Source organism: Grus americana, chromosome 12, assembly GCF_028858705.1.
Source record: "Grus americana isolate bGruAme1 chromosome 12, bGruAme1.mat, whole genome shotgun sequence".
Taxonomy (NCBI): domain Eukaryota; kingdom Metazoa; phylum Chordata; class Aves; order Gruiformes; family Gruidae; genus Grus; species Grus americana.
In genome coordinates, this window is record NC_072863.1 from 8599195 (window position 1) to 8653628 (window position 54434).

General features: G+C 41.7%; 1 protein-coding gene across 8 annotated transcripts; it reads right to left on the reverse strand.

Moving 5' to 3' along the window:
- Nucleotides 1–11011: 11011 nt before the first annotated feature.
- LOC129211678 (integrator complex subunit 6-like) lies at nucleotides 11012–53229 on the reverse strand. 8 transcript variants are annotated; one of them, XR_008578917.1, is made up of 20 exons: nucleotides 52539–52680; nucleotides 52334–52419; nucleotides 52172–52249; nucleotides 33329–33478; nucleotides 32541–32630; nucleotides 32089–32272; nucleotides 31149–31277; nucleotides 28969–29132; nucleotides 27731–27883; nucleotides 26024–26156; nucleotides 20003–20097; nucleotides 19139–19249; nucleotides 17257–17472; nucleotides 16652–16775; nucleotides 16087–16229; nucleotides 15474–15705; nucleotides 14370–14762; nucleotides 12440–12533; nucleotides 11727–12028; nucleotides 11012–11280 (listed from the first exon to the last, which is right to left on the reverse strand). XR_008578917.1 is itself a non-coding variant. In XM_054839135.1 (19 exons), exons 2-19 carry the CDS (start codon nucleotides 52403–52405, stop codon nucleotides 11929–11931), a joined length of 2661 nt encoding a protein of 886 aa, XP_054695110.1. In that variant the 5' UTR covers nucleotides 52406–52419; nucleotides 53186–53229; the 3' UTR covers nucleotides 11012–11928. The 8 variants fall into 8 exon arrangements, 6 of the variants coding, with proteins under 6 accessions (XP_054695110.1, XP_054695104.1, XP_054695108.1 ...); XR_008578918.1 differs by having other exon boundaries at nucleotides 11651–12028; XM_054839135.1 differs by lacking the exon at nucleotides 52539–52680 and adding an exon at nucleotides 53186–53229 and having other exon boundaries at nucleotides 11012–12028.
- Between the last annotated feature and the right edge of the window lie 1205 nt (nucleotides 53230–54434).

A 54434-nucleotide genomic window follows, 5' to 3' on the forward strand; every position in this document is an offset into this window, starting at 1 on the left:
CTTCGCAAAAATACTGTGTAAACCGAAGCCTCTTTTTTTCTAGCTCTGCCCGTCCTATGGAGTGGGTGCCCCAGTGCTAGAGCAATATCTGTAGCTGCTGCTCTACAATCACTTTTAAGCATCTGGGTTTGGTTAGAAAGGGTTACTCTGCCAGCTGAAAGCATCTGAGCTGCCGAGCTACTTCAAGTGTCCTGGTTCCTCCTGAGCTGGTGTCACAAATTGGCTCTTGCTGGCTGTTGTTGCCAAAGGCCTCAAAAATAGCGTCGGGTCAGCTCTATTGCGGATAGAGCTCTTCCCTTAGGGAAAGGGGCTGCCGCGTGTAGGAAAGGGCTGAGCATTGCCCAGGTGACCTTGCGAGGCACAGAGGAAAGAGAACTAGCAGAGGGAGGGAGAAGCAAGGCAGAGGGTCAGTAACCACTGTACCAGACCGATACTGCAATTGTGGTTGGCGGTGAGCCATTTGCAGAGGGTCTCTTAGAGCAGGGCTGCTCACCCCTCATGTCTAAGAAGCCCCGTTTGTGCTACCATAAGGCTACGAGGACCTGCCCGGGGCAGGAGGTGCTGCTGTGGGACAGCAAGCGGAGAACATCATCTGCTTCTTGGAGTGGGTCCTGCTAGAACACCCCGTTGGCCACGTCAGGTCTGCTCTCATGACAAGTAGCCTTACTCTTCAGCAGCGATGGTTATATCACAAAGCTGTACAAATTATTTTTTCTTATTGATCTCGCAATGTCCAATAAAAATTGATATCCTTAAAGCATTTGGGAGTTTATTTGTTTATTTCTGACCATCCCGGAGCCTGCTGCAGCAAATCCCTGATGTCTGACTATTTAAAAGTGACTGTCTAACATTGACAAGAAGTGATTGCCTTAATGACAGCAGCTCTGTGTGAAGGTCCCTGGCCTGGTGTTCATTACTGTGAGATAGGATCAGTAGGGGGGATCAAAATAGCATGTTGCAAATATCTAAACAGAACATTTAGGAGGGAAATGTTACCAGCCTGGGGATTTGAGATTCCTAGTCAACCTATCTGGCAGAGCTGGTGTGTTTTCTGTCTTCTACTTAACCACAGTAGAGGCTTTTCTACCATGTGCTAGTTCCTTGCCAAGGCAGGGGCCAGGCTCCTGCAAGGTCTGGTGTTGTGACAGTTGCTGGGGGAAACACTCAGCCTGCTCACGGGCTGGCGATAGTTAAAACCTTGGACTTGAGCAAGATGGCTTTTCACTCCCTGTTCTGCTTTACCGTGGGGGGAGGTTGAGAAGTTAGCAAAGAACTAGAGGAGTTTGCTTAACTACAGCATCCGTTGTGATTGCACCAGCGAGAGCAGCAGACTCACCCTTCATCTGCTTTCCGTGCTACGGCAGCTGTCTGCATCCAGCACTGAACATGAAGGTGTAAAAAAAGAACAAAACCCCCAAAAAACAATAATCAGTGTTTTAAGGAAGGGGCACCTTAACCAACTCCCAAAGCTACTTTGTGCTTACCTTGCAATGCGCTGGCATCGCAGATGAGCTTCCCTTCTTCAAAAGCAAAACAAAAGTTGTGCCAAGAGCTTCTTGGATTAGACAGAAGAAGAGCTTCCAGCCTCACCCGATACACGTTTACTGCCATCACACCTTGAATCACTGTGGCTACAGGACATGATGTTTCTACTACGTGAAATACTAAAAAACCCAAATGCTGGTAACTTGCATTCATTGCTGGAGCAGCAGGTTTAATCTGCATTAATTTTGCTGTATTTTTTCTACTCTTCCTCACCAGCAAGGAGAGTTCAGTGGGGAATTTTTGTTTAAAGCTAAGGAGGGCAGGAGTCGCTTAGACCCTCACAAGGTCAGGGACCACAGTCTGTGTCAGAGATCGTTCACCATCACTGCCCTTTCCATCTCAGAAGCTGGGATGGAAGCGCAGCTGGCAGAAATGTCTTTTCCTAGAGAGTTCAGTGAGTGCTGAACCATAGCACCGCTTGGGACAATAACTCCTGACCATGCACGCCTGACAGTTGCAGAGGAGCTTTGTGCTTCCTGCAGTGCAGGAAAGCAAAGTGCAGCTGTGAGACTCGTTGGCGCTGCCTGCAAAGGGTGAGGCTGGCATGCCCTCTCCCCTCTGCTGCCGAGCGCTGGATTAAAGCTGCCTCAGGAGAGCTGGTGGCTCATGGCTCCTGCCCAGTGCTCTGGAGCAACGCAGCCCCCTCTCCCTGGAGAAAGCAGGGAATGGAAATCACTTTCTAACTCCAAAATGATTTTTGGCTTCCTTATCACTTGCTTCCCAGGCTTCGGGTTCCCTTGCCCTTCACCATGCTGCAGCTGAGCCACCCTCCTCTGTCTCTGAGACCTTCAGCGAGGACATCAGCTATGGGGACATCCTTCAGCTGGATACACCTCCCCGCCAAGAGCGTCACTGATTCTGCTCCTTTTTGGGGGTTACCCACACCAAAAGGCAGCAGTTTTCCACCAGCCGATTCCCAAAGGCTGAGACTCACCCTGCAGCAGCCGGGGCCACGGTGCTGCTGCCCCCAAGCTCCCTGGGGAAGCCCCCCTTTGTCCCCCAGCCTCAGTGGGGCAGGGAAGCTGCAGCTCCCTTTGCCATTCCCTGCGCTGCGCTGGCAGGCTGCCTGCACGAGGGGAAGGGCGAAGGAAGGCTATTTTGAGTGTTAAGCAAGCAGAAAAAACTTTGGTACCAGCTTTCCACAGCCAGCACTAGCAGCAAAGGTGAAACACTCCTTTGATTTGGCCTTGAGGTTCACCTTGAAGCCATAATCACCTGGGGGAGAACCATGGCAGAAAAAAAATCTGGTGTTCCAGAAGGTAAAAGCCTTTTAATCAGCCCCACATTGGTCTCAGTGATACAATGTCATTTCAAAATGCTTCAGACTGCAACAAAAGCTACATCCTTAAAATGGCAGCTAATTAATTTTCCTGTCCTGCTAACTTAATCCTTTTTCCAGCCAAGAAAGGCAAATGGGAGTTCATGCAGCAGTGAGGCAGCCAGGAGCCTGGCAGCGCGAGCAGGAACACAAGCCCCAGGGCTCTTTGGTGGGGGCCCAGGCTGTGCGGTGTCACAGCTTACCCAGCCATTTTCAAAGGAAGGGGAAGAGAAAAAAAAAAATTGAAAAGGTGACACTTGGATTATCAAACCACTGGTTCATCCTATGCTACTGGTCCCAGGGAACCCACAGACCCCCCCACAAATAGACACAGCTATTTACTCCCAGTTTGCAGCCCCAGCGTAACCCTTGCTGCCGGGCAGAGCACAGGGCACTGGCAGTGCCCTCCCTGCCTGTACTGGTGCTGGCTGAACCAGTTTCCCTGGGATTAGCCGGAGGCACAGCCATGCTGCAGGAGGACTTCACTTAGGATTTAAAAAAAAGGAAAGAAAAAACTCCCCCCTCCTCCCCCAAGGTACTTCTGCTGTGTATTTTAGAGCAGTTCAGGGCCAGTCATGCAAGGTCAGTGCTGACCCCCAAGCCCCAGCATCCTCCATCCCCAGGAGGTCTCTGCTGCAGCACCAGATGCAGGAAGCGCACCCAGCATGCACAGCAAGTGCTGAAGCAGCAATTTACTCCCCGTCCTAGACATAGAAGTGCACAAAACGACGCATCAAAAAGCAGTTTTGGAGGAGCCACTTTAGCAGGCACTCCCAACAGCAGCTTGCTTCCCCCTGTCCACTTGAAGCTGTCATTCCCCGGGATGTTACCGGAGCCTCCAAGGCACCCGCAGGCCTGGGCTCAGCCCCCAGCGAGGGCAACCCCACTGTAAGGCAGCACGTCCCCAGCACAACACAAAGCACTCAGAGGGGAGAGAAGGGGCCAGGTAATCCCCCCTTCCTTCTCCAGGACCACCATGCTGCTGCTGGCTTGCAGCACCCCCTTGCACACAGATGTCTCTGCCTGGGGGCCTGGGTGACAGCCGTGCCATTCCAACATCATAGTTGCCACCAGCACTGTGAAGCAGAAGCCGGCTGCTACTTCGTATCTGTTGGAATACACCAGCCTCAGATCACAGAGGGGAAGCAGCAGCAGAGCGAGACCTGCGTTCATCTCACATGGGAGAGACCCATGTATCCTACAGGCTGCAACAGGGCTGGTTAATAAACCCAGGTCTCCTGCAAGTACAGCCCTGCTGCTGCCTTGGACTGGCAGGAGAGGACAGTCTCTGAAAGGGACAGGCTGAGACGTGTCCCCACCCGGCATGATGTGAACAGTGGTCGGGGAGGTCTGCAAGGCGCTCTCCTCTCTGCCCTTGCTTCTCACACTTAAGCGGTAACTGCAGAGCTTGAAAGGGCCAGCAATGAGGCTCAGCCCCGCCACGTTCTGGAGAGCAGAGCCCTGGGACGCACTAACGCACAAGTTAAGACATGAGCAATGAAAAAAAAGAGAGGTGAGTCACATCAGAGGCAGTTCCAGGATGAGCAGAGCAGATGTCCCATCAGCACACCATGACACCCCGCTCACAAGGCACCGACTCCAGCCGTGTGCTGAGCACGTGCGATGGCCTCCCCCAAGACACCGTCTCAGTGCAGGTTTCCACCTTTCTGAGGAGCTCCCCATACACACGTCCGTGCCCAAGGATGAACGGGACAAGGCTTTCACTGGCATCTTCAACCTCTTACTGGTTTCCTATCATGACAAGAGCAGTCCCTTCCATTTCTTTGCTTTCACAGCCCCTTCTTGTCTCAACAGAGCAGGAACACCGAGCCCAGGGGCAATGCAGACCCTGGGAAGGAGAGCGGGCTCTGCTTACATCTGCAGAAATGCAGGATTTGGCCACCTGGAACCCAGACAAAAAACAGCTTTCAGCTGCCCTGCGAGGTCAGATCCCCCTCGGGGTCCTGTGGTGTGAAATTCTGGAAAGAGCCATCACCCAACTAGCCATCACTCCACCTATTATCCAGCCACAGTTTCCCATCACAGCCCAGGCCATGACTCACCAGCAACCGCCTTTCCTCAGGGGAGCTGATGGCCAGTTCCCCGGAGTCAGTCTCACCTGGTTTCACCTGCCGCAAGCCGCAGGGACAGCCGCAGCGGTAGCTCGGTGAGCATCCTTCCCAGCATCTCTTGCCAGCACACCGAGCCCCTGCATGCCCTGCCTGCATCCAGCTCCCAAGCAAGCCAAACGCTGCAGCGCTACACAGTTGCGTTCCCATTTTCTAACACCACTCCTGCAGAAGGATTTGCTGAACACAATGCGCTTAAAACAGCTTCTTCCAGAGTTCATCAGTCCCCCACCGCCTCCTTTTCCACTAATGATCTTTTTGGCTAACAGCTTCGATGATCGGCCTGCTTCTCGCTGGCAGGAGGAGGAGCCCTGAATCCAGGGATGCCAGAGGAACTTAAAAATACACTTTTACATGGCCAAGAAAGAAAAGGCACCAGAGCAGCTCAAGTCAGAAACCAGAACTTGACTTTAAAGAAGAGGCAGTACTGACCACAAGTGCCTACAGGCCTGGGCAGCTTCTCGACTGCCTTCCCACCTCCCTCTGTCCAAGCTCCTGCTTTTTCCCAACCTCAGAACAGCACTTCCAGCAAAAGGCACCCATCACTTCAACCACCTCCATCCCCATCCCACACTCCCCTCATGCCAGACCCGGGCTGGCAGGTCAGGAAGCACAGGGAGGAGCCCACCGACATACACAACAGCCCAGCAGCCAGTGTGGCGTTTTGTGGTGGGATTTTCAACACCAGGGAAATAATTCAGTGTACAAGACCAAATTAGGGCATGAATTTTATAATCATCTTTGCTAGTGACACACTATACAACCTTGGGTAAGTCCCTCCATCCATCTTTAAAGATTCTCTCAGAGGAGTGCCACAAGACTTTAATTAGTGGCCCTAAAAGTACTCGAGATAGTTTGTCTCTCTTCCAAAATAACCAACTGCAGATGAATTGGAACAACCTTATTTTCAAATTCTGCAAGCAACCAGGATCCAGGCTGCTCTCAGATCAGTCACTTCAACAACATAATCAAAGTTAAATGCACCAGCTGTGCATGAAGGATTTTAATACGCTGCACGGACTGGAAAATAGCTCGAAGAACCAATGTTGTTTTTCCATGGCTGGGATGTCACTGTCGAGCAGCTGCATTATAATCATCTGCAATCAGCAAAATGGGTTTTGTTTTTTTTTTTTTAAATCACTTTTTAGTCTTGGGAAAGTATCATTTTTATTTCTGTCCTACTTAGAAAAGTACCCTTAAATCCTGAGGCACCCACTACCAAGAGTTCAGGCAACTACTACAGCAGTGTAGACTGATCAAAATACCTTCAACTGTCTACGATGAAACCCCAATTCTATATATTGACAGCTTCCCAAGCTTTCAAAGCTGCATCCAGACAGTAACTGCTCATGCTACCACCACCCCCTGCAAGAAACAATATGTGTATTTCCACAAATCAGCAAGAATCCAGCTCCAGTTGCCTATTGTCACGTATCTAAGACCTGGGATGGCTCCAGAGCCGAGTCCCCCCCCCCCAGGAAAACCTGAGCGCAGCCCAGGGTCCTTCTCTGCAAGGGCCACTTCTGCACAAGCAGACAGGTCACAGCTGCAAGATGAAGCAAGAGGGGAAATCTTCCAACTCCATCCTTTACAAAAGGCTGAACCTCTCTGATATATTCTTATTAATATTTACAAATAAAATGTAACATTAAAATATGCACATACTTCATGAAAAATGACAAGAAACAGGCTGACCACACAAATATAGCTTTGCTCTTCTAACTACCAAAGTGCTTTCTAAACTTCTCCTCCCATTTCACTGCCCTGTGACACTAAGTATTTTACAAATAGGGTCACACTACGAGGATGCTTCGCAAATAGCTTTCTGTCCCTCCTACCACCTGCTCAGCCGTGGTGAGTGGAGCACTGGGACACAGCAAATTGCCAGAGGTGTCCAATATTTTAAGGGACATTATGCAAGACTGCTTGCATTAGAGCAGTGACAGTGACTGAGTTGACAGCAAGCATATATACATGCCAAGGATCCAGCTACTTCCACTGCTGTTGGAGTTGCTCCAGGAATAGAAAATAGCTGTGAAATTCCTGCTGCAGATATGGAGATGAAACTTCCCCAAGCTCTCAAAAAACCTCAAATAAATCTCCAGCAAAAATCTGATTGGGGGTTTCCATTCCACTGCCTTTCCCAGGCCAAAGTATTCTTTTGGAATCCACCACCCTAAATTGTTTAAGAGCTTCAGCCTAAGCTCAAAATCTTAGGAAATGCAGCTTCTTTGATAGCTTCCCAACTCATGGTAAAAGGTGATTTTCTTTTCTTTACATGGTATCAGCAGTCACCGTAGCCAACCCAGGTGGCCACCAACTCAGAGAAGGCATGCACAGCTATGTTCTTCCCAGTGCGTATGAAAACACCCTCTGGTGAGTTTAGCACAAGGCCGTACCAACAATTTAACTCCTTCCTTGGCACATTCTTCTTCTGAACTCTGAATAATCTGCTGAAGTTACCAGATTTGCACTCCCAGCCCTGAGAAGCGTCTCAAACTTTTAAAACAAAGGCTCTGAAGTTGAACAGATTAAGTTGAACCAGCTTTCACAGCATGCAAGCAGCAGCCACTTTTTCCATTAACTCTACCCATAGCCTCTACTCACGCTCCCTGCTTGATGAACAACAAAAGGGTTCCCACAAAACTGCCACACTGTTTTAGCCACTACCGAAGAGACAGTCGAAAACACAGTCAATGCAGAATGACAGAAGGAAAACACCAACGCTAAAGCAAAGCCAACAGTCTACTTCTACGGATGAAACATGCCTGGTTGCAGCTGAACTGGAATGGAGAAAATCAGACAGGTCCAGCCTTTTTGGCTTAGTCTTTCCTCCCTGAAATGAGCACCTAAATAAGGCAGTCAAAAACTGATCACAAGATTCAGAAGTACAACTTAACAATTCCTGCAGGCCACAAGATCTTTGCTAAATCCCAAGGCATTATTCTTCTCCAGCTTCTTCCTTTTCCACTTAAGACAGACTTCAGCTTGTTTTTGCAGACCTGAAAGCAGCAGCTCCTTTTAAATCCAGTGACTAACATCCTTCCTTCAAGTCTCTGCCAAACCTCATGTCTGCCAGATTTGAAGTGTCTTTGGCCTTGTTTTCAGCTTAACTAGATTGTATCTTCAAGGCAAGCACTCTAGAGTCCATTTGCTAAAGGTGCGATATTGCTGCGTTACTGCTATGAAACATTATGGTTTAGCTTTATAGGCTTTTTTTTTTAATAATTTGTTTCTGTTAGCCAATGCATTTCCATTCGTATTTTTCCATCAGAAGTTTCTTAGTAGATACTGAAGAGCAGAAGAAAAGGAAACAAACTCAATACCCTACATAGCTGCCATTTCAGCCAGCCAGTTCAGAAGCAGAACCTGGAGAAAATTACCAGACAAAAACCAGAAAAAAATAGGACATGGGTTGGGGGTTTTTTTGGTACAGTTTCCTGTAAAGGGAATTATACAATTGCTTGACCACTGCAGTGTCAAGCATAGCACAGTAACAGCCTCTGCTGCCTTTATTTTGGAAGATGACAATTGTTTTCTGATGGTGGTTAAGCATAGGCAAGAATACACTTGCCTGTTATAAACAGACTGCACGCACAAATGGGAACAGCAGCACCTAACAGACATCTGCCATCAGTGAATGGACTGAGAGCTACATGGCTATGGGCTCGTTTTAGGAAAGCGGAAAGCTCCTTGGTGCTTGTAAGAAAAATAAAGATAGTAAGTACTGAGGATGCCTAGTTAGGAGGTCAGGGAATGGAAGAACCGGAACACATACAGGCATTTGGACTCCAGAGTACCACACAACCCTTCTACCCACATCAGGAAGATAAGCACTTAATTTGTTAATTCAGATTGTTAAACAACGCTCCTTACAGGAAACACAGCAAGCCCTACTATTTTTCCCCGCTTCCTAACATTCCAGTTTAACTGTGCTGTGTTATTTCAACCTTAGATAAGGGCTCAAAAATCTAAGTTTGAGCAAAGCACCTACAGCTTTCCACATTTCTTCCACACATCCAGATGTATTTGTGGACCTGTGCTGTCTCCTGAGCCCTTGTTGAGGAACACTCCTGTCAGGCAGAGGCTCATCTGTTGCACAGACTAGAGATGCTCTCAGTAACGTAGCTGTTGCTTCTGGGGCCATGGTCTCTACCTAGACAAGGCAAGGCTTGACTCAGCATAACCCCTCCTGCCTGTCCTGGCTGCACACTGAAGCAAAGGTGTATCCCGGTTGCCACCCAAAGTTCCCGGATGTATCTGTTCAATGCACATTCCACCCACACCCAGCACCATGGCTGCTTGTCTCACAATGCGTTACCTCCGTTAAGATTCTCCTTAATACAGTCATGGAGCATTTAGCATTTCCTAACCAAGTAATGCTCATTTTGTGCTCCATTTGGGATGCAGGGCTGTGCCTGCACACACTCTTAGATGGATTACTGTCGCTCCTTTTTCGTCATCTCTTCACTGACACAACCTGCAAGGACGGTACATCTTCATTCTTATGAAGACTCACATCCAGTTCACTGCAAGGTTTCTTCCCCTCTAATATTCTGATCCAAATTCAATTTATTCAGATAAAATAATGGTGAGGTAAACAAAAAGTCTCACTGCTTGGACTTGAATGGACTATTTCGTCATTTCTGTGCATTGTCTGAGGTGTAAGATTCCAAACAAGTGAATGAAAATCACCAGCTTCTGGTAGCTAATTTAGCAGCCAACAGCATCACATCAGAAGAGCAGGTTCAGAGCAGGTTTACCTACTAACAAGGTCACTAAGTTAGAAACTCAGCCCCTGCTCAGACACATTATGATCAAGTGAGTGTCTCCAGAACCAGGAAAGAAAGTTAAATAACCATTAACTATATAGAAGAAAGCTGTCTCCTCTTACCACCTACTACTTCAAAAATAGCATATTATATGCAACTTGATGTATGGAGCCAGGCCACTTTAAAACAAGGTACACACCATATATCTGACCTTCTGCAAATAAATTCCCTTTAAGAGTCCAACATTAGGCATGGGAAGTCTATCACAGTGACATACCGCTTCCATGTAACAATTTTGAAGGTGTGAATTCCCCCCCTCTATATCATTCCAAGGTATTTCTCTGTATTTTTAAAAATGTTCAATGGTACAGATGAATAAAAGTTAGTTCTAAGAGAAGAATTAGGACACATTTATAGTAATGCCTTTCCCCATGTCAATTCATTCCTGTAACACTGTGACAGAGATTTGCTGTTGCTGGATTTTATTTCCTTCTTGAATTTCACTGGTGTAATTCCAATGGTCAAACTGCATCTTCCGAAGAGACAAGGCCCCTGCTTCAGAGCGGATGGAAAAGATGCCTCACAATCTGGCTCATACAAAAAATACCAGCAGGAACACAGAAGTACAGGCTCACCAGCTAAAATCTGTTTCCCTGCCTCTTGTGCACTGGCTAGTCAACCGGAATCCCTAGAGCATTGGGAGTACGAGGTAGAGCGCTAGTTAATACGAGCACAACTTCAACCTGTCTTTAAAAGAAAGCTGTTAGAGGATCAAAGGATGTTACGTGTGAAGAACTGAAAATACACAGTTATGAGAAGAGCCAATTACTACTGGCACATGGTACTGCTTTAAAGGAAAAAAAAATAATTACATGCAAGTGCTTCAGTCTTCTTTGTATGTTTTGTGATACATAAAATTACCTTTAGACAAAATAGTAAGATGGAGGAGAGGATACCAGCTCAGGTAAACAAGGGTTTGGTAAATTGGAACTTAGCACCTTTAACACTGAGTAAAAACATGCACCCCGTGCAGGCCAAGCTGAGTGATGGGGCAGGTGCTCCAGGGTACAAACACAGTCTGCAACGACAGCGCCACAAGCTGTATTTGAGGGCACGCAGATCAGGTTCAGCTGCAGTATAGCTACGCTACTCACTGGTTTTACAAAAATATTAGCAGTCTGTCAGTAACAGACAATTGGAGGAACTCAGTGCTGCCCGCTACAGACTCCTCAGATTAGCACTTATTAAAAATTAATAAAATGGTTTATTTTATATATACATATGTTCCAAAAAAATTATACAGTTAAAATATCAAATTAGTGATCTGGTAACAATACTGTTCAAAATAATCTCTTTTGTATGAACATTAAAATACACGTTTTTAAAAGCGTTTCCTTTTAGTGCTTCCAAAGCACAGCGTGTGCCAAGGCCACCTGAAGAATCTCCGTCCTCCTCACAGGATGAAAGAGAACTGAAGTCGGGGACCTGGGAAGCCTCAGGTGCACTTTCATAATGTCTGCAGACAAAACAGAAGAGAGTCTGAGGTAGATTGTTTAGTGACCATCAGGTGGTAACAGTCACAGGGCTGTCTTTAGCTTTCATTAACACAATAGCAGTTTCTTTACTCTCAATCTACACTGAATCTCAAGTTTAAAGGCATGGCTAGCAGTTCTTGGGAACAAGACCCTTGTCTCTGTGGTGGCAACATGCAATTTTACCAGTGCAGGTGTTTCTGGGAGGGTTTGGTTTTTTTTTTTGGGAACACACGGGCTCTCTCCACGATGCAGACAGTGTGTGCATTTGACAGTGCCCCATTTTAGTGCAACCTGCTGCCTATAGCACGTAAATGTCTAATGACAGCGTTCAAATGAGTAAATTCTCATCACCTGCAGGAGGGGCAGCAATGGTTATTTTCTTCAGCCTGTTGAGCAAATAGCACCCTCCACAGGAAAAAAGCCACACCTTTCATAGCAAATCCTTAAGGTTATAGCCCAGCTTCTGCCGATAGAGGTTCTTAAAGTTAAAGCTCCACTGCTTCTTCTCAGACTGTGACAGTAAAATCACTTGACTGCCAAGATGGTGGGGGCAGCAGCTACATCCTCTTCCACTCTTCTGTGGCACAGCAAACTCATTCCTGGTCCATAGTCGCCTGGCCGGTACATTATTATCTACTGTTGACATGATTAACTCTGTTGGGTAGGCTGTTGAACTCTACTTCCTCTAGTATTCTCTCTAAGTGTTGTATTAAGACCCGTTTTTTAAACCTAAGGAAGAGAGGGAGAGCAATTCAATTTTTTCTTCCACAAGTACAGTTGAACAGCTCAAGACTATTCAGGCACAACAAATCATCTTACCAGAGGCTCTCTGTTTCCAGTACAGAAGAGCTAGCTTTATTTCTGACATTAGAATTAAATAGAAAATTAAATTTAATACAGCTGCCCTTCCCCAACCCGCCCAAAATTTTGGGTATTCAATAATGACCTATTTCACATTTAAAAAAAGACCATTTACTCCATAAAAATATAATTGTAGTTTGACCACTAAAACAACTATAATAATTTTAATAGGTTCAAAAGGAAAACAGAAATACTAGTACCGGAAAGTTTTATGATTTACTGTCATGATCTAAATTAACATTTAATTTATGACTCTAAGTCATTTATATCTGTACAAACCTTGCTGCTTCCTTGATAGCAAATTCAATGAAATATTTCTGAATTTCCATAGGTCCTTGTACCTCCTCAAGAACAGAAAAAATTTTTTCATAATCTAAAAAAAGATAAAATCCAACTACATATTAAAAATAAGTCTTGCAAATGCATTTTCAATAAAGCTTATCAGCCAAAAAAAGAGACAAAACCCAGTTTTACATGTATTACCATACACAAAAATGTAAGGCAAGAAAAAAATCCTGCATTAGATTTACGCATAGCAAGCAGGTGATACCAGTAATTTGAAGTGATACTGATGATCCAGTATTCCAAATGTGGCACCAAAGAATTAGGTTCTCTTTAAAACCCAGCAGCTAGAAACATCCGCCCTCAGAAAATGCAGGCTAGGTAGGGAAGCCTCCTATCCCCATGACCACAATGCCATCATTAGCAGTTAATATGCACGTAGGGCCAACGAGCCCTGTTTTAACCTAGAGCTGTCATTTCTGAAAGCAGAGGTTAAGATTAGTTCTCCTGGGAGAACTAATTATCAATGCTTAATGTGAGCATAATTAATATGCCTATCTTATGGGTACAAAGTAAATAGATCCACTGCAAAAGAATGAACTGGATACATTAAACTAGAAACAAATTAAAAAAATAGCACTGTTTCAGTATTTTCCATAGTTGAACCCAGTATGAAGAGATTTATGGTGCTGTGACTAACAGCCTGCTCAGCTTAATGCAGCAGGCACAGAGAGGATATACGGTCAGAACTGTGACTACACGTACATACTTAACCCACTACTATTTAGCTTCTTTCTTTGATGCCTGCCTGAACTCTGCAGAAAGACAGGTGACTCATGCTGAACATAGTACTATTTTGCTCTACATCACCATTTACTAGACATGACTTTGGTATAAAATTAGATGACTCCACTTTGCAAAACAGAAAGCAAAGACATACCCAAGTAGGAAGTTTTAGAAGATCTCAAAAATTAAATACAGATGCAGCATAAAAATGGCTTCATCTCTCAACAGCCTCAACCTGCCCCAATGATTATATGCCTCAATGAAATATTGAGTTTCAGGAAAGCAACACAAGATCAGAAAAACAGAAGAGTTAAGAATAGTCCATTACTGCCATTTGACAAGGTATTAGAAAAATATTCAGTATAATTTGTAGAAATAACTTACTCAGATACAAACTACATTAGGGACATCTGCCATTTAAGAAAAAAAGGAAAAATTATGCCTATGGCAAATCCTACAGCATTTAGTTGGAGTTTCAGGCTCGTGTTTTGGGTTTGATCCTGTATACAAGTACAGGCAAAACATGTAACAAAAGCTAAGGAGGCAAGTTACTTTTCCTCACAACATTTTAGATTTTGGGGGGTTACTCAAACCTTACAGGAAAAAAGAAGAAACTAACTTTCAGTCTTCAGTTCCTAAAAGTTTGCAACAGTGTTCCATCACTAATTACACTATCTCATAAAAAAAAAAAATCACTTAATGATTAACTGTTAAGATTCCCTTTCAAACATATTCCAAGATGCACTCTTGTAGCCACATATGCCTCTGCCCTCCAAAGCAAGTTTTGACAGACACTATGCATATGCAAGGAGCAGTGCAGCATAAGGCAAAGTCTATCTAGTCTCATTAGATCATCAGTAACAAACCGAAAACCTCTGAAAGGTGCTTTCACAGGGTAAACTCCAAGAGCAAACAAGGTCACTTGGCACTCAACTTCCCATGCACTACTGTCAAAACTTCAACTCACCTGTCTAGCATGTAATAACTTTCTTCCTTTTTTGTCCCTCCATTGCTCATATACAAGCAATCAGAAATTATTCAAAATCTAAAGTTGTACGTATATTGAAAATAGCTCCTTATTTCAAGAAAAAGTCTTCCCTCTGGCACCATGTATATTAATAAAAAAACCCAAACAACTTACTTCTTCCAGGTTTGCGAACCTCTTTCATCACTTTAATTTTGATATCGGCATTGTTTCCCTCCAACATCATAGGTGTTATTTTAAATGAATTTGGCACAGGTTCGGAAGTAGACTCCATCGCCCGTTTCTGGTCATCTCCAGTCACACTGTAATTTACAGGCCCTCGACCAAGTGCATTGGTACCAGGTTTATGATCCAACCCATCTTCACTCAAACAATTGAATTCAACAGGTAGAGAGTCTAAGTCATTGGGTAACATTTCATCCTCTCCCACAGCAGCTGGAACTGAAGGAGCCATTTGCACAGGTAAGCCATCAATTTGCTTTTCCAGTGACTGACAATTTTCTGCTTTCTTCTCTCCATTGCCTTCTTGGACAACACTGTTGTTGGTATCTACAAATTAAAAATGTGTCTTACTAGTGCATAACTACAGTATCAAAAGAACAAAAGAAAATAGTTCTGTATCCTTTCTTGTTTGAAGTACCGTGTAGTGATCTGACAGTGCTGAACAACTCTCCAGTACTTTTATTCAATCTTTGTCGTGACCAAGGGAATACTTCCCTTTGGACTGTTACCATCTCATATCACTATCATGAAGTCACCATTTTCTGTATTCCTATTTCAGTGTTATGACTTCTAAGTAAACTAATGTTTTCCTTCCTTCCCCCAATTCGAGCCAACAGAGTTTTCTTCCGACTCCATTTGCTGCCAATAAGTGGGTAAGAAGATTAGTATTTGTGGGAAATGAAAATGTAACCATACTTTAACTTTCCTTCCCTACCACAGAATACAAAAATGAGAACTAAAAGCTGATCTGAAATCCTTGCTACCTCCAAACCACCTTGGTAAAAGGTTTCAGTATTTTTTTTTAAACAGTTCATTAAACTTATTTTTTTATTCCAGACTTCATTAGCTATAGCAGCAGCCTGTTTATCTAGGCCAACAAAAGAAACTCAGCCCTAATTAACACTAAAGCAGACACACGTGCTGATACACCCTTTTGAATCAACTCAGAAAACACAGAGAGAGCTTTTTGAGTTTTTTTCCCCACACAGATATTTCCACTTGTGACCACGTAGGCTGCTGTATTACAACTCAATATACCTTTATTTGCTGGGATGCCTTTGAGATTCAGATACGATGGGGATCCAGAAGCAGCCGGTGGTCCTTTCCCACCAACATGATTCGTTACGACGGGTGGTGACTGTGGCCGCCTCAGCAGTGGTGACATGCTACGCCTTCTCTTTAGCGATGCTGGAGTATTGGGCTCTCCAGGACGCTTAATCTTATTCTGCGGCCCAGTGACAAATTCATCTGCTTCATCGATCATCATACCCTGAAAAGAAACACACAGAATTATTTTTTAAAAAACAGTACAAAATAAAAATTATTTCATCAATTCAATGATGGAGTATGTCCCTCTGTGTTAAAATTAGGTGGCTTTTAAAACACTTTACAGCTCTCAGAACAAAGATATCTAATGTACACCATAACCAGAAACAGACCAGTGCCAGTCTAAATCAGCACGATTCATTACACGTTTCTCTTGGACCATGCGAAAGACAGCGCTCCTTTCTACATGTGACAGAAGAGCTAGCAACATAGTGCAGTTGTAGGAGAGAAATTCTACTTAAAAATTATTTCGATTAAATATAAAGATACAGTTAAAGATTTCAGTTAAATATAAAGATACAGCAGATAGCATGGCTCCTCCTACCTTCTTATCCTGTTTAAATGGATTGCCAAACGTATGAAGTCTTTTTGGTTGATCTGGGTCAATCTCCCGAAGGGGTGAAGGCATCATTTTCAGATATTCCTGGTAATTTCCCATTTGAGCAACAGGAACACTATGAAGGCAGTCTGCAACAGAACAAGAGATCTTAATTGAGTCTACCTTAAAACTAAGGCAATGCAAACTTCACACACTTCAATTGCAAGTGTTAGCATTTAAGAACTAGAAACCAGCACCTAACAAGGGTAAAACAAAATAAATCCCTCTCTGCTTTAAGCCACCATCACTATAAAAACCATGTCTACTGAAAAGCTCTCCCATGAAACTCGTTTTTAAAATTCAAAGCAAGTATGACATCTTGCATGACATAAGACAAAAATTTCTTTATTTCCCCTTTAGAGTCAAGAAAAGGACACTGACTGACTCAACAAATGATGCAATGTCCACTTCTGCTCCCACACCCAGGACAGAAGACACTACTTCAGGAAATTAAAAAAAAAAGCTAGCTGTACTGTCTCCAAACTGTTAATGAAGAACAGTGAATACTTACCTTCATCCTGCCCCAAGATAAGCCTGTGTGTTTTCAGAAGATTGGTTCTCATTCTAGTCAGCTGATCTAAAAGACTGCGACGAGGAATATCATATGCATTTCTGAATGCCTGTGGCTTTAAGTCCTAGTTTTATAACAAAACAAGTAACTTTCGGTTAACCCATCAGTTCTCATGCACAGAAAAATTTCTCTATGAACTGTAATAATGTTAACTATTAAAAAAAATTATTCTGAAGTAACTTTAGAGCTTCATAACTGGGTACAGCAGACTCAACAACTGTCTTGTTGAAAAGACCTTATTCAGCATTAGCACTTTCAGCTCTATTAAGACTAAGCACGTTAATTCCTGGATGAACACTGGCTGTCTCTTGCAGATTGTCACTTAAAACACAAGAATCTTTGTCTACTACCATGGGATTTTCAGTGTCCCAAAATCAAGTGCAAAGAATTGCATTTACTCTTCTCACTATTTATGCCTATGCTGCACTCTTCGCGATTCAGTGAAAGTGCTTACTTCCTTCTTCTACACTAAGTCCATAAAAGTTACCCTTTTTAAAACAGATGAGATCAACTGCTTAACCACGCAAGATCACTATGCCATTTACCTTGTTTAAAAGTCCTATGTGGAAGCCAGCAAATTCTTTAACATTCATTTCCGCCAGTCTCAGTGGAGATTCCCCAGTGATCCCTTGCAGCAGTTGTTTAAAATCCCTACTGTGTACCAAGGAGAGGCCACTGGAGTGGTTTTTCACTTTTATTCCAATTTCTTGTGGAACTTTCTTACCCACTGAACCTATTATCCGTTCCGACTCTATTTTTGTCTAAAATGGAATCACACCATGAGTTAAAGAATCAGCAGGCATTGCAGATTTCCAGTATAAAACACACAGTACATTAACAGAATAAAACTATACATTTAGTTCCCAACTACTCAAATGGGAGAACTACCTACCCAGGGATATACTGGATTACGTAGATTAGATCTCAAGCAGAAAGAAATCCTAATGTGCTAGCATACAGAACAACAACAACAACAAAAATTTAGCCAGTGTATCTAAGTTTATATGCCAGTAGGAGGTCTGTGAATATCCCTGATTTTGCTGCAAGTCTTGTGACTTTCTTTTGTGTCCCTGAAGAATCATCTTTAAAGGGAAAGAAAAAAAATAATGGCAGGTGGGATGCCTTAGGTTACTGTAAAGTTGCATTTAAAACATTATTATTCAGATACAGTAACATAATTCCAGATTTCATTTTTGAAACAACCCACAAACTAAGGTTTGCAGTATATGTTTGCAACAAGGGAAAGAAATCATAGAAGTTTGCTTCATCAGTAAGTTTCTAAAAACATATTACTTCTCCAATTAGCACAGATCTTATTACAGCTACAGATAATTTTACTGTATTGAGCTTTAGCTGTATTGAAAGTAAGACCCACTTGCAATACCTCCAAAAAACCCCAACCAACCAAAACCCACAGTGATTGCAACCCACTTCCCCCAGATCTCATTCTCTGCAGGATTTGCTTCATTATCTGTGGGAAACTGTGACTTTAAGGACAGCTGGAGCACAGCAGAACTCTGGAATTGCTTGTCCCTATACAGGAGGTTATAATGCATCCAACACATTTAAACAATTTCATGTGCTGAGAATGTCTGTGAAAGTGACAACAGCCATCTCAAGCCATTCCAACTCCATCTTGCAGATATAAAATATGAATTTGCATATCATCAAGTTACCAAAATACCACAGGATGTTTTATGTCTAATAGATGCTCAGTCAATTCAGAGGCTTTTGGAATGTATTTTGTGCATTCTTTAAGGTGGAGGATTTTCTCTTTGTAATTTTAAAGGCTGCACCACTTCCCCGCTGACCTCTAGGTATTAAACTACTGTCATAAGAACCATTCGTGCTAAGGAGGCACGCCTTTTGGACAGTTACACCTGAAACAGCATTCTTGACAAAAAGATACATAAGACTATTTCCCACCAGGTCACACAACATATAGAACGGATTGGACCTGAAGGAAACAGGAAGCTCAGATATAAAGCTTGAACTAGGACTTTAATCCCCATGGACAAGAATGTACACTTTTTTGGAACACATTTCTACACATTGCCAAGGCACACGTGGAAATAAACATGAGACTCAGAGCAAGCCTCTGACTTCGGCTGTGAAGAACAATGGCAAGAGTAGTCATAAATCCAATTAGTGATAATCTTTGGAGTTTAAAGATCTAGCAGATACTTAAAATGAAGCTGAAGAGGTCTCCTTCGCACTCCCCTCCACCACTTACAGAAGGCACAATCACTAGCTACAGAATCACTCTGGATTCTTCCATATTTGTGGTGGAAATGCTCACCGGTCTTCAGCTATAATATATGCTGTACACCCACATGAACTCCCACAGGGATTAACTGCTTTATAATGAGATTACCACAAACTAAATAATCAACGCACTTCTAATTGCAAAGGTTTTATCAATACTACCTGTTGGCTGAGTTTTTTAAGGTAAGAGATAACACTGTAACTAAGTCCACAATCTAAATTATCTGATATCAGATTTGGAGCTCCCATCATCCTTAGGGCTTTCTTTAATGGCTATAAGGAAAACAAAATACACAATAGTAAGAGAGTAAGTCTTCAAAAAAAAATTTATAAGATCAATTACAGGAAGCTAAGGCACATGGATTAGTGCTCTAGCTTTTCCACTTTTGGCCACTAAAATTCAAGTCTATTCAGATAACGTGTGACATGAGTTTGGTAGTCTAACTAGCTCTCAATGGACGTTACGCCACATTACCAAGACACCACACGGTGTGGTGCCACTGGCAATTTCCACTCAAAGGCTCAGTACCAGAATAGCCGGGATGATGCAAGTCCATATTGAGGTGCATTGTCCAAGCTACACGTAAGAGGTGACATGGTGCCTCCCCCCACCCTTTATTTGGCCCAGGCAGTTCTCTTAGTATCAGCTTCCCAAGTTCTAGCACTTAACCCACATTAATAAACAAACAAATCTGCATTTGCCTTATCAAGTTACAAAAATAATGCCAAATTTGGGTTCTTGGAACAATCTAAAGTACATTAGATCAAAGCTTATTTAATATTTAATGAACAGAAAACACATTTAATATCTTGGTATAATTACTAGTACTCAGTATTACTAGAAATTAATTTATTTCTTTAAAAAGTTTGACCTCATCTACATACCTCTGCAAAGCAAAATATTTACTACCTAAAATATCATCATAATTATGTAAACAAAATTTACTAGGAAGAGGTATGATGCACAGGACTCTGGTCACACCAGCCATTATACCCAGGGAGATGAAATGAGAAAAAGGAACATACCAGTAAGTAGTAAGGAGGCATTGTTTTTAAGTAGTTGTCAAAAGCCTGCCGCCACTTCAGATTTGGCTTAAGTTTGTGAACCTTAAACAAGTCATCTGCAACAAGGAAAACAACAAAAGGAGGTTTCATTTACATAGTCCCAGACCATGAGCATTATCCAAACTTCAATGTGCGAAGTTTTCCCCCCCCTTTTCTTCTCCCTCCACCCATCTCCCAATGGGGCTTCCCCACAAAAACTGTTCTTAGCCTTAGGTTTGAAGGATTGTGAATCCCCAGTCCTAGCTGCAGTAGACAATCCAGAACAAGTCCTCATTATAGGCAAACTGACAAGGTACACCAGACTTAAATACTGCACGCAACTACTAACGGCATGGAAGGTGCAACAGATCTGCCTGTTAAGAGTTTCACCTCCCCTGCCTCTCTCTTGGATCATCAAGGACTGCCTGTATCTGATTAAACCAAATGACATCCATTTGGTTCAATTTCCATTTTCAGCCCAGCTTTCTTTTGTTCAACCTGTATGATGAATTCTGGTCTCCAATAAAAACATTCTTGGGCATCAAAGGGAAAGAAAGAAAGAAAAAAAATATTTCTGGTCAGCTTTGCTAGACTCTGCTGACAACTGCAACAGCTGCCCCCAGCAGAGAAGGGGTGCACCTCCAGCCACACTGCCTGCCTTGTGCCAGAGCAGCACACTCTCCCACAGATATAGACAAAGACAGTAATTAGCTACAAAAACTGCTGCCCTTTAAGAGAGGGGCAACCAGACAGATTATTTCCTTTGGATACTGTTTTAGAAATACCTTGCTTACACTAGAGGTGTACATATTGCCATTTAGGAAGCATGTACCTATTTGCTGCATGCTATAAACTGTAACAGTGATCTCTAAACAATGAAAACAAACACAGTATGCTGCAATTTATCATTTGAAATTATGGATTATCAATTGAGATCAAGTTTCTCTTTAGTAGGGCTGTAACATGCTGGCTAAGTGAGGCTAATGGAAGGATATCCATCCAGGAGTGGAGAAAGGGATGTCCAAAAATTAACTAGGGAGAGCTGCAGGAGACAGAGATGCACAGAAGAGGGTGTGCAAAAGACAGATGCAGCAAGGAAATTGCTTTCTCCAGATTCAGCTTTCATGAAGATATATTTGGGGAAGAAAATTTGACTTGCATAGGATTCTACACAAATTGAACAGATGTTAAGATACAATTTTCCAAGTTCTCACAGACAAACCACACTTAATCACAGGTATTTTCCAATCTAAATGAATTCTGTATCACATATAAAAACCATACTACAGATGCTAATTGTTCTGTTTCCTGGCCTGAAGGAAATGGGGTGGAATGTGAGAGGACAAGTTAGAACTCCATTTAAAATCTCAGTATACCACATGCTTAGCACTATTATCCAAAAGAACCTGTGATATCATGACATATGGCAAATATAAAACAACATCCATTCTTATTTTATAAGCCCATTAGCTTTTTGCAGCAAAATGGAAGTTAAACTATATCCCCCCCTATTCAAAATGAAAAGAAGAAAAAGTGTTTGGTATCATAGCACAACCTAATATTTTAAAGTCTAGGAGTTGGTTATGAGTATATGAGTACAGCTTGAACCTTAAACTGCTTATCAGCCCCTTATTGCTGTCTCACTTCCTGTACCGTGAAGGTTGCACCAGTATATAACCCCTGCAGTTTGACTGCACAGCCACTTTTAAATAGCACACATGTTCATAATGCTCAGCTAGCTATGATTCTTAATCCCCAGCATAGCTGTAGTCCAAGAATTCCAATGCAAGAGCATCTCCCTGATCTTTCCTATCCAAGAAGTTCTCACATTGAAGTAGAGCTTCAGCAAAGATTTGCTATTTCAGATGAAAGCCTCTCCACAGCATGAACTCACTGCAGGAATTCCTGTCCTCTAAAAGGAAGACAGTCATGGTGGTAACCACAGCCACAAGTTTCAAAGAGAACATCACATCAACATCTTACCTGCCTCTATAGCAAGAGTTTGAGACATACACTGTCAGCAGATTGCAACACAGGCACTTGAGATGTACTTTTTGCACTGTGCCCTGCGCTGCACATCATCATTTATATAAATAAGCAAACAAAGAGTAACCCAGTTAACTATGTCTTTCACAGATTAAATCCCAATTTTTTGTGGATAAAACCCAAAAGTATTGAAAAAAATCCTTTCATAAATCAGTTTTAATCCAACCTACTCATTTTCAGATACTATGCTGTATAGTCCACCTAATGTAGAATTTTTTTTACTTCTAAACTCGGAGCTAAAGGCATTGGATAATTGGGAACATGCTATTAAAAACCACTAGGAAAGGGCCACAGGATGCAACAATTCAAAAGAACAGGTAAAACTACAGACCAGTTAATTTAAAACTGTGTTGCAAAATCTTTATCCACTTCAGATTAATGTAAAAAACAACCAAATTGTAACAAACGGGATACAAATACACATCTTTAATACCCAGTACCGCATAAGGGGACTTGATGCACTTTCAAGCTCAGTGAACAGTTTAAAAAAAAAAAAAAGCATGAGAGAATGGTCAGCAGGTAATTTTAGTAGTTCAGCTAGAGCCTAATTACAAGAACAGTTCACGTGACAACAGTTTAGTTGTGAGTGGCAGTTTGCACCACGTTAACTCGAAGTAAAAACTTACACTTAAAACCACCACAAATGAAACACCACCACTCACATTAAAGTCCACCTGAGCAAGTACACCACCATTCCCTGTTGACTCCTATAATTCTCTGAGCTTTCTAATGCCTCTGTACTAATAGATATACTCCTTTGTTTTAAGCAGTAGAGACTCATGATTTTACATTCACAGAAAGCAGCATCCCTCCCTGCAAACACTCTAGGCAAAAATAAGGTACTACAACATAAAACAGTATTCACCATTAAAAGAAGGTATTGTGGCACTTTTTCCATTGATACAAAATGTTTAGCTCTCCTTCCCAGTGCCACAGCTTGCTACGTTCACACTTGTGAGAAAGACAGCCCTCGATTTCCAAAATATAAAATCATTACTTGCAGGTTCTCTCAAGGTGCCTGTAAAAGCATCAAAGGAAACTGTCCATGTTGCAGTCCTTCATGGGCAGACATTTTCTAAATGCTCATCCTTCTGCATAATTAAACCCAGAAAGGGTATTAGCCATCTTCTCATGGTATTGTCACCATGGCTGTTTCAGCACTGCTTCTGCTGGCACTCCCATGAATAATCACCTCTATTGCCCAGCAGCACCTGCCCTCCCACTAACACAAGCAAGATCAGCCACAGAAACATCGTGGGCAAGGCCAGAGCATTCAGAAGTATACCTCATCTTTGCTAAGCTCTGTCTCTAAGCCCTTGTTTGACTTCTACTTTATGAACTCAGCTGTACAATTGTCTTTAAACAGAAAAATATCTCAAGTACAATAGCCTTGCTAGTATCAGAGAAAGGCAATAATCCTTCAAGAGGAAATTTCTATAATCCATAGGTCAAACATATTCAGCATCAAAGTATGTCAGCATCTATCTGTGAAAAGTTCTGCCTTCGGAAGTCTGCCTCACACTGGAAAAAAAAAAAAAAAAAAGACAGGAACTGCACCCCACCTCCTCAGTTGTCAGAGCAAACCACCACCCCAAGCTAGTCACAACCAGAATTTTTGTCAGACAACCAATTTACCACAGTGCATGGGTCAGGTTAATGCATGGGCCAGGTTAATGCATGGGCTGTGTGGCCTCACTGTTTTACAAAGTCTCATTAACTGGCTCCTTTCCTTACAAAGCTTCAGTCTAAAAGCAGACCCATTAAGTTACAGGCTAGGGGAGGATACAGGATTCCCAAATCCACTCTTGCAGAAACAGACACATAAATCACCAAGTCCATAGGATGTGCTACAATTTACCTCCTTCAGTCATGGACCACTACAACTTGTTTCCATTTGCTCAAGCACCACTTGCAAGCCTCCTCATGCATGCATGCCTATCTTACCTGTCTTTTAGGGCTCTTACATTATTTTCCAAAAACACAACTAAAACTTCCTCTGCTCAAAAACGCAGGAGGAACACAAAAATGCAAAAAAAAATCTGCTTACAAGGCTGAACATATGTAAGCCACTTGATATGACATTACAAACGATGTAGTTGTAAAGCAGTTTTGGCTTTGTCTGAAAGAGTCACTAGAAGGAGGGAGAGAGATTATCCACAGTACTATCCCAAGGTAAGTCCCAGTCCTCCAACACAATGTTTTACCAGTAGGGCAATAGCCACTAGAACCTCGCCGCTGCACCAATATGGGTGGCAGTGATTGAACAGAGCAGACTTATCCTGGGCTTTAAGTTCTCACATCCTTTTTAATCTGTGCAAGACAGTAATGAAAAATTGGTTTTACACACGCAAATCAGTCCTCTGCTGAGCCAGTGTCCACTATTGGTATGCATTAAGACAGACACAGTGGGAGGGTTTAAAAACAGAGACAACCCCTACCTACAGACAACCACAGTCAGTATTTTTAAAAAACTTAAGAGGTATGCTGCTTATCATCTTAGTCATCTTCTGTACTGCTAAGTAGAAAAGGGGCCAGATCTGCTTTCTTGCTTTATGTATATGCCACAGAACTTAATTCCACCATGCCTTAGAGACCAAGGATAAAAAAAAGCCCTGGAACGAGATTTGAACGTAACACTTTGTGTATGTGTTTGTGTTAACAATACAGAATGCACAGTATTTGTGTTCTAGAGAAAACATCTGCTTTATAACTCAGGTGACATGGAAGCTCTGCATTTTTCTCGAGCCAGCCTTCAGACATTTAAGATGTGGGATACCAGGTGAGTAAACTGTAGAACAGCACTACACATACTGAAAAATGCCCTTCTCCAAAGAGTAGGAAGAGCTTTACACCCCTGCAAAAAAAGGCAGGGGGAAGACAAGAGCTGCCAGGGAAGACAGAGCTGAACTGCAAATGTCAACATCAAAATGAATAGGGAGATTCATTTAGTATCAGCAATAGCTTTTCAGCTAGTGGATCTGCTGCAGTAATTCAGTAGCCACAAACTTGCAGAAATTCTAATTTAGCCTAGAAGTATCCTACTTGCACGCTTTGGGACAATTATTAGGCTACGTGGATGACTACGTAAGACAGATTTAAGTTGTCAGCAAGTACAAATTTCTTTTTTTGGTTATGACCAGGATTATGGAAAAGCATTCCTAAACTGTGTTGTGGGGTTTTTTCTAGAAATTAATGGAAAAATACTGTGTAAGACAGCAAGAGTCAACATTAATTCTCTTGACCTCCACTGTTATTCCTTATCACTAAACACACCCACAAAAACCAGAACGAAAAAGCCTTACAGCACCTGAAACTAAAAGGGTTAGTAACACCCAGGAAACTTCTCTCTGCCATTACCTTTATGCCAGAACCCCAACAGCCACCATTATTATGGCAGTTATTCACACAGCACCTTTTCATACCGTCTTTCCTGTAGAAAGTAATTTCATTGTGGGAGTAAAAAGACACACTGGTCCTTTGGGTAGGGAAGAAATGCAGACTGTTTCACAGCTCAATTCCTTCTTACTGCTCTAAACTGCATCAGGGAATTCCCTCTTCCCAACACCCATGACAAACACTGCATCTGATCCTCCAGTAAAAAATTAGCTGCTACAAGAGCAACTGCAAAACCTGGATACACCACACCCTAAATGAGGGAAAAGAATGGAGGTTGAAGCTTACTCCAGGTTAAGGAAGAGGCTACGTGTCTAGGAGGTGAACAGCATCAAACATGCACTGGAAGCAGGTAGCTCTCCTCCTCTGCTGGAGAGAAAAAAAGGGAGAGGGGGTATGAAAATCCTCTCCTCCCAAATAATGTTAAAGAGTTTGCAACATTCTCTACTCTCTGATCTCCATTATTTTATAATGTCTCAAACTAAGGCAGAACACCAACCGTTATTGTTTTTCTTTTATTCTGAAGTAGCTGCATTGGCAGTCCAATGTAAATTTATTACCTACCTAACAACGGAAGTAAAACAGGATAGTTGTAAGGCATCACAAAGAGGTTTACACAGGTTAAAGTAGTGCTTGCTTTTAAATACCCGAACGGATGGCCAAGTTCGCTGTATTTTCCACTGCTACTCACAAATACCTGATAAAGAATAAGAGATATCACTGTATTAGAAGAACATGAAGAATAGTTATTTTTAATTTAAAAAATAAAATCTATCTGAATCCAACTGCATTAAGACAGCTAATTATCATAAACAGCCAAGCTTGAGGTCACACATGTCAGGATGAGTATGCACTTACATTCCCCTGTCACAACATTCAGTGTACCCCCAGTCAGCGTAGAAATGCTCTTCACAGTATAATCTTTAGTGAAACTACCTTGAAGTGATGCTCTGAAAAGTTCTTTTAAATTATTTAATATAGGTTAGGGGACATCTTTTGAAGATATGTTAAAAACAATCTATTTGAAATTAGTCTTCTGACTCAAAATAGCATGACTAAAATTTACAACACTGACAGAAGAAGCCTACAACTTTTTAAGCATAGAAATTAAGCAAAACATTCAAGAAACATCTTTTAATTATGTCAAGCGCCAACATTCTTAACATTGAGCCTTTTTTTTTTTTAAAGTGTATATGGGGATATTAACCTTGAAAAGCAATACTTACAAACAATTATTTCAACAGGATAGATGGTACATAATCTTATTGGGACAGTCAAAATAACCCACATCTAACAAAAAATAGTCTTCCTAGAAAAAAGTAAACCTTACAATCAAAAGAAAGTGGTTTTCCTGTATTTTTTTTTCAGAGAATAAGGAATAGGCTCATTGTCATAGAAACCATGTAACAAACCCTATTTCTCTAATTTGTAAGGGTCTCATATGTAGCTGGGAGAAGAAAAGCAGTTTTTGGAAAAACAGCAGAGTAGTTTTAATAACCCAGGCGAATAATGTACCTATGAATGCTTCAAGGACATTTTTGAAATTAGTTTATTAAAAATAACCTCAATTTCTCTTCTGGAAATGCATGTTGTATTTTCAGTTAAGTTACAATATTTATTAGGGAAACAGAAACATGAAAGAGACTGTCAAAACCATCTTTCCAGCTAAAAAGTATCACACTAAGCAAACTCCTGGTGTACATATTAACTGTTCTTCACAAGAACACAATTGAGAAGGGAATTACAAGCCTTATTTTATAGAGTATGCAGAAACAAGTCACTCAAAAAAAAATTACAAAAGGAGCATGTGACAAAGGATTTCAGCAAAAGAACTTTGACTCTTCAAGGCCGATCTAGTCAACAAGATCAACAGCTTCCATTCAATTCCCATTAGCAGTTTCAACCATCTAGTGGAAATTATTCGCAGCTGTTGATTAGTAACATGATGGAAACTAGTGCCAGGTTTTCCCTGTAAGCAAATGGAAGCCTACAGAGAATTTCAATTTAGCCAAGAATGGAACCTGCGGGACACATTCCTTAGCAAAATGAGATGGACCTAGAAACAGAATTAAATGAGATTACAAAGCCTGTAGAGGGAACACTCATTCTGACTCCTGATAATTCTATTAGAAAGGAGGTAACTGAAACCTTGACACATTTCTTCTCATCAACTGCAGAGTCTGCAACCAGACCCGAATTCTCCAGGCTTACAAAGACTGAAGTACCTTAGGATGCCCATTACATTTCTAAAATCAAATAAAGGGTAAATACCTGCCAGCAGGTATGGGGAGACTTTCGTTCCAAGATGTACTGTGTTAAGGGTGAAGGCTCAAGCTCATACTTGTCAAAAGGAAGCTTGTCTATTACCATTGGCTCACAATCAACACAGGAGAACCTCACAACAGGGTGAGCTGTTCGTGGAGGCTAAGAGGAAGGGAAAAAACCAACATATCAATTGTCTGGTATTTATGGTAAACAGATCAGCTGTCTTAAAGATACATACACATGCGTTTTACCATCCTAAAGGCTTAAACTCAGTTTCTACAATTTCCTTTAAAAAGAGAAAAAGATACAAGCTCCCACAGTAAAATATAGACTAATTCTCTGACTTAAAAAAACCCACACACATATATAGACATTCTTCCCACCAAGAAAAAAACATGGTTAATACACAACTGTTTATCCTGATATTTAAAAGCCTTCACACCAATCAACCTATAGTATCAGACAGGTCTAAAGAAAAAACACTTCCAACTCCATTTCCCAGATTGTTCTTGATGTTCACAGAATTACAGACATGAAACTATGCTCACTTCGCAAAGGACATCTTAAGATACTCCCTGCCAAGTCTGATTTTTTTTTTCCTCTTGAATCATGGAGGGAAAACAGTACCTTGAGCACTTGCAAAGTACAGAAACAGAACATGCCTAACAAGAGAGAGATGTTTAGAAAGGCTAGTAAGACATGCCAAATGTATGATCATTTCATTAAGAAAAGGAGAAATGAATGCTGGTTTTCCCTCTTTTTCCTGAATGGGGTAACTCTTCTGTTTCAGTTTTAATTCTTCCTGCTAATGAAAGAAGAGTCCATACATGAAGTAATACTAAGCAGAGAAAACATGGCTTATCTTCTATCAAAACCAAATACTCCTTTTTCCATATAAATGCATTTTATAAAGATTTGATTAAAATTTAATAGGTTAACTATGATTTATACCATGTGAAGTAATTTATAGTTTAATTTTATAGTCCTTTTAAAAACCATTTACCAAGTTAACTAACCATATACATGGAAGTACACCTTCCAGATGCAAAAAAATATCACAGCATACAGTATCCACATTAGATGGTATCACTCTGTATTAAAAATAGTTTTAACTATCCTTCTAAAGCAAATTCAGATCATATTAGTAAACAGAGAAAGTTAAAAACCAAAACACTACTGTATTATTCATTTCTAATCTGTTTCATTAGGTGTAGAATCCTTTTATCAGTTCTTATTTTACTTACCAGTGTTGGTGAATTCTGATCAGGCCAAAAAGATTCTGGGATTGGCCAATGCCCAACAGGAACACCAGTTTTAGGGTTAGGCCGTACATAAATGAGTTTATGACAACTATGCCACGGTTGAGAAGCAAATGAATTGATGGGCCTGGATGAATCAACAAGTCCATCTAAAATTTAAACAAAGCAAAATAACAACAAAAAGAAAAGAAAAAGCTACATGCATGCATTTGTCTCCCAGCAAAATTTCTGTATTAGCAACCAATGAGGTGTTTCATTACAATTGTTTTAAAGACGTAAAGATGTTTACATCGGTGGTTGATAAAACTATATGTCAAAATGCAGAAGAGCATCATCTGAGAAACAACGATAACATTTGCCCACATCTACCCTTCTGCTCCTGTGGCATAGCCATTAGATAATTAGTGCAGCAAGGCATACTCACATATTATGGAAAATGCTATTTGCTTAAGCTTAGCACTTTGATAAGATCTGCTGGGCAACAGCAAGCCTATCATTTTTAGTTCTGCTGCACCTGTAAAGACTGGTAAGTTGCATTTACAGTCTTTCTACATGGGATGCAAAGATCTCTGACTGATGCTGCCACTAGCGGAAACTGGAAGTGGAAAACAGGAAGAGTCAGATGCATCTTGCAGGAGCAGCTTTTGTCACATTTTTAATTAGTAAGAATTCACAGATCACACAAATCCCACTCCCTACTGGAATGCCCCAGTGTTTTCCACCAGCCCACTGCCATTTACCAGCACAGACTCCCCGTCACACTGAGGACAAACAAGTTTGTAGCATAAGTTTTGAAGACTGTTCTTCAAAGCAGAAGACCAGCAGAGATCACCCATTTAAAGAATCTTCTTCATTGTAAAGGTACTTTACACTATTAATATTCCCTGCTTTAGATAGCTGGCCAATAATACTATGTACCTGAAAGGCATTTTGAATATCAGTTTGGTTTCTCTGCATTATACGCGCAGTGATTTTTCTAGCATTGTTAAATCCCATCAAATTTCTCTCTAGTTTAGGACTTTCTCAAGTCATGTAAAGAGGGAAAGTCTCGATATTTCTGTACATTCATATCCACAGTACATCACTATTTAAGTATGACAAAAATAAATATAAAAACCCCCAAATTTTACCAGCCTTTTTTGCTACATAGGAGAATATTTGGGCCAACAGAGACAGGAATTTGCTGAGGTACTGTCCTGCACAGCATTATAGGAAAGTCTTCCAATAAAATGGCATTTAAATAAGCAAAAGGAGAAAATATATATATACACACACAGCAAGGAAAAGGCGATTCAAAAATGAAAGCAGGAATAAAGCTGGCTATGCTAGGATGCTCGGGGGATCCTAAAAGCCATTATGTTTCTGACATTCCAGGAACATCCTCATTGCTTAAACATGAACTGGTCGGCTCTCTATCCTTCCTTTCAGCCATGAATTTCTGCAAATCTGAAAAACTGCTCCACATTAAGAGTGCATTTTCCTCTTCTCTGTTACGCACTTTACTTGCAGCTAGCAAAATAATTCCTTGTTCTTTGCACAGTTTTTCACTTGCAGCTAAGAACATTCAAACAAAACTTACTGTGTTGTGATCAATTAGCAGAATGAAAACATACAAAAGGTTAAGCACTGAGATAACTTTAGAGGTGTTTAAGTGTTTAAATACACTAGTCCTGGATTTAATTCTTTTAAAACCAAGTTTTGACAACACTGTAATTCAAACTTCATTACTTCCTGCAAGCATTTGTTTCCCTCAGCCCCCAAAAAAGAGGCAAGAAAAGAGTGACAGGAGACCTAGCAAGCAGGTAGACTGTCCATACAAATGTGTGCAAATATACGGCACCGTTTAACTTACCAAGGATCAAACTAACACTTGTAAAAAATATAACAAAGACAAGACTAAGCATAAACAAACATAAAACTACTCAAAAGCTATGAACAGCACATCCATTATGATTTGGGGTATTTAGAGAGATAGCAGAGCTCTGTCACTGAAGCATGTAAGCTTTATAGCTCAATCGCTTTTTTAGAATGTATTAGGCATTCGATGCATCTTGTACACTACAGTGAAAAGCTGGTAGGAAGGACACCGAAGACACTTAAGGACATTTGCTTGCATACAAAACATTTCTTCTTGAAGATCAGGGGAAAGGAAACAGTTACTATACCTTCTCCAACAGGAGCCGGATCTGGTCCTGACTTTTCAAAGTTAATAACAACTCCACTTTGGACTTTTTGAACTAGAGATTCTAAACATTGATTCAACATTCTTTGTGTCCGAACACAGTAAGAACGACCTATGCAAGAGAAGTTACACAGGGAAAATATGAAAGCAAGTTTAGAGTAATATTAATTAAGAAAGATGTTTTATTACATAAGTCACACTGACAAGGCTTTCAGTGTTATCCAAGTCTGTTGCTATTATTTTGTATACATTTATGTGGAAGACAAAATACTTTTCAGATGCAATACAACCAAGGAGGAAAAAAAAAACCCAACCAAAACAACTTGCTGAACTTTTCCTCATTAGTAAAAGTGGCCACTAAGGCTAAATCAGGCTGGTCCAACACCCTTAAGAACATCTGATTTCACAAGTCTAGGTAATCTATCTGCTTTTGTCTACCTCACCAACTCCTATACACTCCCAAACCTCCCCCTCCCACACAACACTTTTTTCAAGCACCAATTCAAAAAAACTGATGAACATCTCAAGGAACAGGCTCCAGAATTAATTCTTTTAAGATTAAATTTAGCTTATTAGCCCTGTGGCAGAATTAACATCTCAATAATATCTGTCCCACTCAATTCAACATTTAAATAACAAATCTCATGACTGAACAAAGCTAAAACACTGGAAGGACAATCTAAGAAATTTTCCAATCCCTCCTACTGGTGCATTAAGAAAATTCTCTCACATCCAGAAGATCTGAAATAGGAATATGGTTTTATTTTAAAGTTCTGCACTACCACAAACCAAGCTCAACAAACATGGACACTAAGTAATTCAGATGGAAAAAAACAGCAAGAGATGAAGTTGAATCCAAGGAATAGAAATACTTCAAGGCAAATGCTTCAAATGTGAACCAAAGCAAAGTAACATCCAGTTACCTCCTGTAACTTCACACATCTGTGTGATGGCAGATTCATCAGTAGGCACACTCCCAAGCTGCTCTGGTTCAGCAGATGCAGCTCCTGGCAAACGCAGCACTAGAGCAAACAGCCTTTGATCCCAACGAAATGGTTCTTTGGTTAGTTCACTTCCAGGCAAAGGAGAATTCAAAGGAAGATTAAGCTGGTAAAGAAAGATTTAAGAATATTTTCAAGAACTTGACAAGACAATGCTCAAGTTTATTCATTACTCTGTAAAGGACCCCTTTTCTATCCACCAATTTATCTGAAGTTATAGTCTGGAAACTCATGTGAACTATGAATTTAGGGGCTGGGCAATGACAGGATAGCTAGTTTCTGTTCTCTATTATAAAACAGGTTGATGAAGCAGAAGTACTATTAGAAGAAAAAAACAATTCATATTAGTCTCAGCATAGCACTTGCAAGATTACCTCCTCCTGAACTCCAGCCGTATTTGTCAGTTTGTTTCCATCCGTGATGGTAATCAAAATAGATGGCTCCAAAAAGAATGGATTCCTTCCCTAGAGACAAAAGCACGGGAATCTGCTAAGTAAGCTTAACACTCAGTTATAAGCTTATATTTTTGTCATTTTAAAATAAATAGTAAAATGAGCAATCTTTCAAAATAATCCTGTAACTTTATTTCAATAGGTGTGGAGCAATACAGAACTACGCAAGATGTGCTGCTCTGCGCACTCTCACACACACCCTAAAGATTTTTAGAATTACTAGTCTTCTTCCTCCAGTAATAGTACAGAACTCCTTTAACCCACAAAGCAGTGTGTACGTTGGTACTAATACAGAGAACTTGGAATTTCGTGGCCACGGCGGGGCAAGAAACACTTTTAACCGGACTCTTCAAATGTGGGAGAGGGGAGGTCAGGTCATTAACTAAATAACATAAAACTGCAAATCAGATTTGCTGCTATCCAGTCTACATACTTCCATACAGCAATTGTGTATCTACGATCAGGGTCATTTATACTACTCTTTCTTTGTAGTTCAATAAGGAAAAAAGTGCTGGTATGTTTAGTAGATATAAGAAAAAAAGAAGGAAAAAAAAAAGTTCACAGTTCAAGTTTTAACACACAGCTACCCAACATATAAAAAAAAGTAGTAAAATGCATACCCAAACTTGAACCACCAAAATCCTTCCCCAACTACAATTTCAAAGCACACAGAAAAATAAAAAAAAAAAGACTATAAACAGATTTATTACCTGTCCATAGTTGTCTATTCCAGACACTAATCTATTGAGATTTAACAAGTCAAACGATGACCTGAGTGCCTGACCAAGGGTTGTTAGTCCCGAAGCCTGAAGATTTTTCAATTCATTCATGAATGTTGCGTGGTTTTCCTTCCACCCAGCCTATTACGTAAGACAAAAAAAGCTTATTAGTTATTTTAGCAACAAACTGCAATCAACTGCAAGTTGTTGTTTATCCCCCTTCCCACCAAAAATTAGATTATATTCCTAATTAATGGATATGCTGCATCATTTACATGCTACACACACCTAATCCACGTATGCACAACTTGATTTGAAACATACAGTTAAGCCTTCAATGGGAGATTCACAACACACACGCATTGTCAAGTGCTTGAAAGAATTTGCAAATACCCAGCTCTTACCATGAAACCTGCTGTAGAGGTGATGCAATTAATACAAGTAATTGGATTAAGCATGTGAACATTTTATTAGAAGAAACTGTCAAATTTGGAAATCAGAACTGCAGCTGCCAAAGTAACAGCAACGATAAAACAAAGACACAAGCAGCGTAATATTGCTGCTTCTTCTGACATACCCCTCCCCCTTTCCTCCATAAATCGAGGCTGGAAGGAAAGAAAGGATGCATTTGCAACACCTACTAATGCCAGAGTTTAAAAAAAAAAAATCTAAGTGACAGTTAAAAAGAAGCAAGATAAAGGAGTAATAGTAACAGTGACTGCCATCTTTGCTCCCTAGTTGTATCCTCCTCTTCCCACAATTTCCTCAAGTAGGAAGCAAGCAAGCATATCAATTTAGTAGCAGGAATATTAAAAAAAATCATAATCGGCTATTTTTAGTATTACATGACTCTTGCTCAACTTTTCTATTTTTCTTGTACTTCCTCCCACCCCAGCCCACCAGGCTCAGTTCACGCCTTGTAATGTATTATCAAGCACCCTCTGTCACTTCTGTATTGCAAACCACTTGCCCTTCTCCTACCTCAGTATTTCAACTGCCAGCCCTCTAACTACACTCTTCTGCCTTTACTTCCTATGGAGCAGTTGCAAGCGCTCCATGTAACACAGAACCAAATCACTGTTTAGAGAGTCTTAGTATCACAGCTTGAAATATTGGAGGTAATGAAAAAAAGTTATTATTGCTGACAAAGCCTGCAGAACATTCAAAGGAACAGCAAGAAGCGATGAGGAAGGATCAGTCCTACCAAGCACTCTGGATCCTACGGTAAACATGGCTAACATACATCAGCATCAATTGTGATTCACATACCCTTCTCTTAAAAAGTGGTATGCTGCAGAGTTCAGAAGCTATTTTAGGAAACACTAGCTCACAGGGAATCAGTGCAGGATTTAAGCTGCCTCGACTAAATCAAGCAAAGCCTGAAAACCTCAGATATAAGCCTTGCTATCATATCTTGCTCTCCAAACCATTCTTGCGGTAAGCAAGCAGTTATTCACCCAGGCTCGCTATCATCTGGCACCAGAGACATTCCCATGCTCCACAAGGAATCCTAGCTACGCAGACACAGAGAGAATCATTTCAGTCTGACTTTTGCTGGGACAACCTCCAAGTTCTCTCTTCCCTGGTGCACTGGGCTCAGCAGGCATCACCTGCTGGCTACGCCATGCTGTGCAAGAACTCAAAAGGACGGCATTTTCCTGTAGTTTTTTAAACAGCTATATCTCACTGCCAATCTCTAGTACACACTATAGGCTGCATAGATGGTCATAGGATTGACAGGTTGAGAGCCATAAACAAATACAAGAATGGAGTAGAAAGGAAGGACATGAGACAATCGATGTCTCCGCTGAGTTCTCAGGCCTAAGCTAAGAGGGCTGCTTTTCAGAATGAGGAATTATCATAAGGAGATTCAACAATAACAGTTTTTGGTCAAGTTTAGCTTCCTGTACCAGTTCTTCAAGATTCAGATTAGCGCAAGGGAAACAGAGAGAAAACTCTGCAATGAGGCAAAGACAGAACAAGCTTTCAGCAGGACTGGCCCAGCGTTATCAAACTGCACTTGAAGCTCAAAGGAACAGTACAGTTCCATCAGCCAGGTAATTCTCAATAAAACACCATCAACACCTTCTCACAACCACGGCTTAAGGAAATACCACATCTCATCAGCTGAGCCTCGGCAACTCCCAACAACATGCTCTCAGCCCAAGGCAAGAATAAAGCACAAACACAGGGTCATTGCTTTGGAGTAAAAGTGATTTAGTTAATGACCTTTTCAGAGTAAAAGAACACCAAATCCCAGCAAGATGATTTGTGTTATCCTAAAAAAGCTTGCCTTAAAACAATTTAAAGCGAACAATTACAAAAATCTTCTTGTATGAATTCTATGAACCCTTAGATGCAGGTGAAACTGCTCCATTTTGTTTGGTAAAAACACATATCAGATTACCCCAGCTTCTGGGCAATAGCCAGGCTGTAGTTAAATAAGTGTTTTCCAGTGGAGACTGCTGTTTGAGTGAGTTTGTTGCAAAAGTGCATGGGGGGGGGGGGGGGGAAATATGATGTATAAAACATTTACAAAGGAAACACTATTCCTAGCCTAAACTCTTGATTTGAACTCTAACGAATGTAAGAGTATTTCTTTATAAAATAAACAGTAACAATCTTCACTGCCATTTGGAGATTCTGCTATTTTCCTTTTCTGAAAACATGTGCTTGGCTTCCAGCTCCTACTGTGTTTGATCTAGCTGCAGTGTGGTCAGCTGCCTGCAAAATACACTGCCGTTTTCGCTGAGCATAACCAAGGAAGCTGAAGATACAAGGAGCAGCTGATCACCACTGGTTTGCCTTCAAGGAAAATTATTTTTCATCATCTTACAGCCTCTCACAGGATCTTTAAAGATAAAGCTGAGGAGAACTGTACCTTTTAAATAAACAGCATAATAACAAAGAACTTCTCGTTAAGCAAACGAGGGCAGCAAATGCAAGATTTCCTAATTCCATACCGAGTTTTAAATAAAGGTCAGATTAGCATATTAACATTCTCTAGCTTATCCTCAAATAAGTTTTTTGCATCAAAATGACCAAAATTAATGACAAAAAGGCCTACCTCTGTAATTTTTAATTTTTTTTTTCCCCAGAAAGACTCTAGCCAATATATGTAATTAAACATGTATTTCAGGGACAGAAACTAAAGCCCTAAAGAACTCTGTATGTTCTCCTTTCCACATGTACGGTAGGATCATTCTTAGGGCAAAATTGAAGAGAGTCAAGTATGTAATACAGAGCATATGCATAATGAGTTCAACAAAGCACTTTAAAATGATTAAATAATAATCCTTCCTAAATTCAAAATACTGCCACTAATGCTGCTTAGAAAAAAGCACTGCTTTTATGTAGTACTACTTCCATTTGCCAGCAGAAACACTAATGATCAAAAAACCCAGCAGCAACAAAAAAAAACCCAACCAAAACCCCACAACCTTAGAGGACCAAACACAAACATATTCTGCAAAAACTATGTATACGAACAAATAATTTTAGCCTGTATACACATACCAAAAGACTTACAAAGAAAGCTGGGGAAAAAACCCACCAAGTACTATAAGCAAAAATCTCATCCTGTTTGCTTATGTCAAGAACAGACCAAAATGCAGTGTCGTTTAGCCTTCTGCATTGACAGCCGCAAGGTTTGGATACCATCCTGTGAAACCCTGAGATTTGGAAGCAGCATACCACCTTGCAGCTCCTGGCTTCAGCCTTTGCAAGCAAATCATACTGAAAATATTTTTTTCTGGTGACTTAGTTTTCCGACAAATCCATGCCCTGCTCTATTTCACCATACAGCTATAAAAGCGTTTCAGCTGCTTCAGGAAGCAGGTAAGGTCAAAACTGTTTTTTTCAGCAGTAGATAGGCCCAGATTATCTACAATTCAGACAAATGTCAAGGTGAAAAACCTAGAAGACAAAGTTTTATTTACCCCAACCAGAACTAACTGAACATCAGAAGGAATCGAGTTGAGCAGCTAAAGAATGTCTCATTCAGAATCAGCAGCTTAAAAAGGCCTTCAAGACATCAGAGAAACAGCAGTAGATTTCAGTTGCAAGAGGCAGGAAAGAACATCTTACAAAATTCGGGGGGGGGGGGGCAGGGAGCTGCTCCCTTTATCACACACAAGACAGCAATATCAAAGTGCAAATAAAACATTACCAAGTTTGAGCGTGCATAACACATACATGTTACACAATCTCAGCTACATTAGCTTAACTGTCACATTTACTGGTTTTATTGCAGTTTGGTTGTGTGGGGTTTGGGGTTTTTTTTGTGGGTTTTGTTGTTTTTTTTAAAAAAATACAACATTTTTGGGCAGCATAGAATCATAGCATTGTTTAGGTTCGAAGAGACCTTTAAGATCATCAGGTCCAACCATTATGGTTGCTTTTATCTATTTCTTAGCACAGCTTGGCCAGCCTAGTGGGGCAGACCCAGAGGTTGGGCATCAGAGCACCAGAATTCCAGGTCCAAAGCAATCTCTCCCGATTTCACCAGCTCCATGAAATCCAGGGAGCTGGTGCTTTTGAGGCTGCAAGTCTTCACCTTTAGTGTTTCTACAGGCAATGCCAGAAGGCAGAAGTGTAGAGTTTATTGTTCACTGGATTGCTTTCAAATGCAATTCAAAAATTACAACATTACTAAAAATAATATTTCAAGACGACAATTTGCAATCTAGCATGCCAATCACAACAGTCTGTGTTACAGTAAGTACTCAATATTTATTTAAACATACAGATTTTTAGAGTTCTGCTAATGTTTCCTTAGAAAAAAAAAGAATTGTATTTTAGATATTACAACTTGTTTAAACTATTTATGTTACTCAATTATTTAAGACATTACTAAATGCACCCATCTTAGGAAAACCAAGACTAGTTCAGGATAACGTGCCCACGGCATGCTAGGTCGTCAGTGACATCCACTTGGAAAAAGGTAAGGAAAAAATCCATCTGTTGAAATATGAAACCACTCCTGCTATGGAATGTCTAAGTACTGTGTGAAGACAGCGAAACCAACAGAGCATTCTGCCTTCCAAATCATCATAATGGTTAATTCTGAAGTTACCTTTCTGTTCACTGGGAACTGTATACCTGATCGCCACTCAAACCTCTTCACACAGATGTGCGGAAATCAAGCAGATGTTTCTTTTCCAGGGAACGGAAGTATTCTTTTGGACCCCCTATAGTGCCAGAGGCTGCTTCTCAAATGCCAAAAATATCTTCGTCTCTTTGTAATCTCTCCTGAACACAGCCCCAGTGTTGCTTGGTGGGTTCCACAGCAGGGAATACCCCCCTATATAACCTAGGGCTTCCCTGTCCCAGCAACTTTGGAATAGGAATTCTAGCAAACAAAGACTATCTTAGTCATCCCAGTTTTGCTACAACAAAACTTAGAAAAGGGGGAGAGGAGGAGAGGTCCTGGCACCATGTGTCTCCCTTCCCCACGAAGGACAGGGTTATGCTGTTTGTCAGTACCAAACAGTTAATGCCCACGCTATCTGCCTGGTTTTTATTTGATGTTCAGATCCTGTAAACACTGAGCACAGTTTTATTTAACATTTAGAAGTCCTAAAGTCAGTCGACATTACACTACCTACATCATTTCATCCTCACAAACATCTGTCTGCACTATGCAAATGGGGCCGAAGGAACAGCTCTAACACATTGACTCCCCTCCAAATACTTATGAATGCCATTTTTGGGGCAAAAGAGCCCTCAGGTTCTATCTATACCTTGGCTGCAGAGTAACTCTTCTCTCATTTCAGTACTTGTGCTCTCTAGTTACTTTTATGCAACATATCAGCCCTGTCACCACGCAGTATCAAAAAACCCTCAGTAAAGAAACTCACAGGATCAATTCTTTTTTGTTCTTGGCACAGGACAGCATCACAACACCCACCTCTTAGATAGGCGATTAGCATACCTCCAGCACAGAACAATACTGGCACACAGGCCTGAAATCAGCTTATCATCGGGGTAGGGCTGAACGCACTGACCCAGCTTGGATCCAAGCTGTACTATCCTGGATTTGAAGGACTAGTGAGTGCTGGTGGAGGTACATCAGATCTTACTGCTCTGATGCAAACCTTGTGGGAAGAAGAGAAAGGTTCGATGAGACCAAGCCAGCTGTGTGCAACTGTTATCCCTGTGCTAGGCTCGCCAGCACACTAAATCATTTATATTACTAGTTTTATGCCTCACTCTTCCAGTCTCCCCTTGCCTTAGATAAGGGTTTGAAACAGACAGCTGCTACCCCTATCCTATGCTGTAACAAAGTAAGATTCTAGAGCAAGAATGGATGAAAAGACAAGTATGTCTTGGTTAGCAAGCCAGGGGAGCCTATCTTCAGCTTTTCACATGGAAATCTGGTTTTGCAGAGCAGAACAGGGAACAGAGTTTCAGAGTAAAACTTAGATATGACCCTACTACAGGCATAAGAGAAACAAGCCCTGGTCACCCTAACAGGTATACACTGCTGTTTACTATGAGACCAACCTAACAAAACCCCACCTTTTCAGTTCTTATTTGAAGAGTATTTTAATGGATAGCAAATTCACAGGTTTATTCCTCAATAAGCCCACAGAGCATTCAAATACAGTGAAGAGTCTACAAGAGCATCCGTCACCTGGTCCTCCTTAGAGCTAGTGAGGAACAGGTTAGTGTTTTAAGGCTAGAGCATTGTGAATAGTAAGCGAATTGTTTCTTTCTGTCCAGTTATTTCTGCTGGTTTTGTAGGATGCTCAAACTGAAACGTAGTGGCCAAGTGCTTCTTTAAATCCAGAGTAGAAAACATTTGCTCAGCTCCCAGTCAAATAAAAATATTCACAGAACTGTAATACAGGTAAAACATTTCCAAGAGAACAGAGAAGCATAAACTGCTTTAACACATCTTTAGAAAAAAAACACACTGGAGTAGATGGTTCCTTTAATCCCACACAGCCGAGATTTTGACACCAGATTTTTATCAGAAAACTGTCACTTTGCTTGTCCTCCACCTCCATTTATTTCCAGGCACCACAATTCCTCCCTTTTCTCCAGCTCTGGGACAGACTATGTACTTTGTTTGATAACAGAGTCTCTCCTCCCCTCACCCAAATTATTTTTTCCTACACAACTGGAAACAGCTTTAGTGCAAGGAGAATGCATCACATGCTGGCTACCTTTAGGCCAGCAATCAGTGCAGCACAAACGTTGTTTTTAAGAAGGTGACAGTCACACCACTGCATTTCAGGGGTTTTACTTCTGAAGAGCTGCCCTGTAGTAGAGTCATCACTCAGTGGCTGAGGTGCACCTTCCAGTTTTATTTCATCCAAAACCAATCCAGTTCTTACACACCAAGGCAGTTCTGCAACGTGAACTGAGGTGCACAGGAGATCCTCTTAACTGCACATTTTTAAGCTGAACTCTTCTGTAGGTACTCCAATCAAAGACTATGTAATTTATAAAACAGACTGGACCAGCTTGTTTTCTAAAGGATATATTAGCAAACGCAAAAGGATCCGAACTGCATTTAGTACGATATATAATTGTTCTTGAAAGGTAGTCAATTACATAGAAAAAAAGGTATTTCTCCATGGTATCGCAAAGAAAAATTTAAAAAAAAATCACATACCTTAGGAAACCAGCTTAAACTACATCATGTGGTTCACTGTCCTTTTAAGATGACTTCAACATTAAATACGATATAGAAATGCTTTTCCACCAAGAATTCAAGATGTTTATGGAAGAACAACTCATATTAATCTTTAAGCATAGTATCCAAGGAAAACACTAGTAGAGAGGCTCTTAAGCTCCAGTTACAAAATGAGTACTGGGGCATTTATAGAGAAACAGTACTTCCACCTGTTAGAAGTGTCAAACAGAGATGCTCAAAGCTGAAACTATGCTTGGAATCAAGTGACGATAATAATCAATGCCAAGCAAAAAAAAAAGCCTACGCTACCTTTTTATTTATTACCTGCTGCTCCTGCTTTAATCCGTCTCTGGATTTAGCTTTTTGGTCAACAATATTTCATGTGTTTTGACAGCTACACTCACCACGCTTTTTGCTGCACAAGGATGAAAGGACTACACCTGAAGAAAGGAAAGTATAAATACCAAAGAGATCATGGCATCACCCTGTTTCAAAAAGCATTCTTATTTAAATAAAAGAACATTATCCAGTTAAAAAAAGCAGTATTTCTGAGAAACACTCGACAAGCTAGGATATTTCCGTACAAAATTGAACCAGAACAAGCTACATTTCACACAATAGCTTAATGGAGAGGGAACACAGATGTAATCATACAATTTGCAGTTCTAGTACAGTAAGCAAAACAAGAGGCTACGTGCTTTTGTTCAGCAGCATAGCAGTCATTTTAGAAATATCATTATAGGTGCATCTAAAACAAACACTGTAGAGAAGGCAACAGTTGAAACATGGAGGTTTCCATCAAAAATCTGCATTTACCCGTAGCGCCCGTTGCTCTTCCAGACTATCAAACACGCTTTCAATGCCCGTCAGCCCCCAGCTCTGTCTTCCTGGCCCCTTCCTACTCCCAGCACAGTTGGAAAAGTCACAAGGAATAAAGGCAATAGAGGTTAGAGAGTGTGTGCTATCAGTACAAGGAATTCTGCATGGCACATTTTTGGGAGTTAAGTGGAAGAGAATTACCGATTATACTCTAGCTTTACAGCCCAGAGCTGAGACAACACAGCACGACCCACACTCATTTTGTGAATGGTCACATTCCTCCCCACTCCTTCCAAAAGCACATCACTGAACTAGTGCAGCACACCAAAGTGCTACATGTATTGCAAGTTTACTTTGAATCTCAAGAAGGTTACAAACCTAGAGAGGGTCATGTAATCAACAAATTTCCTCAATTCACGTCTGAAATGCTATCCAAGGCACTGCTGGGGAAAAAAATATAGCTAGACTTTAGATCACAATTAAGTTCAAGTACTCACTAAAGGAACACAAACTGAGAAACCTCAACTATCTAGCCTAGCAAATAACATCAACTTCACCTTCAAGTCTGATACAGCAAAAAAAAAATACATTGGTGGAGTTGTTAGTATTGTTTTATTGTAGAGGAGAGTCACAGCTTTCGTCTAGTCAGACGCTTCAAAATAACTATGTCAGCTTCAGCTCCTTTGATTAGCTGGAGGCACTCACTGCCTTGCTTTACCTTGCGGCACCCTGCACACTTCTTCCCGTACTGTCACACCGAGGACCTGGCTGGCCTGAGCGGGTCCACGTGAGTCACCAGGGCTTGCCACACCCTGTTCTCAGCCCAGGGCACCCACCACGTTCCCAGCCCGTGAGCAACCGCACCATGAAGACACCTGGCAGCAGCTAAAGACACCAAGTGTTCCAGCTCAACAGATGCAGATTTTCCCACAAGGCAGAGTTTAACTTTTTAATCTCAATAAAAACCTACTAGCTCTACTGCTAACACACTATGACGACCAATACTAATGCATTATTCTCACTTATAAGCAGAGCATAGCAACACCAGCTTAACCACATTGTAGATCTTTTAGATCTTTGTTTTCAGTCAAATTAGTTGTTCGACAACATCCATGTTATGAAGATTACTTCTTTTAAATACTGCTTTACACTTTTAACAATTTAAAAACATCTCTGAAAACACAGACAAATCAACAATCATCTTCATCTTCAAAAAACAAAATTAAGGAGTTCTGAAGTGTTGATTTTGTAGCCTAGAAAAACATTTAACACACCTAGTGCTGCTTTTCCTGGCGAGTTTGCATAGGAGTCCAAGCAAAGAACCACAGGAATTGAGTAAAATTTGAGATTGGCCCTTTAGTTAGAAAATAAGGGGGGGGGGGAAGCTATTTAAAATAAAGCAGGGCTCTGGTTTACTTATCTGACACCAAGCAGTTCAAGTTTCAGAGATACTTGTAAATGCCAGATCTTACACCACAAGAAACTTTGTCTTTCAAATAGTCGGCAGAGTGAATACACAGATCAATACAATTCTATGGGCAACCACAGATTTCTGATCTGCACAATAATCCAGTCTCATTACAAGAATGTACTTTTTCCTTGGCACCTTACTAAAACCTTAACCCTAGAACATGCTCCTTACAGTAGAAATTGATTACCACATACCTATTTTTTGACTATTCTAAAATTAGCAAGAAAAAAGCAAAGCAAAAGAATTCTTTAAATTACTACCTACCATACTTTTTTTTGGGGGGGTGGTGGTGTATAGAAGCACAGAAGTTACATATTAAGTAGTACCTTGTAAAAATAAAGTTTAAGGAAGAAAATATTTCAAGACTTTAAATTTGCAAGAATTAATTATTTAAATAACAACATGCCTTTAAAAGTCAGAACAGCAACTGCTCTTTTCATTGATTTTTTTTTTTTTTGGTAGCCTATGTTATTAAATAAAATCAGGGATACAGGCATTGAAAATGTAGAAAGTGAGGAGGAGAATTGCTAAAGACCAGAGACATCCAGAATCTCCTCACAGGGCCCTTGGATTCGCATTGCTCTCCCCTCCAAAAGTGTTGGTCTTCCAGAATACAAGTCATACGGTACAGAAACTATTTTTTCCCGTTTGATTCCAACTGTCTGAAGTATGAAAACATTGTAGGAGACAGCACTAAGTTTTGTCTTTTCTTGTTCACAAAAAGCTAAGAACATTATTCTTGCACAATTGCTGCAAATCAGTTCTTTCTGGCAAGCTGTTTTGAAAAATATGCAAGGGTGAACATTGTAGAAGTGTCTGCAACCTTAATTACCTTTACCCATTTTTATAACAGGAGAACCAGCATTTAATACCATATTAGTTTTTCACAAAGCCTAAAAAGAATAAATGCCCATTTTCAAGATATCACAGAAGTATTTTGTGCGTATTTTTATGTACACCACAAAGCCAGGTTACAAGGCCTAGGCCTTCTTCCATAAATATCAACAAAAAAGAAATCTTTAAAAACCCCACATATGAAATTGAAATGGCACAAAAGGGGAGGATACAGCTAATAAAGATTATATGTGGCAGGAACCACCAACTTCACAAAGCACGTTCCTTCTTACAGAACATCTCACTACAAAAATACAAGTAGAGATCCAACGCAACTGTTTGATTACACATTTTAAGCTTCTATTTTTAAAATAAAAACGACCTTTGCACTGAGGATGAGTTAAGCCTCTTAGTGCAAACATATCTACTTTTGTCTAGTTTATCCTGTAGTCTTAAGGGCTTACATCTTTGAATGTGTCCAAGATCAAATAAAGAACCAAATAAAAAGATGAAAAAATAAATTGCTACAGTGGCTATGAACAACATATGTTGGTTTCCATTCAAAGTCTCTGGCATCTCATCAATAGTACAAAGCAGCAACACAGTTCCGATGAAAAAGCAAGCTTTTAGTTCACAAATTCCTGTAGAAACAGAACTGGTTAAAATATTTTCATTAAGAATTAACCTGGTAACACAGACCCTCCCTTCCTGCAAAGGCAGGTAGCAAGTGAAAGCACAAGTTCAAATATTTAACTAACTTCAAAAACTAATGATAAAAAGTGACAACCAGAGTTCAGCCTATCATATCTATCAAGATTAAGTTAATTTCTGAACTACCCTTCCATTTAAAATCAGTTTCTTTCAAAAACCTCATCATCATCATCTTGCATGAACTAGAATTTTTACGAGAGACCTCAAATTCAGAATGCACCAAACAATTTCTTTCAGAAGAATGAATCACACTGATTATTACTGGTTGGTTTGGTTTTTTAAAGGGAAAGGTTCATTACTATGCACAAAATTCCTTAGTATAGTGCTTTCTACCCATCACACCAGTTCCTGCAAAAGGATGTTCACTACAAGTCACAAAAAGCAGACAGCATGAAGCAGTCACTCAGGACAGGGAGAAAGAAGTAAGATCAGCATGCTTATGCACGTTTAAAAGCATTTTAACATGCTTTACACTACCCAATATGTTGTCTCTCATGAAAGAGAATGTGCTTTTTAAAGGATGCTCTCTATTGGAACCCATTTAGTACCTTTAGAAGCTAGAAGGAGCGACAATACTCCACTGCATGCTTGCTACAGGGACGCCAACTGATAACTCGTAAGTTTGTAGTAAAACAGATTTTTAGGGGTTTTTTTTTTTTGCATTGAGACACATGCACTGCAGTATATAAAATACAAACCTACCACTTGCACCACCAAGAACCTTTTAACTGTCTTTGGCCTCACTTGTCCAATTCCAAAATAAGTGCTTAATTTAAAAAGGACCTTTTTGCATGCATGCACACCAAGCACACATCCTTCATTCAAAGACTTGAGTGATAATGCAGTTAAATAGAAAGGAGCAGGTAAAAACCTGTTTGGTGGGGGATTCTCAAACAGTGTTAAGTGGATTTTGTTTTGTCCTCAAAAAGAACTAGACAATCAGGATTTGCATGAGTGCTCCTTAACAATTAAGTGACTTCTGCTTCTTTTCTTAAATTCATTGCATTTAACAGACGAAGAGCAATTGTTGGCTTTAACCTGCCAGTCATTTATGCTGAAAGTCAGCCTTCTGAGGATATATAACAAGACTGGAGGAGAGGTGTGCTTAGCACTTCACAGGCAATGGAAGACGTTAGCGTTCAGAAATAAAAATATTGCTATGACTGACTCAAAATGTGTATGGTGGTAAAATATGAATGGCTATCTCTCTCTGCTAAACAAATACAGAACATGATCTCCTGAATTAGTTATCAGGAACAGACACTGTGTATCCTACCTACATTTCATCCAGTTCTTCAGTACTATATTCTGGATTATTTTTTTTTTATCCTTCCAACAATGCTTGGCGAGTAGGGTCACTAAGTTCATATATTATTTACGGCACATGTGGAGAGAAAGATAGGCCTCTCCCATTTCCCTCAGTTTTCTTTCCCTTTTGCATCTCTCCACTATCAGCTTCCCTCCTGCCCCTGCAGCTGCTATCTGCCTTGCACCAAACAATTTTGCCTGCATACCTCACTACCAATTTGTAACCCTCAACCGTATTTCCAGCTGTTCATACATCCTTTTCCACAGCACAGGTCAGACCACCAAGTACTTGCATTTGCCAGAGGCCAGACCTTTTACATGTAAAACTGTGTCTCAAGGTTCCTGTAAAAGCCTAATCAATTTAAGATTATTCTGTGAATTTACTACGGGTTGGCTTACTAGGTATTCCTCTGGTTTTCTTCCTTGACAACAGTTAAAACACACACAAATGCATTTCCTATCACCTCAGGCAGCTTTCCTGAAGATCTCTGCGTCAAACCCAACAGGTTTCACAGCTGGGTTTCTCTTTCTCCCTGCAGCTCTGGGTCAGGAGCTCTGATTTCATTTCTTCCAGAAACAGACAAATAATAGATCTGACATCTCTGTTTTGCACCACAGCCTATTCATTTGCCACCTCCCTGTGCAGAGTCAGTGGTAATTGGTTACATTCTACACCAGCACAGCTTCTATGTGAAAGCAGAATTTAAAAATGCAAGCAAAAACTTTTGCGGCATTAAAAAAAAAAAGAGAGATTGCAAAGTTAGTCTCCCTGAGTCTGACCTAATGAACTCCCAGTTTTGAAGTACTATTTTAGTACCACAAATGAATAGGTTATTTACATATGTTAAGTACTCTTTGATAGATGCTTAAAAGAGCCTCCTATTCCAGCCCCTAAGGTACCCCAATCCGACAACAAAATCTAAGGCCATCAAGCTCAACCCCTTATGAGAATTTCAGGGAAACAGAAGAGGTTGTTCACAGTCCATTGCAAAGGGCTGTTTCCACAAGAGAGCAAACTTTAGCACTGGAATGTCTCTTCAGACTAGCAGGGAACAGCAAGAGAAGCAGAAGGCATCCTATCTATCAGTCCCACTTTGCACTTCTCAAACCATAAAGTGTTTCACATATATTGTATTAAGGATTTTGAGCTACTTCTCAGACAGCTACGTACATATTTCTGTACCCAGCCTATTTATAGTGCAGTCACAACTGACGTGAATTCAGCATAACACACAACAGAGAGGAAAATGTATAGTTTCAGATTCAGTAAACATAAGTTTTCTCAGTCCTCTGACCTATGACCAGATCAGTTATGAAGGTCATACTAGTCTCTCAAGAACCTAAAACAAAAGCTGTATTTCTGTGACCATATCATAAATAATATTCCTCAAGCAGTGAGGAAAGGCTCTATCACTGCCAGCAGCCAGCTATCAGTCACAAGGGAACAGAGCAGTCCAGTTAATCAATAACTTCATGTAAGACTACCACTGGTTTTTTTATTCTGGGCCTGAACTAAGCCATTTGCAGCATAAATCCATGAGCAGACCACAAACTGCAGGATGTGAGGTTTAACAAAAATCAAGAATGGAAAAAAAACAAAGAGCTAAACCTTGCTTTCCTTTCCAAAAATTCTTTTTAGGCTGAGATTTTGGTATGAGCTCCATTTACTGAGAAGTCTAGGTAAATCTTGCTGAAATCTCCCTCCCTCTTTTCTGCATCACTGGAAAACAGGAAAAGCTTGGGGGAAGGGGGTAGATGAGACGACTAGCACCACTAATTCAGGAAAAAACAAATAAACTAGCTTGAGGTTCTGTCCATTTATACCATGGCATGTGCTTAGGTGTAGAGAAACACACATATTTGATGGAGGGAGAAAAAAAAAAAAAGCAGCTGAGGATGCTATGGGTTTATGTGATTTCAAAAAAAGCTACTGGACAGATACATAGAAAAAGCCACAAAAGACCATTACTGGCATAGCAACCCTCAGCATGGGTCTCTGAACTGCAAACGTGGGAAAGTGCTCTGCAGAGCCATGAGTAATACGCCGAGCCTGCTTTCACCCTCCTCCCCAGGCATTCGCTATCAGCCACGTTTTGCAGAAAGGGACGAGAAGGGTGAGGCTGGCCACACTGTCTTGGAGGGACCGCAACACCAGGTCAAAGCAGAGACGGGAGGGAGCAAGCTCCGAATTCTAACAATGCATGAACATAAAGTCTTCAAAATGATGACGTATCAGGTACCATATTCATTGAATCTGATAACACATTTATCTTAGCTAGAAGGCCAAGAACATAAAATACTGTGCTAGGCAGCAAGGCTGTTCTTAAACCCATTTTTCTCACCCAAGAGAACTGGATACACATGGGAGAGTATACCTTCTATACCTAAATTTAAGCACCAGCATTTAATTGTAATAGACACCTGCCACAAGCTACTGGTTACACAGGAGTTTTACTATAGGTATCATTAGCTTCCCAAGCACGCCAAATACCCCGAATCAGAATGGGCTAGCTTACTTCAAGACTGCTAACATGCCACCAGCCTGAGACAGACTCACTTGATAGCTTCCTATTACAATTTTCATCTCAAAACAGTGGAGGAAAAGTATTTTGTATACAATATAAACATTAGGTTGAACATTGTCACTTCATGAAATAACATACTATTTTTCCCTCCTAGTCCACAAAATGAGACTCTGACTCTATGCTCAACAGAGCTTAAAGGTATCTTTCCACTGACTTATACAGGATCACGTTGTTGGACAACTGCGGGTTTATACATTTCATAACACGCTTTTAAAATATTGAATATTTGTCTCTTATTGGACAGCATTTTGGAACCTAAGCACGAGTTGTAAATGGCTGCATCATAATTATTGTCACAAATCACCATCTACACATTACATAACGAACCGGAGCAAAGCAGCTGACAAGGTTCCAGAGGCATTTGCTGGGGATAGTGGGAATCTGGGTTCCACTTCCACATCTCACTGTCCCCACCTTCCCAGGACAGCACCTGCCTCCTCCTCTTTACCACAGTTCTTTGCAGAGCCACACTGCAAATTCAGAGACTAAACAATTCCATTTTAAAACGTGGCACTGAGAGCTATGAGCCGTCAATTAAAAACAGGAGCAACTGGGAGAGGGGCCACAGGTCTCATAAATAATTTCAAACTCCCTGTACTGAAGATAGTTCCAGAAACATCTTACTTGCACAGATTTTAGCAAATCATTTGTGCAATAGCAGGATCCTTTCACTCAGCACAACACCACCATATGCGTGATGTTTTCTTGAGACATTCTTGTCCATCAAAAGTGAACCAGTGCTGTTGATTTAAAATACTTTAATGCTACAGGTAAACAAATTCTGAAACAAACAAAACCAATGCACCCATCTCACTGTTACCCCTGCTCCAAGCTGAAGTACCCATAATACCTCTACCTCCCGGGTGGTCTCGACTCCACAAGATTATTTCCCTGAACTGCTTCACTGGTAAGCTGAAGAACTATTTGTGAGATAATGTAATTTAATTAGTGTAAGTCATAAAGAAAACAAGAGGATAAAGCAGCCACTAACCAAAACCAGCCACTACTGCAAATACTTGGAAAGGAGACTTGCAAAATACATTCACTTGTCAAGTTTGTTTTCTCCTTCTCTAAATCAAGTGAGATAAAGTATCTAACTACAGCAGCATTAGCTAAAGAAACTAAATTTTATTTCTTTTACAAGCACATTTTGTAAGACATACAGAATCTGGCCTACACCAGAAGGTTTTCCTGGTGTAACTATGGTTGTTAGAAAACACAACAGAGTGGCATCATAAATACCAGTAAAAGGTCTTGAGAACACAACTTCAAACAGGGGAAGAATCATGTTGTTGCTGTAAGGCCTTCTCTGCTGGAGTAAGAGACATGATGACAGCCTAATCACACTAATTTATGCCATGAAGTCTTTACATAATAGTTGAACTGGAATTGTGATCATAATTATTATAAACATATATTTATTGGATCTGCAGCCCATTCCTACACAGGTTACTAAGTTCTGAAAAAAAAACTTTAAGATTGTTTAAGGTCCGAATTAAAAATCAGCATGCTAAAGGTAAAAAATACATTTCTAAGAAGAGAGACATTAGCAAGGTACAAGAACCACAATACTTTTTTTTCCCTTGGCTACTTCTGCATGTCAAACATGACTCAATACTACGATGGGTATCACACAGTCCCATTTATTTCAATTACTATTTACTAAAACCGGGAACACGGTCAGATGTTCATTAGTACATCAGAACGAACACAGATGCTCATTAAACATAAGGATCTTCCTCAGCAGATCTGAATATATATGTGGTAATAACCTGTAGCATTACCACACAGACCTCCAGCAGAAGAGTCATTTTCTTAATTAAGTCACTGGTATGCTTGCTATCACTGCAGTGGAAAAGTTTCTTCCTCAAACTTAAGGTCTACAAATACTTGACACACAACTAGAAGAAAGAACCCTTAACACCAGAAATCTACAGTTAACACTGGCACAACAAAGATTTTGGTTTAGCATCCAGCCACAACCTGGATGGGAAAAAGGACACCTGCATTATGCCTAAAAAATAAAAATCTCTCCATGGCGGACCTAGGTTTTTCAACAGTAGGTTTCTGTAATTCAAGAAGGATGGTTTCAACTTACAGAAATAGGATGGCTTCCGCACCTTCTTCTGAGGAAAGGTGCAATAACAAACAATAAATATTGACTCACTAAATCACTTCTGTCACTTCAGAAAGCAGGCTGTACTTTTTAGCTGTGTAAATATATTGCTGATGAAAGGAGCCAAGATTCATAGCTCTTGATAATTAAGTTTCCTCACTATCAATGATGTGAATAGACAGCATCAGTGAGCAGTTATTCTTACAACTTATCTTCAAGAAGTTTTAGCTGGGAGATCTAGAGAGTGTTCTCTTTTCTCCTCTAGGATGACCAGCAACAATTTTTTATATAAACCTCTTTGGCCTTTGTCATATGGGTCTATGGCCCAACGGTTATGATAACTACTGTACCAGACACAGCAAGTACAGTTCTAATCCGTGACTATTCAGGAGGATTCTAAAGCTTCCATAATGATGACGTTTTCTGTAGCATGCTTTATTTAAGTATTTTAAATTAAGTTAGATGTTTCTATAGGCAAGTTGAAGGCTATAGTTTAAGTGACATGGAGCCCAGATTTTTTTCCCTCTTTTGCCATAACCTCGTGGGGCAGCCAGCATGATGAATAGCATGGCCCTACTTGCCTCAATCTCGAGGAATGAGGAAACGAGGACAAGAGAAGCCAGCCAGGCAGACTCCAGGTCCAGCTCACCACAGCCCTGCACGGAGATGTCTACCCGAGTCGCAATTACGAGCACCTTACAGAAAACTGGTGCGAGCTACAGCGCACAGCAGAGGGAAGGAGGAGGAAACCCCAGCACCATCGCTTCTTGCCTCGCAGAGGCAGAAAACAGCCCCGGGTGCCTCCATCCCAAAAAACACAGCCGTGCGGGAGGTGGCAGCCGCGGGCCTCCGTGACCGTCCCCTGCCCCGCTGCCGGGCGGGGGTCCCGCAGGCGTGAGGAGGGCGCTGCCTCCTGCCCTAACGCCGCGTCCCCGCAGCCCGGCCAGGACAGCACCTACGCTGACGGGGGGTACAAGCGGCTGGGAGAGGGGCCGGGAGCCACGGCGGAGGGCTGAGGCGAAGCACAGCCACCGCCTCACGGGAGGCGGGCGAGCAACGGCCCGGGAGGCGGAGCGCGACCGCCCGCCCGCCTCCCTCGGCACGCCGGGGCGGTGAATCACGCTCCCGTCCGTCTCCTCCCCCCCCCCCCCCCCCCTCCTCCATCTCAGCAGCGCCCTCAGCCTCTCTCCTCCATACAAAAGCAAAATGTCCGCCATCTTCACAGGCTGCTGCTGCCGCCGCCGGGCCGGACGGGGCTGCGCCGCGCCGCCGCCACGCGAAGGGCGGCCCCTCGGCGGGGCCGGGGCGGCCGCAGGGGGGCCGGGGCGGCCGCAGGGGGGGTTATTACCTTGATGCAGTAGGGCGGCTCGTCGAAGGTAACCAACATGTACCTGTCGCCGCGGCTGGCCGGGTCCCGGGCCCGCAGCTGTGGAGAGAGGAGAGAGAAGCAGCGTGAGCGGGCGAAGGGGGGCGACCGGGGCGGCGGCGGCCCCCTCGGCCCCACGCTCACCTTCATGAAGATCTCCACAGCGCCCTTGGCGATGTCCAGGTAGCTGGTGCCCAGATACGCCCGCTGGTTCATGGAGGCGGACGTGTCTATGAGGAAGAGGAGGATCGGCATGGTCCAGGCAGAGCCCCGGCCCGCCGGGCACCCTGCGGGGAGGAGGGAGGGCGGGGGGGGGGGGAGCGGCTCGTTCGCTCGCTCACTCACTCACTCCCCCTGGCCGGCCGCCTGTCCGCCCGCCCGGGCTCGGCTCGGCTCAGCTCCGGCTGCGGCAGCTGCGGCTCGTTACTGAGCTGCCTGTGTTCGCCGAGACTCAACTTCTCTTCCCTGAGCTTCCACCAGCACCATGTGACCAGCGCGCACGCCATTGGCTGCCAATTATACCCATATTTGCATATTCATGGTAGAGAGGGGGAGCGGGGAGGCGGCGGGGTGACGAGGGACGCAGGAGGCGCTGCCGCCGGACCCCTCCGCGCGCGCGCCGCACCTGTCACCCCGCTCCGCCCCTCTGCGGGGTTCCCCGCCCCTCGCCCCAGGGGCCGCCCCGCCCCGCCGTGGGGGCTCCCCGGGGAGGGAGAACGCCCGGTGGCGCCGCCGCCTCACGGCCCGCCCCCGGTAACCGTCCCGCCGCTGCGGCCCTTTCCTGCGGCTGAGTCACCACACGGCCGCGGGGAGCGCAGCCGCCCTTCAGGCCGAGCCGCTGCCTCACACCTGCCCGCCGCGGCCTACCCTCACCGCGGGCCGGCCTCAGCACCCACACGGTGCTCGACGGCCGGGGAGCCCCGCCGGGGCTGAGGAGAGCAGGCAGGAGCTGTCAGCTGGCCCTGGGGAACCGAGCAAAGCAGATCGGCTAATCACCTGGTGATACAATCGCTCCGTTTCTGGTCTCCAGAGGCTTTACTTGAGCACTAAATCCTCAGCCCTCCGCATGCGATTGTTTTCCAGCCAGGTGACGGCCATCTTCTGCAGGCAGCGGCTGGGCTCGGGTGTCCTGTGCTGTCCTTGCGTGCTCACAGGGCACCCCACACTACCTGGACGAAGGCAGGATGACAACAGATTACCTGTGCCAAAACAGAAAATACATAAAACCCTGCATTATTTCCTACTGCTCAGGGGGGGAAAAAAAAAAAAAAGACTCAGCCTGAAAAGGAGGGATGGAGTTGTCCTGCTCTGAGGGAAAAACCGGAGGCCTCAGCCCTTGAGCAGGCTGTGCTGGGATGGGCCCCTGCATGCACAGGCCCGAGCAGCTACTACTGACTGTAACTGGATAAGTGGAACAAGGCTGAGGAAATACTTAGTGCTATGTCTGCTCGTGAATGCTTGTTTGCTTCTAGGATTGAATCCAAAAAACACAAAAGCAGCACTGTCAACATGAATCTTGGTTTAAAATAATAATTAAGGAACTGATAATATTTTCCAATGCTTTTACATTCAAAGAGGTTTTCCACAGATTTATTTGCCATTCATTTGAACAATAGGCAAAGAGTCGGTTTCAGTTTTCACTCCCATTTTTGTGAAGCGTTTAGACAATACTGTTGTTTCACACCACCACAGGTGAATTCTAAGATCCCCATTACAAAGCATTACAAAATATGAATGCTTGTAAAGATATCATTACCCATCTGGATCAAAATAATCAGAGATGTAAATCCATTTAATTCAGGGATGTACTCATCCCTTTTATCACCAAAAACCCCCAACATCCAAATACAGGACAGTGGGAAGTCTCTATACTGGTTTTAGAAAGAGGTTTGCTTTTTCAAAAAAAATCTTAGCTTCTGCAAGTATTTTTCATATAACATGAAATTATTTCATTTTAGTGAATCGTACCTTGCTAAATTAATAGTTGAAAAGCAGCTCATTTTGGAAACAAATACTGTCAGACTTGGAGACTCTGCATTAACCAGGCCCTCTCCAGAAGTTGTGTATGTGCAAGTGCAACTGTGATCAAGGTTTCTGAATTTTAGCAATCATAGCAGAAATGCCAGGAGGGATAAACAGATAAATATTTTTACACAAGTGATTAGTGCATATGAATGGAGCCAGACGGAAAGAAATGGGATTTAAATCTAGATAAGACAAAAATGCAGATACTGTATTTTGGTAC

Coding starts and splice junctions, on each gene's coding strand:
- LOC129211678 (XM_054839132.1), bottom strand. CDS start 52,444: ATGCCGATCCTCCTCTTCCTCATAGACACGTCCGCCTCCATGAACCAG. Junction 33,479..52,171: donor AGCCGCCCTACTGCATCAAG/GTAATAACCCCC, acceptor CTTACGTAATAG/GCTGGGTGGAAGGAAAACCA. Junction 12,534..14,369: donor GGTTCGCAAACCTGGAAGAA/GTAAGTTGTTTG, acceptor ATCTTTTTTTAG/ATTATGAAAAAATTTTTTCT.